Here is a 72,089-nt window from a genome sequence, read left to right on the forward strand (position 1 = left end):
TTAATGTGGTTTCTTTGCAACTTGCTGAAATCCTTACCTCTTATTTTGTAAGACTGGTGACTTGAGACTGATCAATAGACCCCAGCAATGGAAGAAGGCTCACACAGAGTATAAAAACTAGACAGATAGAAAAAGTATTTCAGAGCAATGGCCTTGAGCTGGCTTCAACCCACACATTCCCTCTTGGTGATTGGGAACATCCTCCATCGTAACAGCATTTTATAGACTGGTAATGGGAATCACATTGATATTGTGATTGAACTGTGTATGGCAATTGCTAAATTTTGCAAAATGCTATTTATATTTGTATTGTGGTTTTGGTATATTTTGTATCACTCTGCTAAATCAGAAATCCTGTATAACATCTTCAGATAAGTAACTGACATTAAGTATTACCTCCTCCACCTGTGGCATATCCAAAAGAAGCTGGTCAGAGAGTACTGAACTCCAACATGGATGTTCAATAATAATACTATTTTGTAATTATTTGTTCATAAATTTACATGGTTTTGACTTTTGTCACATAGTTTCTCATCAGAGAAAGTTACTTAACTAAATGCTAACAGCAGTGACAACTGGCAACTATAATTACACTTGACAGAGTACAAGACAGTCTTTTTTCTTTCTACCAGATGCTTCCACTGCTGCAGGCTCCTCATCTACTAATTTCTGCCCCCAGTAGAACTTATTAAGACACGCACCTGTCATTTGGGACATCACAAATATCTGGCAAGACATGTAAAGTGTAGCAACATGCAGCAGAAGTGCCAGCATAAACAGCCTCTCTCTGTCACAGAAGACTACCTTCAGAAGTGAGGACGTACATGGGGTAGATGCTTGTCACTAAGGTGAAGTGATGTGTCTGCAGCGGAGGCAGACGGGGGGTCACATCCGAAAAGCTATCAGAGTGCATCCCTGTCCAAGTGCTTTAGGGTTGATGTGCTCCTCTGATCTTCACGCAGTCATTTCTGCACCTTACCTGCCCAAGTGGTCTCACAGACTCATGCTTGATTAAGTAGCAGAGGCAGACAGGATGATCTGATGACTGCTGTGGTATGATACAGCAAGGTAGACTGGCTGGATGTTTCTATTCCAGATAAATCACAACATAACAATCTGTCAACATGCACAGATATATTTTCTTTCTTCTTTGGGGTATGAATTTTTATTTAATATCACATTAATTTGCCTTCAATGTATAGAAAGGAGTGACCTGATTTTGCTGCAGGGCATAGGAATGGCAGAGCAATAAAGGTGTTCTGTGGGGGAAAGGAAACACTATATTTCAAAGATCCTGCAACGATATTCCTGATGAGGAGCAAGATCCTAAGAACAAGAAATGACCACACACTGACAAGGAGGTTAGTAGTGAGACACTGGCAAGTTAAAATGTCATGTTATTGGGAGAAACCCAAGCAATACCTCACCAGCTGATTAATTAAGCTGTGGTTCTGACTAACATACACCATTGTGAAATATTTTCCACTTGTCCCAACTGCTATCTACTGCTAGTGTTTATGAATTCTGGAAATTAGTGAGACAAGCAGATCTTTAGAGGAAGTTTGCCCAGTTTTGTGTGAGTTTGTGTGAATATAAATCCACTATGATCTAACCGGGGAAGAGGCACATGTGCTGGTGCTGATGGAGAGGCAATATCCCCTTATCTTCATTCCTTCTATTTAATAAATCTGTCCCAAATGATACTCACAATTCAAAAACTGAAATCTGATTAGAGCATTGTGGGCTGTTATTTTTTCCCACTTTATGCAGAAAGAGATTTTGGGAGGTTTAGAAGAGCAGCTCAGCAATTTTGTGCTATCGGGGGAAGCAACATGAGTGCATCTTCACTTATGTATTTGCTGCAGACAAAAATCAGGACGTTCCTCCTCAGTTTTGTTTCTGTGGTTGTAAGAACTGAGTCAGTTCATGAGCTTGTTACAGAAAAACAATTAACCAACAAGAAAGCAAAATTAAACAACCTACTTTGAAAGTTTTGGAGAGAGTTTGATAGTTCAGAAGGTATATTTTTCATATCTTCCCATCTCAAGAGCCAACAGCTTTCATGATTACTAGTCCAGATATTTTGATCCCAGAAGTAGCCATAACATTTCAAAATAGGTTTTATATGCTTTAAAATAATTCATACTTTAATGGTCAGGTATCTCTAGGTCTGGCACACCGGGAATTTTTCCTTTCCATTGGCATAAAGATTTCAATTTCTAGTCAAACCCAATAGAGTATATACAGGGCATTAAAACTCTGACATTTCTAGGCAAAGAAAATTTGTCACTGTAGTAACACTGATTTTTACCTTTCCAATAGCTCACACAGGTGTCATTTTAGGAGAAACTTCATGTCTGAAATGAAAAAGAGGAAATAGTAGCTATAGGGAGCTGTTCCTATTTGGGGACTATTGAAATAAATCCTCGGTGATTGGGTTTGAGAAGCAGATAAAGTGGTCAAAGGTGTATGATAAATTCAAATATAGCATATCACTGTAATTTAACACCCCATCTCAAAATGCACCTCTGTATCATCAGAGGTCTCTGTGTGAGCTCTGTTGATTGAGTCTCAAAGGACTGGGAGAGGCAGCAAATACAAATCTCGACAGAGGACAATTAGAGGCAGATTGATCTAAAGCTGTTGAGCAGAAGGTCCTCCTTCCCCACGTCCTCCCCAGGAAAGCATCCCACGTCCCAGTTCTCACACTCTTCCTGATGCGGAACTCACAGGGTGCAGCACCAGGACCATGCTGGTTGTCTCTGTCCCCTCATCACACCGGCCCCTGGGCACTCAGCAAAAGAACAGGCTGGATTTCTACACACACCCACTCTCTTCCTCCAGCCATTTTGCTAATTTTTGCTAATAGCCTCAGCTGTCAGGCAGGGTTTGAGTAACTGTTAATTAGTCATTACAGCAGCGCTGAAAGGGTTTCACTGGGTCAGGACTTCATGAAGCTGGACAACACAATCCCTGTCCCAAATTGCACCCGAGAGAGCTCAATTGCTGTATTGATTATTTGTTTATCCTGCTAGTATGTGCTTCCGCTGTGGAGCTGAGGAAAATAATACATATGGGCTTTCGTACTCGTCAGATGATACAGATTCCCAGTGATGGTCTGAGGGAAATGAGAGAAATTATTTTTTGTGGTAGTTTTTATTCTAAGTGCTAAATGCATACAGAATACATCTAGGTTTTTAAGTTTGGGTGATGAGATTACTAAATTGTTATGATACTAAATAAGCAAACATGTGGAATGTGAGTTTGTAATATTGAACAGCCACTTCTCTGGACTTTTTGCACATGTAAATATAGCTCAGCCCTTGGTGCCTTTGCTTTATCTATGTGAACATACTGCTTTTAATGATAATGTACTCCCTAATTTGTTCTCCCACTGGTTTACATTTCCTATAGCTAGTTTTTCAAATACACAACAGCACCATAGAGCTTAGGCAATTATTTCCAATGTCTGGGCATATTTATCAAGTGAAATCAAGTATTGATCATCTGTAGAGAAGGTCTCAGCGTTCCTTCACATTTTCTGGCTGGTCGGGTGTGTGGGGAAGTTAATTCTTATCAGTGAATTGTAAGTTGGGTTTGTATTCCTGTGTTTAGACAAAACTCACTGGACCTTGTAGTTTCAGGTTCATAACAAAAAACAGTCACACCACCTGCTTTTCACAACTGCTGGAACTGATTTGTTTGGCTGTTTTGTTTCAAATTTGGCAAGTCATGTTTTTATCATGTTTAGATCAAAAGAGTTAGTGTGAAAGGAGATAATTACTTTGTATGACAAAGAATATTCTAAGGTTTTAATGCTAAGTATTTAATACATTTTTTAAATTAATTTCTTTTATCTGCATGTCAGCTAACTCAGCCAGATCAAATTTCTGTCACCTAAATACCTCTTTTGCCAGGAGTATCCTGCTGCTTTCAAGGATGAAATGATTTGCCAGGTCCAGCATCACACCAGTACTAACAACCAGTGTTGGCTTTGCTCTTCAGCCTTCGCTGCTGAGGTTCTTATTGCCAAATTGTTTTAAAGAACTGCTGCAGACTCATAACACTCTAATATAGCAAATGTGTATTACTAGTTTGTTTTACAGAAGAAAGAGCACAATATTAGAGGAAAATAATAAATTAACCAAAAATCTTACTGAATATCCTGTGGGGAAACCATGAGTCTGTGTCCTGCTCTCCTTGTCTTATCTTAACCATAGATCTATCATTTCCATTTTTTTTCAAATGTGTTTGTACTATTACTACAGCTGCTAATGACACTGTTTCAGCAGATGCCCTGCTTAACTGATGGACAAAAGTGTTCCATCTCCAATTTTTTTCCCTTCTGTCCTGTACGTTGCCATGCCAAGGAATTTTTTGGGAAAAAATGCTATCTAAGAATAGGTGTAACCAAATCCTTGGAGCATTCACAAGGACAAATTTTCATTTCTGTAATGTGCATTCCATGGAATATCTCATCATATATTTCCACTGAAAAATCTTCTGTGCAGCAGGCTGCAGGAATGGAGCATAAAAAGTATTAACACAGATAATTCATGGAAAACTTTAAAATAACATTTTTATACCGATTTCCTGAGATTTGCTCTATGTTTTGTGCATATGTAACCACACGTTAAGAGGTGGGGGGAGTTCCTAAAAAGAAACCAGAAGCCACAGCAGATTAGTTCACAGCTGGGAGGTGTCTATCAGCCACAGGGTAACTGGTGAGGCAGGGGGCCAAGATCCTCAGCGCTTCTCAGGCACTGCTGTACTTGGCAGTATAAGGACTATGCTGCCATGACTCGGCCTTGAGACAGGTGCACAGGCTATCCTTACAGACGCTTAGTTTCTCATATTCCGCTCTATTATCTAATATTTAAGTAACAGAATCGTCCTCTTTGGCCAGTAAATGTTTGTCTATGTCTTCCTTTCTGTGCCGGAGGTGCAGGGTGTTGTGCAGGACCGGCAGTGGGTACTGAGCCTGCAGCATGGCAACGGCGAGGGAGGCAGCCGAATCAGTCACAAACAGAGGGATTACGTAAACCGAAAGCTAGAAATACACCGTGAGCCACTTCTATACTCTCTGTCCATTTTAATACCACATGATGTGTCCGCTCTGCTTTTAAATCATTTTAGAGATGTGACTTCTAATACTTTTCTTGGGAAGCTATTTCACAGGCTATTAGATGTCCTTGTTAAAATTTTGGCTGGATAGTCAACTCAAATCTCCGTTTGCTCAGTTTCTTACCTTTATATGCAATTATACCCCTGAGAAGTGCTCTAAACAATCTCCCTAATGCCTTGTTGTTTGTATCTTTCAACATCATGTAAACAGTTATAGCAATTTCGGACACTATGCGGGGCATCTTAAAATATTTAGCTCTTACAGTCTTTTTCCATGGATCATCTGCTATAGCCCTTACATTAGGCATTTTATTCTTCTTAAACTTCTTTACAATTTCTCATCATCTTCCTAGGTAGGTTGGTGCCCAGGTCTGTGTGCAAGCTATAATTTGTACAACAAAGACTTCATATTCATAATGTTTCTAGGCTGCACATAGTTTTAAATTCTGCTCAGTGCCCTAATTTCACCAGTAATTGTATCTTTTTTTTTTCTTTTTTTTTTTTTTGTTATAGAGAGAGAGAAGTGAGCAGCTTTTCATTTTAATTAGTTTGGTTTCTGACAGCTTTAATGTGTAATGCTGTAAAGAACTGCAAGGTTAAAAGATTTTCCTGGGGTCCATAGAACTGCAAAGAAAAATAAACACATTTTGCTCATAAAACAGAAGCAACGCTATATGGGATATTAAAATATTTTCCTCCCTTTGTTTTCTTAAAGCACAGAACTGCTCATTTTCAAGTGTAAAATAGGAACATGGGTTTGTCATCCTAGGTCCTAAAATAAACCATGCATAAATGTATTCATAGTACCATCCAGATATTTTTCACGACAGCATGACAGTCAGATGTCACAGGCAAGATGCTGTCTGTTGGTACTCAGAACATTCAGTGTCACTGCATGGCAGGAGCTCTTTCTGCATAATAAAATGTGTAAGGACTCTATAGATGTTACTTGTAATGTTTTGGTAGAAAATTCTGTCTGTTTGTAAAAAAAAAAAAAAAAAGTATACATGAATTGATAACAATACCTTACTTCTAAATAGGCTTATTCTTAATGTGAGAAACTATCAAAAAATTGAAATGTGGTTCCAGATACAAATTTTGAAAATTATGTTAATTGTACTAAAAAAGAGCTGTACCAGTAGTCTATGGACTACAGGGTGCTTTATGGCAGTTGGGATGAAAATAACCTGGAATTATTCTGTATAATTATTATTAATAATGATGATTAACACAATAATAGTAATAATAGTAATAATCAGAAAAATATTATGCAGAAGCTTGTGAAAGATGATTTGTAAAAACAGGCCTGCGAGAAACACGGACTGAGAGAAACAGCCTGAGAAAGAGATAAAAGTTAGCAGGGGGAGGGGAAGCCCTCCAAGCTAAGGAATGTCTCAAACACTTGCAAGTAATGAAACTGTAGTCATGGAGTGGATAGTGTGGAGGTCAAAGCTGATAAGGCTGCCCGAATAACATAGGATGCATCTGGAGGGGGGAGTCCTGTGGAGACAGGACGGCTCTCCTCTGGGGCACCTGGGCAGATTTCAAGGGCCATGTGTCCAGTGAATGACTTTTGATTCATTATCCACAAAATGCAAATTAAAGTTAACATCCCTCAATATGCTAATGAAGACTAACAAATTACATCATCCCATGAAACACTTTACCCCTCCCTATACATGGGATATGTAGGTATGTGGGTTGACCTAGGGGATGGACACAAGGAAAGTGTGTAAATCGAGGGGGAGTAAAAGGGGAGGGGGTTGTGGTGTGCAGAGAGTACAGTAAAGTGAAGAAGATGCACGTCTCCTGGAACCCTGGCTGGTGGGATCAACACAGGGACCCAGACCGGTCATCTCTATTCCTTCATTCTCTCAATCCCCCTCCTTTCCTTTTTCCCCTTTTCCTTCACTACCATTAAGAAATGCAAGGCATACTGTATTGCTTGCCACAACTCGTTATATACTTAGCCAATTATCATGTACCCAATTAGTACATCATGGGTAGTTAATAAATGTTTGGACTTTGAGGCTTGTCTCACTGTTGTCCACTCCGTTGGGGATTTATGAATCTGAGTCACTTGTCTCCCTCATCTGAGCAGGATGTGACAAAGCTCAAGTCAGGACCTGGGCTCCACAGTGCTAAGCAAATACGAATTTGTTGTCATATACTTACCACAGGATCACCTGGACTGTCCAGTTTCTCACAAAAAGAAGGATAACTATAGTTGTTCCTTCAGCTCAGAAGCATCTTTGAAGAGCTCTAAGCACAGCTACTATCATATCCATCTTCTTCCCTCATTCAGTACAGTAAGGTAAAATAATATGAACAAAATTTTCAGGAAAAAATAAATGAAACCCACAGATTATATCTTTTTATGAATAGCACAGTAGAATCCAAGTTTTGAAAGACATCTTTTTATTATCTCTTCCTACTGTACTTTCACTTCAGGATATTTCTACCTCTGACCTTTTCAGCAAAATTTTACTCTCCTTAGTATTCATTTTCTGCTGTCTGTTTTCCATCTTGCTGCTGACTGACACCCCAAAATCTAAAATGCTGCCTGCAAATTCCAGATCACTTAGAGCTACTGATCTGTGTTAATGGAGCCACCTTTCCCCTTTCACCCAAGCTCTTCTTCATTGGAATGAAGAGGGTCACAGAGGAAAGCTGAAGCTTTCTTCAGCAGTCCCTTAAATTAGCCATGTGCTACACAATGGGAGCCAGCTACGGATTGCATCATGATCAAAACTGCTTCTGTGAGAAAGTGAACAGGGATGCAATTTCAGGAGATAGTCTGATTAAAGCAGATGAGCCCTTCCTCTCTGTTTTGATGCTTGCTTTCAGACTGCGGTGCACCAAACTGCTGTGGAAAGCATCTGGACAAAAGAGACTCAAGCACCTCTAAGGTGAAAGGTAGGGATGAGTTTAAAGAGGAAAATAATATATTTTTTTTAATTACTCTTTTAAATGGAGAGAAATAAGATTTGGTATTTATTTATTTTACTTTTTTGGAAATGAGAGAGACAAAATATTGACATGGGACCATAACTCATAAGCAGAAGAAGGGATTCACAGAGACCATGTCTTCAAGGTATGTTACAAAAGAGGCCCACCTACCACTCTTCTTTTTGCATGGCTGTCACACATGGGTCATATCTGCTTACAAACTGCCAAAACCTGTACATGAGAAGACAAAGACCTGAATGGTCCAACGTGAGCCTCTTCTGAATGAGATTTACCTGGAGATCTTCTGGTGTTTCTTCTAAATACTTCTGAATGCCGAAAGAAACTCATTAATGAGAATCATCCTCAATGTGTAGCAGTCATAGGCAGAAGGCTGCAGACAACTCCTGGTGTGGTTCTTGAAACAACAGCAATGCAATGCCATTATTTTTCCTAAGTGACGCAGCATAAGGCTGGATTCTGGCAGGATCTGGTGTTCCTCGATACTTGGGTTGACTAGTTTGAACAGGATAAAAATTCAGCCTTTTCTGCAAATGGAAGATAATGAAGCATTTTTTCTTCCCATGGAAATTATTTATGTCATATTTGAGTGAATTTACTTTGGCAAAATTCCTTCTTCCTTGTGTTTTCTGTAGACTCTACATTTATTAAATCTGATGCGGGTGTTCACAGACAGTACATTTCAATACCTGTTTTGTTCTATATTAGCTTCTGTATCTTACTCAGCAGTGTCAAACCCAAAAGCCTTCCCACAGTGCATAAAACAATTTGATGACTATCTATTTGTCACATTTGCTATGTCCATCTTTCTCAAGAGAAGGATGTCTGCCATGCAGCATATAATACGCCTGCACACGCAACACTTCCCTGCCACTGCTGCGGTATGTTGTGGCTGGCAGTGACAAGTGCTGGGGAGGACCCAGGGGATAGGAATGGGTGACCCTTCCTCATCCTTCAGAAGGAAGAGACCCTCTGTCAGCATATCAACACTTCAGTTCCACGTCTCCAGATAAATCCAAATTTCACTGAATCGTAGGTATTAGCTACCAGTTAACAGCAATGTTTTCATAAGCAGACCTATACGCTGGATGGATCAGAACCAACATCATGGTCATCAGTGAACAACTCCTCCAAAAGAGTGCATTAATTACATCTAAATATTGCCTAAAAGAAACATCTAAAATGTTCAATACTTAGAATAGAAGGAAATATCCTCTTCTGAAAGGTCTGTTTGACTGCTTGCATTTTGTACAAGTGTGGAAATAAAGAAACCTGAATATTGTTTTACCTAACAAGTTGTGGAAAAGCTGAATCTATAGGTGAGAACTACAATTAAACTGTTATGATAAGAAGATTTTGTCTAACATGCAATTTGTATTCTTTTCAACCCTGCTTACATCCTGATCTTTACCATAGAAAAATTAGCATTGGAGATAAGCTTCATGATCACTGAGATGGACACTCAGAAAATAATAACAATTAATTCAGGAAATGAATTAGCATGTAATTCATCATAACTTCTCAACTCTAGCTAGTTAAGAGGACTCTATACTCTTAGTTTCCCTTTTTTTTCTCCTCCATTTTCATTAAAGTCACTTCTATTTCCCTTCAAAACCTTCAGGTTGTGTTTAGCAAAGTGGATGCTTTACATACAGGGCTCCTCATGTAATGCAGAATGGCCAGGAGCTCTCCTGTAATTAGCTCTGCCAGCATGACTGTGCATTTTAATTTGAATATATGATTGCACTTCCTCCACTTTTGAGAGGTGGCCTTCATATGTACTTTTTGCAGATATGGAGACAAAAAAAAAAAAACAAAAACCCCAGTAATTTCCTACCTGTGTTTTTTCTTTATCTTAGCATATTTTTGGATTAAGTCTGGCTATCAGGTTTTTAACGGTCCCCGAAGTGTTCTGTGATTGAGTTCCAGTGATTAGTACTGCCATGAGACCAAGCAATGAATACACCAGGGAACAAGGTATCCTAGTTTGTGCCAGTTTTACCAGTAAAGATATGTATTCCAGATTCTGTCAAGGGATTGTGCTGGTGGCAGTGCTTAACACATGTGCACAGAAACACTGATGTCCTCGCTGTTTGGCGGGTGTGCAGCTCCCCGTTGTCGTGCACAGTGCTGATAACCCCGAGGCTGGTATGCTCACCAGAGCAGTCCATGGGAGTCTGGAGCTGCTAGCAAGGAGCAAGGCCCAGCCCTCATCAAATGTACCATATATTTCAAATGTACACAGCATGCAAAGTTGCTGGGAGAAATCAGCATCAGTGGGTGGTGCAATACCACATATTTTGATGTAAATTTACTCTCTTACTGAGTTTGTGGAAGTGATTAAGAAAGATGGGGTAGAACCAGATTGCCAGTAGGCTTTCACCTCCCAGCAGCTAACACAAAGCTAACACAAATTTAAACAGTTGTTCCTTCTGGAACCACAGTTGCTTGGAGACATAGATGCAAAAATGTTTGATGGATAATGTTGTCACGACTAATGAGCAGGGCTGCCCTGAGCTGGAAGAGCAAAATGCTGGAGCCAACCACCAGGAAGTCATGGGACTGGAATAAAGCCTGGATAGTTCAGTCTGTGCTTTACCAGTAGCTTAGCATCTTCAGAAAGTAACCTCTCTGTGCTGCAGAGAGGCAACTTCTGTAGGTTAAAAGCACTGTCAAACCCTGCAGAAGAGGTAGTGATGTGCCCCACAGCAGTGAGAGCTAGACCAGGTACATACCAACCACCTGAAGCATGGGGCAGTCCACGACTCTGACACCCAGCACTGCTCCATATCCACCAGCCCGTGCTGAGCCCATGTAGGAAGCCGTTGTGGGTTTGGCCATCCTCTCTGAGAAATGAGAATCAGACTTGTACACATGAAATGTAAAATCTTCCTTACTTGGCCAGCTGCCCTCTGACTTGCTTAGAGAGGATCACAGGAGCATAGGCAGGGTGCTGGGTAGCTAACAGTATCTCATCCAGTATCCTTTGGACTTGCTTCAAGGGCAGCATCTCTCCCTGCTGCTGGGCTGTTGTCCTCATGCCTTTTGTCTCTGCTAAACCCTGACCTGTCGTGTGCCACCAGTGTGCTTAACAGCAGCATACTGTGACTCTGGTTATACTTTGCCCTGCAAGGTAACTACTGTGATTTAGCAAACTGTAATTCCTACACTAGGTCTGATGTGTGGCAAAGCAATAAAGTACTCCTCATTATTGTCATCCATGGGGTTGTTTCACTGGTCCAACCTATTACCTAACATATGTCTTCAAGTGCATGCAGGCGCAAACACAAGGAAAATAGTTTTCAGCTCAACCTGGATCTTCTCCCCAGGAATGCGATAATCCTGATTAGTTGATACTGCAGACAGACTTCACTTCCTTGTCAAATAAGCTCTATCGCTTAATGAAATGAACAAATCCACTTCCAACCTCAAAGGGGAGTTTAACTTGCTGTTTCTTTAAATTAAGCCTGCACTGCCTCAAACCTCTATTGAAGTGTCAGCAGGTATATTCCAAAAATGACATCTGTAAAAATGACTGCCTTCCCCCCTGCTATTCTCTATTCACCCATGTAGAATCTAATTCTGAAAAATAAAGTTATCTTCTAATAATGGTGATCTAATCTCTATTCTGAGATCTGGCAATCTGCAGGGCTGGCTTTAACAACCTGGGTGAAGTGATTACAACTCAGTGATGTACTGAAACACAGGGCAGATCCACGCTTTGTCCAATCTGTTATTTTGCTCCAGGCTGCTTATCAAAAGCAAAGATTTATGTTGTGGTACTGTCCAGTCTCGCAGCAAAAATTTCCTAGATTTTTTTTTTTTTCATAGTTCTGTGAAAATTAGTTGCATAATGTGCTGCTATATTTCAAACCTGTCTTTACTTGAAGGGTTGTGTCCACTTTTCAACTGTTCTTATGTTAGTGACACCTTAATAATAATTACAGTGAATATCAAGCTCAGGAAGCATTAGTATGAGAGATTGCAGGAAGGAGGAAGGTGAGGTGTTTTCTCCCACTGGCACATGGATGATGTACGTACATAATTTCCACAAACGCTAAAAGATTGTTCTTGTATGTCTGTTCCCCCTGCAGAGATGAGACACACTGTCTGACACCCGCATGTCTTTGATTGCAAGAGCAGTGGTTTCATTTATAGAAACCAGGAACGAACAAAACCCAGCAGGTTCACCGGGAGGCTTAAGGCAGACAAATCTCCAAGGAGGGCTTTCTCCAGTCAGGTTTGATGCATGTGTCTGAGCGACGGCGCTGCAGTGAGAAGATGCACATCCTTCAGCAAGAACATTCAGCTTTTGAATATATTTCACCCCAGTTAAATGCCCTTCACCTGGTTCCTGCAGGAGACATGCCGCCCTGAACACCCCTGGCACCACTCTGCCCCTCTCTTCTCAGGGAAGCTTGCAATGCTACTTTCCATGACATTATGTTAGAAATCTCTCAGAAGAAATAAAATCTCCTCATCAAGTTTGTTAATCTAGGAAGGGTGGTGGTGAACACACAGATGTGGGAAGGTGTAATGTATCGTCACATCCCCTCAGCCCGGGACGTGCCCGGCGCCGGCTCTCCTGGCTGCCCAAGCTGCTGTGAGGGCACCTGGAGGCATCTGCTTGTGGGGGCCCTTCCGCATCGTGGTTATCTCCTGGGGGGTCTGGGGTGACAAAACTCTCTTCTGGAAACAGCACCAAGCCACTCTGTGCTGCACAGGTCTCACTGCTATGGCAGGGATGAGAAACTCATTTTCCAATGTGTCTTTGTAGTTCTGGGTATTTTCTCTTTTCTCTTTTCCATCAAATAAAAATTACATCTCCACTTTAAATGAAATGGAAACTCAGTGAACATCTCTTTTTTTGAATTGGTATAGATCTAGGTGTGATTTTGTGTGTTTAGAGATTTCTGTTCTGAGGATGCTTGGGATTTTACTGGAGTGTTTTCCATCTGTGCACACATTTTGGTTTATAACTTTCTTTGGTTTCTGGTATATTCTGCAGTTATATTTTGCAAGGCAATTCAAAGATTTTTGGGTATGAGGTTCTATTTATATGTTTCTTCTATTCATAAACAATTTAATGACATATGCCAGATAGTACAAAGATACAAACATTTCAATAAATAAATTTTCTGAAGAAGGCTATCCTACACTACTCCTGCTTGATATCTTAAAACAGTTTTTAAGAGGGAAATTTATTCTGATTTGAAAAGACTAAAACATTGTATTATAGGAAAGGTAAATCAATCTGTCTTTCAATTTACTTAATGCTATAAAACTCCATGTTCACCGCATTCCTGCTTTTTAAAATAGCAGGCAGTAAGAAAAGTGAGAAATAAATGGCTGCTATTTAAGAAATGATGACACTACTGAGGCTTCAGTGCTCCCCAGGGCCTGCTCAGCATGTAAAGCCAAAGTCGGGGAGCAGCTCAGGGAGGCTCTTAGCACCCGGTACCTCAGCCCACCAGCAGCTGGCAACGCTCAGTGGTGGCACAGGCACTGCCTGAGTTTGAAGGGAGGAGGCAGAACTGGGCCAAGAGCAGGCAAAGCCAACAGCGGTCTCTGGAGCAAAACCTGCTGCTGGAAAACTGCAACATGAACCACAGAACTGACTGAGGCTGAGAAGACGGACAATGTATATGCACATAGGTATGTACCTACCATCTCCCCAAATACAGCACATCTAGGCTGGAGGTACAAGGTCCTTTGGATACAGAATGAAAAACCCATCACTACTGCAGCTGCAATCAGCAGAAGAAATTTACTGACGACACTTTATGGTGCAGTGTAGGAAAGAAAAACTATTTTTTCCTTCCAAAGACGGATATATTGCAATCTTCCTTTAATAGATATGGAATGCAGTTTGGATAAAGTTTATCAGAGGGCTGAACTGCTTGGTGAAACTGGATATGCACAGGTTTAAGAGAAACTATTTTCAGGCATTTATGGGGATGATAGATATCTGTGTATGAAAAAAAACGGTACAGTAGCAAAATAGACTAATCTGAATGGATCCTGCTTTCCTATATGTATTAAGAATGTATCTGAGATTACTTGAATAATCCTTAAAAATTGCATGGGTGTTGTGCTTTGAATAAATGCAGGACTTTTTCTTCACTGATTTGTGTTCATCATATCCTGGGTAAGAAAGATCATGTTGTTCCGCTGATTTGTGTGATTCAAAATTTTTAATTCAAAACACACATACAAAGTCATCTTTTTTAATAGAAATTTTAACTGAAATATCTTAAAATCAGCCAATGAAGGGATCATCTCCTGTGACTGAATATTGAAGTTATATCCATAGCAGTGTATGTATGACCACCAAATCTTCCCAGAGCTTAAGTACTGTGCTGTGCTCATCCTCCTGTCACAGAATCACAGAATGGTTGGTATTGCAGGGGACCTCTGGTCCAACCCCCCTGCTCAGTCAGGGCCACCTAGAGCCGGTTGCCCAGGCCCATGGCCAGACGGCGTTTGAGTATCTCCAAGGATGGAGACAACACAGCAACTCCCTGGACAACCTGTGCCAGGGATCAATCACCCTCACTGTGAAAAACTGTCTCCTGATGTTCAGAGGGAACCTCCTGTGTCTCAGTTTGTGCCCATTGCCTCTGGTCCTGTCACCGGCGCTGCGGTTTGAACTCAGCGGCAGCCAGACGGCCGTGTCACCTCCCCTCCCCGCGCTGATCAGGTACGGGAGGGGCAAAAGAAGAGGATTCGTGGGTGAATAAAGGGAAAACATTTAGCAAATATAACAAGAGAACAGGAGTACCAATAGTGAGTTCAAAAGAAAACGGGTAAAAGGCAGCAGTGGCTCGCCGAGCGCAGCGACCGCCCCACAGCAACAACACCGCGAGGAGCCGCAGCGGGCCCGGCCAGCCGAGGGCGACACCCCGTCCCCGGGCGTGACAGCACGCGGCGTGAAACACTCCCGTGAAAATTAACTCCATCCTGGTCGAAACCAGGACAGCTGGGCACCGCTGAGAAGGCCCCGGCTGTGTCCTCTTTACACCCTCCCTTCAGGTATTTGTATATATTTATAAGATCCCTCTGAGCCTTCTCTTCTCCAGGCTGAACCGTCCCAGGTCTCCAGCCTGCGACAACCCTTAGGAGAGATGCTTCAGTACCTTCATCATCTTGTGCCCTTCATTGAACTCTCTCTTGCATGTCCTTGTCTCTCTTATACTGCGGAGCCCAAAACTAGGCACAGGACTCCAGGTTTGGCCTCACCAGCGCTGAATAAAATAGAAGGATCACCTCCCTCCACCTGCTGCCAAATGCAGCCCAGGATACCATTGGCCGTAAAGGAATATCGCCGGCTCATGTTCAACCTGGTGTCCATGAAGACCCCCAGGTCCTTTTCTGCCCAGCTGCTTGCTTTCCAGCTGGGTAGTCCTGGCATATACTGGTGCCAGCAGTTGCTCCTCCCCAGGTGCAGGACTTTTTGCCTTCTTGTTGAACTTCATGTGGTCCACACCAGCCCATTTCTCCAGCCTGTTGTGGTCCCTCTGTGTGGCAGTACATCCCTCTGGCATACTAGCCACTCCTCCCAGTTTTGTGTCATCAGCAAACTTGCTACAGATATATTTTGTCCCTCAAAAGTGGTCATTTAAATCATTAATGAAGATGTTGAGCAGGTTTGGATGCACTATTGACCCCTGGGTTATACCAAGGGGACTTTGTGCCACTGATGACCACAGTTTGGGCTTTACCTTTCAGCCAGTTTTCAACTCACCTCACTGCCTCCTCATTCAGCCCATAACTCATCAGATTATGATGATTTTACAGCAGACAGTGTTCAAAACCCTACTGAAGTTCAGGTAGACAACATCCACTGCTCTCTCCCCATCTACCAGGACAGTCATTACATCACAGAAGGTTATCAAATTGGTCAAGCATGATTTCCCCTTGGTAAATCCATGTTGACTGCTTCCTCTGTCATTAGAGGCCTTTGTCTCTTACATTTTTTCATGCTGGGCTGTGAGCCTGGCACCTTCATCTTTGTGTATATTCTCATTTGCAACAGCAATACCAAGAAACTTTCTATTAGTCTTGTACTACTGTTGATACTGTGTATTTGTTTCATTTCCTTTATGGCGTCTTCATTTGTGGTGGCTTTCCCAGTTCCACTCATCATTTCTTGTTCTTGTTTTATGTAGCCAGCTACTTCAGGAAGAAGCGCTTATATTCTGCATATTTAAGGCACTACAGCAATGTGTGTTGCAATAAAAACTAATACAGTTAATGAAATTGATCTTAGATTGAATTACAACTGCCCAAGTATTAATAGATTTGTACTCTTACTGGTACACCACAGCATGGATACAGGTCTCCTCTGAAACTACCTGCTTATGGGACTGACATTTACAGCCAGATGACAACTGCAGTTTATAAACTCATAACCAACATGCTGCGTTTTTTACAGTCTTTAATTTCACTACTGCTTTCCATGTAGCTTATTGCTGTACAGTTTCTGTATTTTGCTTTCATTGTTCCCTGTCTGCTTTTTTCCAGACTGAATCTCATTTTATTGCCTAGTTATATCTCTAAATTCTGCAGGTCTCTTTTTATTATTTTGTCATCTATCCTGGCTTTTGCAACACCTTACAATTTAGTATGATCTGTAAATTTAATTAATGTCATGTTTGCCAAAGACCATAAGGAACCAAGTCAATTACACAGAAAAAAAAAAAAAAAGAAAACCTTTATTATGCTATAAATGCTCTGCTAAAAATCCTACTCAATAAGGAAACATAATGTTTCTTGGCCTTCATAGATATAATTGCAAAGGCATCTAGATGCTTTACCCTTGTCATTTGTGGCATTTCAAAATTTAAAGTATATTATGACCAAAGTAAATAAAGAAATGAAAAATAGCAACTTAATTCCTTTCTATGTAACTGAAATGTACTGGACAGGGTTAGACAAACATTCATAGTACACATTTTAGTACGACATGTAAATTAACCCTACCATAGTGTTACTTAAGCAAAATCGCAGAATTGCCTCAAATTGGTTTACACATTAAGGGTAAATGCAGGCAGCTAATTAATAATTTATTTTATTTAGAATGTCTGGGGGTTTTATTGTTGGGTTGGTTGGGGTTTTTTTTCCCCCAGTATTTCCAATGTGTGTTATGTATATAGCGCAATTGTGTAATGCCTCAGCCCAGTCTGACAACATTTGAGCAAAGTGTATAATTCTCTGTCATTATTATCTCTAGGCTATTATGATGCTGGTAGGAATTAGAGCAGAGCAACCTCCATCATTCGACTAGGAACAACAGCAATTACTACTTTGGTCTCTGACTGAGGTTAGAACAGATAAATTGAACCAGATAATTATTACCATTTCTCAAATTCATCATTAGCTGTAACTGCATTTCTAATGCAGAAGGCCAGATTATTGGGCCTGACCATGATAGCTGCTCCTGATCTACCCTACAGAAACATTACTAAGCTCACTCACTCTTTAATCAAGCCTCTTGTTCTTAAAGAGCTCCACCTGAGATACTCTAATAGGTATTAACATTTATGAAGTAATTCAAGACTTTGAAAACCCATTTTGAATGTTCAGCCTGAACACCTGGTTTTCAGTCAGGGCTGCTCTCCACTGGCAGAGAAGAAATAAAAAGGGAAAAGTTTACTCCTTTAGATTTAAAAGATAGATCCCACTTTCAAGTAAAATAAAATGTATGCAGAATGTAATTTGATTAATGAAACTATGTAAACTAAGATGGGTAATTAACAAGTTATGAATGTGCTTTGGTCCCACTGACATCAATGTTTTACCCATAAATTCAGAGCGTATGCAAATTTCTTCATGGAAAAGTTTATTTTATATCCTTGGTTTAACCTGTAATTAATTGCTTTTAGCTTTTAAGCATTTCCCCAACTTATTTTGCCTGCAACTATATTTCAAACATCAGTGTCTTATTGATGGAGCGATGCAAAGTTACAAGTGTGAGAGAAGACCAGCTGAGTGTTGGGAGCTAAACAAGGTCAGGGCACCAGTGAGCTGTCTTGAGAGCCTGAGCTCCTGTAGCTGCTCACATCAATGTCTGTCTGTCCTGCAAGGACTGTTGGACAGGATGTAAAGAAAAACCCTTTCATACTGTCAAGGGTGTAAAATATAAGACTTCAGTTGCTTGATCCTGTTGCCTAAGCACAGGTATCCTGTGTCATGTAAAAAGCCCAAGGGTCTGGGGAACATTCATATGGGGCCCATGGGCATGACGCAAGACCCTCACAGGTTTGTTCTCCTCTGTGGAAGCAGCTGGATGATCGAATGTCAACACCCAAGGGTACTGCAAAGGGCATTTGATGGCTGTGTTCATTGCCGTCAGTAGTCTTCCAGACACCATGATGGCTGTAAAGATTCAGGACATTCAGGCACATTAATTTTGCACTTTTGGTAAATGTTTTGTCCCATTTTTTAGAGAGAGATAGCTGACACAGACAGAGAATTAGCAAATTGTCCTAATCAATACAAGCGCCTACTACCAGCTTAAAAACCACTAGGTGTTAATTCTGAGACACTGCAAACACATCACTCAGGCGGCTCTTCAGCAGAAGCGCCTGTGCTCTGCTCAGCTCCGAGCCCACGCGCTCTCCCTCCCTCCTTCCACCTCACCTCAGTCAGTAACAATCGCTTTTGTGAGACGCTTGTCATTTCACAGTTTCAAGTTTCTGACTTGAAGTTCTGCCCTTCAAACAAACAAAGTGACAGCTAATTTCTACTCTCACCCACCTGGGGTATTCTGTAGATGGTTCTTCTCATTCCAAAACTATTCAAGGAGGTTTCTGCTGGGCTTTGACTTGTTGTCATGGTTCAAGCCCAGCCAGAAACTAAGACCCACGCAGCTGCTCTCTCTCCCCCCCAGATGGGAGGGGGGAGGAAATCAGAGGAATAAAAATAAGAACATTTGTGGGTTGAGATCAGGACAGTTTAATAGGTAAAGCAAAAGCCATGTGCACAAGCAAAGCAAAACAAGGAATTCCTGCACCACTTCCCATTGGCAGGCAGGTGTTCAGTCATCTCCAGGAAAGCAGGGTTACATCACACAAAATGGTTACTTGGGAAGAAAAATGCCATCACGCTGAACTTCCTCCCTTCGTTTTTCTTCCTCCAGCTTTATATGCCGAGCATGACACCATATGATACAGGATATCCCTTTGGTCAGTTGGGGTCAGCTGTCCCAGCTCTGTCCCCTCCCAACTCCTCGTGCACCCCCAGCCTACTCACCGTTGGGGTGGTGTGAGGAGCAGAAGAGGCCTTGACTCTCTGTAAGCACTGCTCGGCAATGGCAAAAACATCCCTGTGTTATCAACAGTGTTTCCAGCACAAATCCAAAACATAGACCCATGCTAGCTACTGTGAAGTAAATTAACTCTACCCCAGACAAAACCAGCACACTTGTGTATGTTTATCAGACTCTCATGGAAGGTACTACAGATATTGTGGACTGGGGAAAGAGGGGTTACCTAGGATGTATGAGGGGAAAGCATTTAGAAAACTGCATTACAGGGGCCTCCAGGAAAGGAGACATCTAGCGGGAAATATGAAGTGAAATGTTATAGATGAGAGAGAGGGGGACACACAGTGAAACACATGAAAGATGGCTGTTGATTTTATCATGTACTGTTTCTGGAAGGCATTCAGATGCCATGGTCATAGGCATGATAATCAGAGTAGGTCAGAGAAAGTTGTAAACTAAAACCAGTCTTTCTGCAGGTGCAGTCTGCTCTGGAGGGTCCTGGAGGGCTCTGGTGCATTCAAAGGCTGAAGGAACACCTGGGGATGGGAGACGGCCAGAGGCCAAGTGAGACATACCAATGGGCATGCACAGAGTGCAAAATCAAGCACTTGACTCTATCCTTCATAGACAGGCACAATGTACATGAGAGACAATGCAAAAATTGGTGTGTTACAGAGTGGTCTGATGGAAATGTTGCAGCTGCCACTCAAACATTTCTTCTCTGCTCAGACTCACTGACTGTAGTCAGCAGTTGTGTTGAGGCTCTGCGATGCGTGAGCGGATTGCAGGTAAACTTCAGCATAAGCTGAGTTAAAGTGGTTTTAGAAATTAGTAACTAGGTCTAGCTCAGGCAGAGCCACAGAAATGTTGTGTGACTTGCCCAGGTCTTCAGGTCTGACACATGGAAAGAAGATGAGGTCCTGAAAACACCAGCTCTTCCTGCCACCCACTGAGAAAACAAAAATAATTGAAAATTATTTACACATTGAGCTGGATTGTTTGATTTTATAGATAACAATAATGTTTTAGCTATTCTAATTACAAGTAGTAATTAGGCAGCTGAACCAGTTCAGTGTTGGAGTACAAACACCTGCTTTTGTGCTTCCAGCAGTTCTCCACTGGAATTATTAAGAAACATGTTGTGTAGACATTTTAGAGGCATTTCAGGATCACCACCATTTTCTTTCACATCTCTTCTGAAGAACACACTCTGCTCTAGAGTTTACTCAGAGAAAGAAAGCTGGTGCCTAGGCAATGATAGCATTTAAGAATTCCCTGGCTTTTCTTTCGTGTAATCACTTTTCATACCTGAAGAAAACATAACATGAAAAGGAGACAGAAGTAGCAGATAATGAAACAACAGCTTAATTCAAATGGGTGAAGGCGGTTTATTCATTCCTAAATGAGAGAGGATGCCAAAAGTCTTCTGTAAATCTGAATGTCAAAATTGCTCAGAGCTCAGTCTACCCCACCGCAGCAGCAGCGAGCTTTCTGTAAAGCTTTCTGACACTTACAGAGCTATTCACAAATATTTCTAAGCAAAGGTTGCAGTCACCTATTATCCTGTTTATTCCAGAAGCGCTCAGGGGCTGGCTGAAAGCAGAGCCCTGTTGTGCTGGGCTTTGTACAGACAAAACCATAGAGACAGCCACTGCCTTGCTGGCTTTACTCGGCTATTGTTTTGCTGAAATGCAATTTAAAATGTGATGCAATTCTTCTGGCTGTTAACAAGAGGAGAAAATAACTATTTCTTGATCTGTGTCAGTTTGTTAGACGGATTTAGGGCAAGCAAATACAAATGAAGCTACATATTTTTATGTATTCAGGACAAATGTTTAGTTAAAACTAGTAACTGATGTGAGACTCTCAATTCATTTGACATTGGAAGCATTTATTTGGAGAGTTGCAAGTGGGGAGATGATGGAGGTGATGGGGAGGGATGGTGATGTTTAACCCTGCACCTGAATGACTCCCCCTTTGTTCTGAATGAGGAAGAGCTCCAGTACATCTCACATGAAATATCTTCAACTCATTTCTTTACTGAAATACAAATATTTTTCTACTCTTCTTTTTCACTGAGGCAGAGTCCTGGTACCAGCAATGAGGCTGAAGGAGAACAAGGTCAATGTGGCTAGATCCCACCTCTCCAACGTGCCTCCAAGCAGTGTCCCTGTGATGCACCCACCTTTCAGAGACAGTCCTATGTGTTTCCTTGAAAACAACACTCCTATGTGCTAGCATGAATGACAGCATCTATCTCACACTATTTTTAGACCAGTCCTTCGGTATCAGTGACAAAGGAGATAAGATAGAGGGCAGACTGACTTTCCCGAGATTTACACTATAGGCTTTCTTGCACTGACAGTGGCTCAGCACTGGGAGACCCAAGCTCAGAGCAGAGCCTGTCGTGCCCCCAACATGCTCCTTTCCCAAGCAAAACCAGGAATCCATGGCTGCCAAACTCCACTGTCAGCATGGGGCTACTGGAAGCCATCAGGAGCTCAGCTGAACTACATCCTGACCTCAGAGGTGAGTGTCAAGAAACAGCAATCAGGGTTTTGCTATTTTGTTGAGGAAGAAGTTGAGGCATGGAGAGCCATTCTGAAGGACAAAGTATTTTCTGTTTTTTTCTACTCCACTGTTTTTATGTAATAATTATTCCTGCTGTCTGACTCCATAGAATTTAATATTAGAACAAGTTTCATAGCGAAGTGCAGAATTTGGGCTGGGGAAGGTATCCAAAGAGTCTTTTTGTCATACAGTTTCAGGCACAACTGGGTGAGGGGGGTGCCTGTCTCACTAGCTGAATGCTACGTTTCTGTAATTAGGGAAAGAAAGGAACCAAAGCTCTACCTTCCAAACATCTTTGCACTTTTAAATGTAATTTTCTTATCTACTTTCTTCTCGCTCACCATGTCCCATCATTTCTTCACATTTAGCTCTCTGCTCTTGTGTTGAGGGGTGCCTGGCCTATGTGGCAAGCACAGAGCAGCTGGAGCTGCAAGCATCAGCCCTGGGGATGTGGATGTGACAATAGTGCCAGATGTGAAAGCTGGTTACTGGATGTGAACTTTTCTCTTGGGAAAGGTGCCAAGCATCCCTCTGTGAGCAATGTGGTATTCTGGAGGACTCATGCCAGGTCATCTAACACTTGGGACCTTCCCTCGCTTTTAGCAGAAACATGGAGACAGACTGGCAGTGCTATGGCATATAGGTAGAAAACAGATCTCAAAACTCCCTACTCGTTAATAGGCATCTAAACATATTTGACAAAAGCACTTGAATGTCTGTGAGACTGTGGGGAAGAGAGTACTGAAACAATCTAATCACCTGGGGACATGGGTATCCACAGGGTTGTGAGACAGTAAATGGCCATCATTTCCAGCTAGCTGGAGGAACATCCCCTTGGGATCTCCTGGTCAAACAAACACAATTCTGGTGCCAATGCCTTGGTAATGCAGAATGAGGGCATGGAGAGAAAGAAAATTTCTTTTGGTTTGGTGGGCAGAGTACCAGGGTAAATGGCATGCCTTTGCTGGCTCAGCTGTGGCTGTTCCCAGACATGGAGAAATCATTCCTCTCCCTTGCTCCATAAGCAAGAAAGGGGCCTAAGGTGACTGATATCAATATTGAGCAGGTCACTGCAGGAGAGGCAATTTTTACAGTGAGAAAACACACTGCAAATAATAATTTTTTTGTTACTTCTTAAAATATATGCCAATGACACAGTATCATCATACGCTTTCTTAAATCTCTACCATGCATCTTTTGGCACAAAAGTGACCCTGCAAGTTTCTCAGACAGGAGGACTTTGTTAAATAACTTTCTTCTGTGTATCAGTTTGTCATGAAACGTTGAACATGTGTTGTTTAATGTCAGGCAGAAGCACAGCTTGGATATTGCTTATGCTCCTTCACCATTTCCCTTCTCATCAAAGTCTGCTTATTTCCTGAGCAAGTGTTCATTTCACCTGTGTGCTTTCAGTAAGCACTGAGTAAAATCTACTTATTCTAACAAAACCTTTGGGGAAAAAACAACACAATTATAATTTTATGAGTAATGAATTTAAAATGGCCCCAGGAGAAGTTGCTGGCAACACCAAAAGGAAAACTGGAATGTGCGATGACTTTCTGTTTACCTGCTTTTGCAAAGTATGTTGGGATAGATCCTCATCCCCTTTGGGATTATGAAGGAAAGATGCTAAACATTTACTTCAGATTTAAGAGAGATGGATCTTTTACCCAGGTAGTGGATCTCATATGTATATGAAGTACCTGTTTGTAGCCACCAGAAGCTATGATTTCTGTACAGGATTTCTGTATTTTTTTTCTTCCTCCAGAATAAGGGAAAGTAAAAATGGTTTGACTTTGTGAGATTCAGGAATACAGGCATCTGTGACACTCGTGAAAGATGAGTTCTAAATAAAACCTCAGAATTAGGAAGGGATAATCATGACAAGCAAAGATTTTTGTTTTCTAATAACAAATGGCATATGGATTAAGACATCAGGTCACCCATACCTGGAGCACTTACAAGTTTTTCATTTCCTAATATTCCACTGGCAGCAAGGACCTCTGCCTGAGTTATTCTGATGTCTTCAGTACTAATCCTTGTGGCATGTAATAAATAACCTTTTTTGCAAATGCAGTTCACATTATCCATCCACCAAAAATATTCAGACCTCAGTTCTGATAATCTGCAAAGTGTATTCAACATGGGTTGAAGTCATGTGATAAATTTATCTTCCAGAAACATCTGTGCCCACTAAAACAATTGCCCACTAAGGTAACGCACACTGCTTCCTATCCAACAACTTTTGCAAATTGCTTTCTTGCACTAAAAAACCAAATCCATAGAAATGCTGATTATTCTAAATCCAAAAGACATAGTGAAAACACATTCTGCAAAATGACAATTAGGTAGTAGAGCTTTATTTATAGTTGTGAAATAAACGTCAGTTAATCATCACCAGGAGCACCAATTTCTAACCTCTGTTTAGGTGAGATTTCAGATGCCTAACTCATTATCAGCTTTCAGCAATGCCTGCTCAGCAGCAGCAGTCACATTAGACAAAATACAATGCATACGATATGGCAGTAATTAAATCATACTCCGGGGAAGAGGTAACAGTGAATTATAAGATATCTTGAGAAGTGATAATAATTGCTCCATAGGGGTTCCATTCTATTAGGGTTTAAATACTTTTAAGATTTTGTAGAAAAGAGTTAATTTGAAAAAAAAACCAAAACTGCTAAAGGTGAAAATAAACAAAAAATAAGTGCTGTTAATCTTATCTATCACACACATCTCTGGCACTATTTCATCCCTCTTGCTTTAACTTTAGCTCCAAAGTGCTTTAGCTTGCTTTTGGAAACTGCTGTATTATTCACCAAAATTGAAGCAGACATGAGTTAAATATTGATTATGGCTTGATAGCTCCAGCTATGAGAAGCTTGGCCAAAGCCAAGAACGCACAGCCAAAGGGATAAGATCCACCAGGGAGTGGAGTGAGGAGCCCAATATCTAGAAAGGGGATCTAAAATGGAAAGAGCAATGAAGAACAATGAAAATCCAGATCTGGGAGATGGAAGCAGAGGCCAAGCCTGATATTTCCTGATAAAACTTAAATTATACTGATCTGGAAAAAGGATGAGACTTGTCTTAATCCCATCTCTGTTGAACAGCACTGGATCTCTAGGAGCTGCTCCTACATTCAGCAGTGTCAGTAGGAATTGTAAATCTTGTCCTGTTCTATTACAGCAATGGTTTGGATGTTGCATTTCCTCTTGGTTTCCTTCAAAGCAACACTAAATTCTTAAGGAATTACAGTAAAATGAAAAATTAGATAAGACATTCCTCCTCATGTCATTTATGTAATGTTCTGATATATAGAAACTGCAGTAGATTCATATTAGTACTGGGTATTTCATATAAAGTGTACAATGAATGTGAAAGCAAAAATACGTGTCTTTTGTCAGTGTTTACTGGAAGGAATGTGAGAAGCTCAGATCTTATCATGCCTCATTTGATCTTTTTCACAGAGTCTTTTTCTGGTAAAGAAATCACACTTGGCTGTTTCAGAGACCCAGAGCCCTGAACCTATTTGCCACCTTTTCTTTTTCTGGTTCAATGAACAATTTATGACAGTTACTACAAACTCTTGGACATGCACTTTGTGACCCTGGTGACACTACCACTAATTCTGTCAGTTTAGTTTACAATCACCTTGATTACCATTCCAATGTGAGACGATTCGTCTTCTCTGATGCAAAAAATCCATTTTGCTCTCCTGCCGTGTCATTACTTACCTTGAACCAAAGTCCTTTTGCACTTTGATTATCCATCGGGCCCTCTAATTCTTTGGCTGGTCAAAGGTAAATGGCAAAAGCAAGTTAGCACAGGTAGTCGCAAAAATGTGTCAGAAGAGTTGCTTCAGTTGTTCGCTTTCCAGTTCTATAAAGTAATGTGTTTCTGTGGGACTCTTTTGTACATAATTTAAGTGCATTTTCAACCTGTAAAGACCTGTTAACTCAAAACTATACCATCTCTTTATGAAGAATTAAACTTACCTAAAACTCTTTTATAACAAATACAGAGAAACTTACAATGAAAGAAAATATAGTAGAGTCCAAACGGTGTTGAATATCAGATATCAAAGTAATAAAAATTCCATGCCATGATTTTTTTAAGAATATGAAAGAAATACAACATGCTTTCTTCAGAGACTTTCCTTGTGAGACAAGCATTTTTAAAACACATTCCTCTGATGATACAGCAGTATTTCACATCGCCAGCGGCTGGGCTGGATCTGGATTATTAATATTGCATGATAACAGATAAACTCTAAAATGAGCACACCATTGTATAGGTATTACTCTGTACACCTTATCAGCATCTATAATGTTTGTGAGATAGCATCAACTATGCCATAACTCTGTGACACTTACCAAGTAACGGATATGAAACAAGTCTAGGTAGATGAGAAAAAACTATGGGGCAAAGTGGGAGACAGCACCCATCACAACCGAGGTGTGAACCAAACGCTGTCTTGTTTCTATGGTAAGCATTTTGATGCTGACTGCAGAGCTATGTGCATTAGTGGTGCCAGTGCTTAAACTTCTGCTTAACTCTACAGCTGCACCAGGCAGTCTTCTGATAACTCTGGTGAGAACACACATCTAATGTTGTCAGAAATAGAAAGCCATGTACACGTTTAAGCTAGGCTCTGTTGACTCTCCAGACATGTGCTTCTCTTGAAGGATCCTCCATTGCCATCTAAAAAGGTATTTTTTTTATTTTGTTTAATAGTGCTGTTCTCTAGGCTCATGTATGATTCTAAACTGATGTAGCTGTGTTAGATGCCAGGACATCAAAATGCATTTTCACCTTGTAGAGATGGCTACTGGCTGGACCACACAGAAAATAATGAAGTATTTTAAACTCTGAGAAGATGAACAAGTCTTTTCACTCCTTAAACCCACACTAGAAAAGAACCAGAAAAGGATGGGCATAGCAAAAGCTGGATGGTTCATACTCAAATATGCACAGATGCTGAGTTTTGTTCCTCGTACTTCATGGGCCTGCTCCTTTAATGACTGTTCAGAAGCACAAGTATCAAAATTCAGAGAGAAATCCTTTGCTTGAATATAGTTTTGACTTAGGAAACATCAAAAGAAAACCTGATCAAAGCAGCACAGATAAATGTCCATAATATTACCCTGACTGATCTCCTTCTGAATCGCCAACAGACACATTACGTGCTATCTGAACAAACACTTGTGCCTTGAGTAGATCTAAGACATATATATATGTACGTACTTTCAGATTGCCAAAACTGATTTTTTTCCCCTGCATATTTTTTCATTAAATACATACTTTTCTTCAACTGATATTGAGGTTGCATTCACTGTTCTGGGAAGATCTCCAGATCAACAGAGCTGGGGACTAAAAGGAGTGTTGACTGCATGCTCTCAGCAGATCATATTTGCCCTACTGTCCACGTCCACCCTGAACACTCTACAGGAATGGTTTTGTCATTCAATCATTTAATAAAATCTTAACTGGACTTGCTACTCAGGATTTCCACATTCTGAGGAGCTTTGTGGATGACACATGCATTAACGCATTTTTCTTTTTTTGGATCTGAGGCATCAGGTAGCAACACTGATGTGGGGTGGATGTGAAGTTTCACCTACAAATGTCATCTATTACCAGTGACTCCATACTGCTGATCCCTGTTTTCCCTATTTTCAAACCTTTTAATTTTTAAATGTCAGCCTAGCTCCTTTCTCAGTACAACTTCTGGACATCTGGCTTGCTTATAAGCAATGGAACATCATTCAGTCCCAGCAGCCAGCTGTCCATGTTACAGCTCTTCTTTTTTTTCATTTCATCTTAACTCTGGTAGCACTCATAGTTCAAAGCTGTGATGGCCATCCAGTGTGGCCTTGTTGCCCTAGCTGTCTGGGCAGGTGCCAGGAAGCTGGTCTCCAGCTCTGGCCCACAGCTCGTCAGGGAGCACAAGCTCTTTTTCATCCCTCTGCAATGGTCTAATATATATAGACTTGGACTGTCAATGGGAACCTTTATGCAATACTGAGGAGCAGAAACAAACCCAAGCCCAGACATATGCAGCACATCTGCTTACACCCCAGCAGTGGGCAGCAGGCTGGTGACCTCTGGGATGGACCCAGCAGATTTAATAAACAAGGGGAAGCTCAGGTTTCTCCTTCATTAACAGGATCAGCCCTGGCTTTCCATACCTTCCTCCAGAGGTAAATGGCATCTCTTCCACCTCCCCCTTGTAGAGAGATACCAAAGTCTACCCCTTCAAATCACTTCATCTCCCTGTCACCAGTCAAGCTTTCAGGAAACATCACTGTCAGCACTGCTCTGCATTCGGGCAGCCTCCCAGGCAGGGTACTTCCCCAGGATGCCCAGGGCTCTGGTAGGCCCCTGGAATCTCATCTCCCTTTGCAAAGAGGTTAGAAATTTCAATTGAAAAAATGCTCTTCATGTGACCCAATCTTCTTCCTCCATATTTCTGCCTGTACCAATCTCCCTTCATCAAAAAGGAAAATGAGCACCACTGGAAAGACACTTGTGTTCAGATGGCCATTACTAGCTGGCACCACGATGCATGGATTCTCATTCAAAGGCTAACAAGGCTTGTTGGCCAAAACACCTACTATTTAGCTCATTTCTGGGGCCACATTCTCTTGCATGGCTGCAGCCCAGCCTGGTGAGACACCAGGCTCTGCCCTCACCCATTTGCCTGTGTTGGAAGCTGGGACTGAGCCTTTCTGCCAGGTCAGTGGCAGGCAGGGCTTTGCCTTCTGCCCTGCCAGAGACTGCAGAGATTTTGAGTCCAGTCTGCAGCTGAGCATCACTCTGCACAGTGCTCAGGGGTGCACTGGGCTGTTCTTGCCAGCAGCAGCCTTGTTTTAATTAGAAGATGAACATTAGTCAAAAAGCAAAACACCCTATCTCCAAATTTTCACCATTTACCCTAGGTTTAAATTCCGAGTTTTAATCTTCTCCCACACAAGATAATTTCAGCCAGGCAGAAGCAGTGACTTTTTATTTCTGTTGCAAAGTTGCTGGAACACTTTCAGGAGCTGGGAAATAAATAAAGTCAGGGTTAGCCCCTGTGCAGGCAGCCAGCTGGGCAGGCAGCATTTTGTTGCAGTATCTGGATGAACAAAGGAGCACAGCCCCATGGCTGGGCCCAGGACAAACCTGTATCCCAACCTGCTCAGCTTATGGCCTGCATGTGATCATGGGGACCTTTATTTTGTCATCCTGTGGTGGAGTTTTACCCAGCTATAAAATGAGGATAAATGACATATTTGCAAGTGTCCGGCTACATATGCATAAACAGCACTCAGCATTCTTGGTCCTCCCCTGCACTCTATTAACATGTATTTTAATGGCTGCATTAACACTTGTTCCACTGCCTCACTCCCACTCTCCAACGCTGTCATGGGCCATCTTCCCAGGATAACATTTCTTAAAATCACCTTTCCAAAAGAAAACTCCCCCCTTATGGGGCAGGTGCAGACAGGTTTGTGGGTTGCTGCAGTCACTCCTATACCCACACCCAGCCTGTTCCCCACACCGCCACCAGCTTGTTCAAATTGGGCAATACCTACTGAGTGCATTTCTTCAAAATGCTACAATCCCAATGACAGCTATTTATCAAGCCTACAAGATTCAAAACTGCAAGACCCTGAATTTCATAGTCATTTGCAACGTCAGAAGCTGCTAATGGCCCATAAAATTTAGCAACTTCTCCATAAGCTGCTGGTTAATGAAAAATCGGTTAAATTGTTCACAGATCAGCTGGCATGGTGCCCTCTGATTTACAGGATGCTTTCCCTGGCAAAGGTTATGTTAACTGTGCTGGGGAAGCAAGGAGAGGAGTTGGGGCAGTTTTCCGGAGGATGTGGCTTCTCCCAGGCAGGATGGGGGCAGAGGACCCCTGTGCTGGTGGGATGGGTGCAGAGGACCCCTGCACCAGCCATGTGGGATGGGACCCTCTCAGCCACGGTGCTGAGCACTCTCTGACATTGCCCTGGGACAGGTGCCCAAGATGTCACTGCTGGGAATAAAGCCAGGCTGCGTGACTGTGGAGGAATTCAATTTAGCGAGGCAGTTTTTCTTGCTGAGAGGATGCACACAGTGAATCCCTATTCTGGTTTTTAACTGAATCCATAAGGAGGAGCTGACAATCCCCTCACTGGGACAGCTCTGCGCGGAGCAACGGGGAGTCCCTGCCTGCACATTCCTCATCATTTTGGGCGATGGAAGCTGAGATGAAAGGACATCGCAGCACTTAGCTGGCCTCCTGCAGAACCTGTATTTGCCTTCTGCGGCCCCTGCTGCTGCTGCTGTTGCCTCTCACAGCAACTGCTGCTGTAACTTGTGCCAGTTTCACACGAAGCACATGCTGCCCTGCGTGTGGATGCAATACTCTGGCTGCAATACAAAGCAAGGGTTTGGCATTCACGCCTAGGAAGTGGTCTGATGTCAGCACAAATTAATGCTGTTCACCATGCTGACATTGCAAGGCCTCAACTGTCAATGCTGGCATTTATGATGCTGTGTATTTTAACTAATTAGGCACTCGCAGCCCAGCTGGTTCAACCCACCCATTTTATGAATGCTGGATGTTTTTGCACTGGCATATGCTACAATAATGAGAATCAGTGTTGCTAATGACTTTGAGCAGCCCATTTTTCAGCCACCTTTACAAATCCACATTATGCTGGAAACGCACAGAGGAGAAAACACTGGCTTTGAAATGCCAAAGGTACGTTTCTGCAGAGCAAACCCCAGGTTTGCCTCTCTCTGGCATGACTGGAGCACTGTGGCAGAGGAGCTGCTCCCACTAAAGCAGCTATGCAACTCTGAGAAAGCAATTTCTATTACAGACACTGGAACAGATGAGATTTCCAAGGTCAAAGCCCTTAAACATGTTTCAGTGAATTTCGTCAGATTCAGTCTTCCTTGGGCAAGCTTTCAAGTTTTCTCTATTGGTGAGTTGCTGCCCCGTTTTCTCACCCCAACCTGAAAGTTAAAGCTGTCCTCTTTCCCCGGTGGGGGAGCAGATGTGGGACCAGCCCATCAGGTGGCAAGGATGTTGGCTACCTTTCAGCATTAGAAGCTTGGAAAAGCAGCAGCTGCCTGCAGCAGTCAAGAAAAGAGAATTCCTTCCTTTGCCTTCAAAAGCACCATCCCCTCCTCAAGAGATTTACCAGATGTTCTGATTAAGGCAGTTCAATTGCAGTGTTTAAAAGCCTCTTCCACCTGCTCCCTGCAAGTTCCTCTCTGTGGGCAAGAGTAGCTCTAATTAAAAATTCCCTCCTGCTGTGAGGACTCCTTCCTCACCTTCCCAGAGACCAGCCTTGTACAGACAATTTTTTTTTTTTTTTTTTTTTTTTTTATCCTCCCCTGCAGTGGAAATAAAAATTTAGGGGGCTTGAAACCTGGGCAGTGTAGGTCAGGAGAGCTCCTACCCGAAGCTCTCCCTCCAGCACTGGTCACTACTCAGAAACACACCCTGCCCAACCTCGGGTAGCACCTGTCCTCAGTCTTTTTAGCAGCCACTACTCCTGGAAATGCTCTCAGCTTGTAGGGAGAAGCCTGAAGTCCCACAACCCTTCAGCATCCAATGTGCAGTCTAACTCATCAGCATCAAGACTGCTCCATGGCAGTGCCCAACTCATAGCAAAGCACCACATTCGGGTCGTGGTTCTTCAGTGACCAGGGTCTCGCTCTAGCTGGCTACTTTTGGGGCTGAGTCTGGAGGGAGGGACTAGACTGTGAAGGGCACCAATGTACCGTGATAGCGAGGGAGGTAGACAAACCAGGTGCAAAATTTTTTGGTACAAAATTCAGGCTGCTCTTGCCTTTGCAGGGTCTTCTGTGCTCTGATGCTGTCAGGAAGAAAAGTCTTAGTCCTTCCCTCCTGAGGAGTCCCATGGCTCTGATGTATGAATAAACAGATATAGAGGGTCCTACCTCTCTTCCTAAAATAAATGGGTTTTAACCCTCAGACAGAACACACAGGGAGCCCACTCCATAAATTCCTCCATGCTCATCAGTCCCTTTTTTCACATATTTCAATAGAAATCAGACCCAGGTTGCTTTCAATGTGCTGTGGAGACCCTGGCTGTTGGCCTCGGAGGGTTCCCCCCCGCCACAAAGGGGATTCAGCAGGATCAGTTATACACCATCCCTGGCCTCGAGCCCCACCACCGCCACAAGCCACAGCCAGGCAGCCCCTTGCCTCCATGCACATTTGCTGGTGCCTTCTCATTAGCTGAGCCTCCATTTTTATTTCCCTTGCTGGGCAGACTTCCCTGAGCTGCCCACCAGCTGCCGGTGCAGACTCACCCCTCCTTGAAAAGGCGAAGATAGAAAATCTTCTTAAGTGAATCCTCTGCTGATAAGTGCTGCTCAGATGATGGAATTAATATTTTCTCTACTTTGGAGCCACTCAAGCATGCAGCTGAATATATGCCAATTTAGCATGTTTTTGAGCAGTAAATATGCTTTCCCCCCTCAAAAGGTTCTCTGCCTTTTAACCCTCCCAGGATGACTAGGTACAAGCCTGGGATTTTACTGTCACAGGACTTGGTGGAGCCAATCCCCATAGTAACGGGGCATCCACGCATGAATCCAAAACTGCAGCAGGTCCGAGCACTGCAGCATTCAGTTTAGGCACACATTCAGCATCAGCATATACATGTGGATAAGTATATATAAAATTAATCCGTGATTGCTCAGCAAATACAGTAGGTGCACAAGACGGGTAAATGATGGTAAAAGCACGACCCCATTCACATGCAGAGCTTGCATGTGTGCTGTGGCCAGTAACAGTAAAAATGTCTAAGGAATCAAACACTGCTCTGTCAAACATGCTTATCACAACCCTAAAATGATCAGAGGATGGTTTCCCAAGTTGTGTTGTTCAAACAGTCTATATTTGCATATTTTCATCAGAGAATATAACCCTTTAAAATGGGACCTGCTGTACTCTTACCATTAATTTTCATGGAAGGTTTACAAAACTGTGCAGCTAGCACCACTTACTGGCAAAGCTACAGACGCAGGCATTTAACAATTTCACTTTGCAAGCTTCTTGCACAGTAACGCTGAACACAATTCTTAGCGCTAGTGTTTGAATGAAATAAACAAATGTAGGAACTCTCCCTTTCTCTACTGAAAAATGACAAAGAAAAAAATCAGGAAGAAACTGAAATTTCCCTCTAAAACGCCCTCCGAATAGCTTCCAGTAGCCTTGCAATAAAGACCTATAAACTTTGACTCGATCTGTTTTAGCCTTGTGTGCTGATAACACCTCTACTTTTAGTCCTACCTCTACAGCAATGGACAAAAATCAATGGCCAGCTTGTGAGCAAGGGAGGTGGGTCTGTATCTTTGCTTTCAATACTTCAAAAGAGTAGTGTGTATCACTCAGATGCATATATATTTATATAATGTGTGTGTTCATCTAGCAGGGCCATGGATGGGCAACTGCGTCCATCATTTTTAAGACCCCAAGAAAATCAATCCCATTTGGAGACATTCTTCTCCCCTGAACTATTCCTCATGATTGATAAGCTGATGAGTGACCTCATGGCCCCACTTGTGGGGCAGATGTCTTCAAACTTATTGACATTCCTTTAATCATGGCCAATGGTGTCTGCTTCTTGACAGAGGGTCTTTACAGCCACCCTCTAAGCTGTTTCCTCCTTCAGTAGCTGATTTATTTGGGAAACAAAGCATCACTGCAGTAATTTCAACGTGAAGGTCCCTCTACTGCACTTGGCTGCATCTCTGACTTTGCTTTACAAATATATCTTCATTCCCCCCACGCTGTCTGTATTAGACACATTTATTTCAATTCAGAAAAACAGGCTAATAGAAAGGAAAATGCTTAAGCTTCTTGAAAGCTTCTGCTTAGGACAGAACTTACCCCAGTTTTGTAAGCTTTTAGGCAGCAGCTGTACATGATGTTTTAGACCAACATCCATAAAGGTGGTTCACAGCTGCCTGCTCTCCAGACTGGCTGGACCCCTGCGCCCCATTCATGCCGACCATGCAGAGCGTTAGTCATGGTGCAAGTGTCATTTTTTTAATTCTCTAACTGGAGAGGGTTTTTAGGTGCCTGATCTTCAATGAGTATGAAAAAGTCACATTTTAGAGCCTTGTCATTTAAAAGGATCATCTTGAAAAAGAAGATTCATTAATTAGTTACACTGGCAGTCTCTTTAATTAGACATTGCTGAGTACCTTCAGCCTTTGTGATCTTCGGCGTTCTTAGCTTGTTGTACTTTATTTACATATTTTTTGGACATGTAAGTAATTCCTAATTAACGCTGTAGAGTCTACTCCAGCTATTTCAAGATGTCACGTACTGTAGATCTTCAGACGTGTTTACCAGTTGTCTGCTGAATTTAAATTACTGCTTTAATCAGACCAGAAAACCTGCATCCTTTTTTGGGGTACAAGACCACCCGCCAGAGACATCCAGGGGAAGGTAATCCAGTTTCCAGGAGGTTTCAGTATAGAAGCAAATGAAAGATGCTTACAATATGAAACCTTTCAAAAGACATTTCTGTCAGGAATTTTAAAAAGAGAATTTGCCTGCAGGGAAATCCTTCTGACAGCAGGCTGTCAAAGGCACATCCCCACCAGGGTGGTCTGTGGGAAAGAGCTGAACAGCGCGGATCGTGTTGGGATTTCAGGAGATTCAGGCGAGCACGATGTTTCTTAAAGAAAGTGGAAGCTTTGTTAACCTAATGGAAGAGCAAGCATTCATATATTAGACGTGACCCACAGCCCTCAAATGATAAATCTTAGCAAGGAGGAACCTGAGGAAATAAGGAGTACTCTTCTAGTTTTGTGGCATTCCCCTGTATTGAACTAAGCAATCCTTTAAAGAAAAGATCTTTTCTTCGAGCTGTTTCCCTCCTCTGCACCAGTTCGGCCAAATGTATTTTTGTTAATGCCTCCACCCTGATATCCAGTTTCTGTCTACTCAATTTTTATTTTAGAGGCAGCAGAGAGGAGATTTTGCAGGGGACAATCCTACAGAGACAGACAATTGAAAGAGAGGACAAGAATATTATGTCTCCTCTCTGTCTAGCTTGCCTGATCCTAAAAAAACTCTGTTTTATCCTTGCTAGCTTACGCTGATCTATCAGCCCAAATTTTATCCATCAATGAAGTGCATTGGTCTTTACACTTATTGGTAACAGTGATCAACATACAATAACAGCATCTTTCTGAAAAGTCTGTGCTCTTTGTTGTTTCTCAAGACTTGCTCCCACTGCTTTCTCCAGATTTAACCTTGTCTTTCACAGATGCTTATCTCCCCCTGAGATAAGGCTTGAGCTTATACCTTACACTGGCTGGCTACTGCCCTTACACTAACTTTATGTAATCATATAAATAAAAAGAGTGAATATTTCTGCACCACGTCCACAGCTTACACCACCCCAGTTCATAAGTGCATTAATAAAGTCTGATGAACAGTTCCAGCAAAAGCACTTTCCCTTATCCTCAGAGATAAGGGAAAGAAGGAGAATATGAATAAGGTGTGCAAATGATAAATCCTGCTCAGACGTTTACGCAGAACAGAGCTGGAAGGTCTGGACCTGGCGATCTCATTGCTAAAAGAAATGAGGTCCTGATTAGCACAGAGAGGTAGGAGGTGCTGTGACCCCCCCTCAGGTTACTGGGGTGAGTCAGCACCACTGGGGCTGCTGTACTCCACAGTTAATCATGCTGAGGCAGTTCTCCCTCCGACTCATTAACCATAAAGTAAAGCTCTTTACTGCAGCAAATCTTTTAAATTCTGTATAAAAAAACAATCATGCTCAGGCTTCTCACATATACACAGAGCTGCACCTGGCAGTCACTTGGCAGGAAAGAAAATAGTGGCTTAGGATGCGAATGCTGTAGGGAAGGGGCCATCCTTTTATCTTAGTCTTTCTGCAATGTCCTGCATTGGGAACTCTGGTCTGTGAGTGCAATGATAATGCAAATACGTAAATAATGGTGACAGGAATAATAAGAATATTTCTTGTCCCTGGTACACAGACACATGAGGGTTTAGCAGCTGATGATTTCAGTGGAGAGTGCTTCTCTGGCTTGGGCTGCCTCTGTGAAACCAAAGCAAGGTCTTGTTTGCATCAGATGCATCTTTTCTCAGAAACCTCAAAATATGGGGTGGCAAAGACTGAGTGTTACATCTGAGCACTTGTGTTCCTCTTTCTAGGACGAGTTACATGCTGGACTTGGCTACAATTTCTTCACTGTGGTGAAAAGCCTTTGTGTCCTTAAAGTCTGTGGAAGAACACAGTGGAGATTTGTGCCTTTGTATGTCCTTCCTACTAGAGAAAGGAGCACCACATCTCCCATATTATCCCAAAGCACACGTGGCATCCTGTAGAGATTTTCCATCTGCTAAAAGACAAAGACAGGGGAGGAAGAAGAGCAAATTCTTGCTGCCCAGCCTGATTGCCTCTGTGCTGCTATGTCTAGCTCTGTGATAGGAGAGGACAATGGGTGTTGACTTTAGCAGAACTTTTAACACTCTGTACCATGGAGAGTAACTTCATAGCCAGGTAAGGAGGGTATGACTAGACGGATGGACAAGAAGGGACATAAAAACTGGCCAGACTATAGGGCTCAGAGGACAGTGGCTAATGTTTCAATGTCTACCCAGGAGTCAGTCATGGGTAGCGCTCCTCAGAGACTGATAGTGGGGCTGGTACTCTATGGTGCCTTCCTCAGTGGCTTACCAATAGGAGGGAATGCACTTTCAGCAATGTGACACTGAATTAGGAGGCAGGCAGCTATGCAGGAGGACAGGGAGGACATTCAGAGCAGCCTCAACAAGCTGGAAGAGTGTAAGTATGGATAAACTGGAGGAAATCCAGCACAGGGTTACTGAGGATGGTTAAGGGTCAGGAGCACATGATGCATGAGATAGGTCTGAGGAAACAGGGTTAGTTTAGCCTTGAGAAGAGCAGGCCAAGGGGGACTGCACTGCTGTCCTCACCTGCCTGAAGTGGAAGTACCAGCTTCCAGTACCACAGAGGAAATAAATCTAGGCTCTTCCCAGTGATATATGGTCAATTCACACAGGTTGCAGCATGGGAAATGTCAGTCTAACAAAGAAATTTACACTGAGTGTGGTTACACACTAGAAGAGGATGCTCAAACTGGTTTGGAGTCTGTGAAGATGTTCAAAGCTTAACTGGGCAAGGCCCTGATCAACCTGCTCTCCTTTGACACTTTCCCCACTCTGAGACCTCCAGAGGTCCCTTCCAACCTAAATCATTCTAGGAGTATATGATTTTTATGAACTGATTTCTTCTTTCCATTAGAAATAATGATTTAATCAAATGGTAGGATGGACCTGTAGCATCTGAGTATTGAAGGTACTTCACAGGATGACACCAGCCTAACAGGGAGTTAGCCAAGCTTTCACACAACTTCATCTCATGGTAAAGAGTACCACTCTATCTTAGTCACTAGTAAGTGCCACTAAACATAAACCTGTGTAAAAATGATATATAGCAGTGAATCTCAGAAGACAGCTTCTCCCTATAAAGTCTGCACATGACACATTGTTACAAGCGTTATATATGAAGACAGTGGTAAACCTTTTTTCAGACTGATAAACTACACAGGTTGTCCTGCAGAGATGAAGTATTATTCAGCTGGTTATCAGCATCCTACAGTCTTGGGAAAACTCAGCTGATACTAAATATGTCATATTGCAGCATATATAAAGCCCAGCTCCCTAGCTTGTCTTTACATTATAGTGCTCATGATTGTCAATGGAGAAGATGACCACTGGAAATATTAACCAACTGTATCAAGACGAGAACCATTACTTTAACATGTAGAGAGTTGTATATTTTAGAACATACTCTAGCTAACAGAGTATTGCTAAATGGAAGGGCTTTTCTGATTGCAGGATCCCAGACCTCAGCAAGCAGTGTGACTGCCCAGGTCCTCACTAGCTGGTTCCTTCATTGACATTACACTGCCTATTAGTTTTCCTTAGGGAAAATTAAGTCAGTGACATGGGGTCAAATCGCTTCAAGTAAAGATGTGGTTGAACTACAACTGTCTTCAGGAATCTCATTTCTCTGTCATTTATTTTCTTAGGAGGTTTTCCCTTGATTACTTGATCGTGTGTAGTGAAAGAAGAGATTTCCTCAGGGAAACGTGGGTTCTCTGGGGGGAGGGGGGGGTGTCCCCCACTAATCCTGACCCAGAGTAAAATCTTCACAGCTCCATAGGCACCAGTTTAAGGGCTATTGCTCTGCAGAAAGAAACCCAGTCCATCTCCTCAAAGGGCAAGATGTTCCAGCCACTCTCCCAGAGATTTGTTTAAAGCTACTTGTAAAATAAATATGACTTTAAACTGTAGGTACTAAATCAAGACAGAGAACAGCCACTGCTAAGAAAAGACAAATATTGTCTGTAGTGGGAAACAGAATGTGTTGCTTAATTGTTGTGTTCTCCACTCCATACTTGTCCTATCGCCAGCTGCCTGCTGCAGCCAGCGCAGTGGCCTGTCCCTGCTGCAACCACTATGCCTCCTCCGCCACGGCCCAAAAAGCCACCATGCTTTCAATAATAGGGATGTGGGATGTCAGGGGACTTGGTCTTGTGCAAATCTTCCAGGATCCCTGTTGTCAGTGGTAGGAGAGAGGGTGAATATGAATGCCAGTTGTTGCCATAGGGGCACAGTGATGAATTCATGTGCTGCTATAAATGTCTCCAGCCCCTGGAGAGGTGGTTCCAAGGGGAGGAATACATTTACTATCTGAAATGCAATATGAAGCAATATGGTCAGAGAAGTTAGTGCCCTAATCACATTATTGTATACTAGAGCTGCCAGGAAGTTATTTAAAATGACTTGAGATTGCAGCTGAGGAAAGCAGCTCTGTCTGAGTAGCCTGAGGAAGAGACTGTGTTAACGTCTGTCAGCCTTCTCTTCTATGGAGAGAAAAATAGAAATAGCCCCCTGAAATAAGCACAGTCGCTAGGACCGTCTGTCTGCAGGACAAATGTGACCCAGGCACCACCACCTGTGAGGTGACCAGCCACCTGCACCCTCTCCAGCACCGTGGGGGCTGTGGGGCTGTCAGAGGCAGAGGTTGGCAAGAGCTGCCGATGGCTGGAAACTCCTCAGCCTCTGGTCCCCAGTGTCTCAACAATATGGATACAGAAGGACAAGTCTCTACTGAGCACTCTCCATCAGCACACCATGGAAAAGGGCCAGGTTTTCCAGGTCCCAATTACTGCTCTCTGGGCTTCTCAACTGCTATGAAGAGTTTTGCCAACAATGACACTAAACTCAAGTTGTTTAACTCCTCTGTCCAGAGAGGAGGATGTTCTTGAGTTAAGGGAAGTTCAGTGCTCACTCTTACGTTTTGTATCTGTTCAATCTGTGACCCAGGGCAGGCCCCAGTTTCACTGTTTGTGAAATAGAGGTGACAGTATTTTTGACATACGATGATAAATGTCTATGCAAGTGTAACAGCTTGAGATATTCACATAGAAGGGGAAAGAAGATGTTATTTTTACTAGGCTTCAATTTCACTGTAAAGACCTTATAAAACAGGCACCAGGAAAGTAAGACTGAGAATATTTTCTTTCTAGACGTTACCTTACCGAACAATTTTGCTGCTTACCAGTGCTGACACGCATGAATGTTACAAGACTAGCCATCTAGGAGTGCCCTAAACAAGTCAGGAGATATGGATTGCTCCTGGTTGTTCACTTGAGCATTCGAAGGCACATGAAAGTGTATTTTTCCTGGGATGTTATAAGTTGATAAATCAAGTACAGGCTATTTAGCTATTATTATTTACTAACAGCATTTCAGAGCTCCACAGACAGACATACACAAAAGGGGGTATAGCACTACCTCAAGATTGCTCTAGTGTTTAAGTAACATCTATCTTAACAGAAGACTAAAGCATGCCTTACCGTACAACATAAAAAGATACCACATCATTCCAAAAAGGATATGTTACTGTACATGCTGCTATGGTCTTTCTGGGTTTGTAATGGCATTGAGATGTGGCCCACCTGAGTGAGCAGGGGACCTTGGGTTATGCCAGTATAATATGGTATTTCTAGTAGTGCATTTTTATTCCTTTTACAATATTCTCAGTGCAGAGCTTACTTCTTTCAGGTTCTGTAAGTCCCTGAGGGTTGTGAAAACAGTGGAGAGAGTAGAATTATTTATACACAGAGATATTATTAGGAGTGAAATTAATGAGAACGACATTATCTGTAGGAAAGCTGAGACTGAAGGAGCGCTTCCTGCCACGAGGACCTGATTTGATTGTTCATCTCCCAGAGGGACTCCCCCGATGAGAGCACTGGCAACTTCATCCCTCGATATGATGAAAACTAAACCAGACAGTAAAAAATCCTGGGAAAGTTTTTTTTTTTATACACTATTTCCCTCCTGCTGGCAAATGATATCTAAGCCTCCTGGGGACACCTGCACCCATGCTCTGGAGCAGTGGCAGGGATGGCAGGCAGCACCCCATATGCCTGTGCTGTGCGCACCTGCAGCCCTGGGGGGAAACCAGTTGTTCTGGGAGAGGGGTCAGCTTTCAAAGATAACCACTGCCATTTAGTGCATCAGCAAGCAGGCTGAGCTATTAAATCACCATGGATGCATTTTTCAGTCTGCAAACTGCCGATTGGTTATTTCCCAGGGAAACTGTAGGACACTTCTCAGTTTGAGGGGCTTATTTCAATTCCAATGTCATGTCTGTGGCTACTAGAAAGCAGGAGAAAATAGAGTATGAGGTACATTTTTCCTAGTAAGTCAAAAATATTGATGAACTAAGTCAAGGTCTGGTGAATCCCAAAGAAAAGGCAACACGTTAAAAGCCTATTGCTTTTGATGGAAGTTTATATGACCCTTAAAAAAGAAAGAAAACTAATACCAAAGGTATTTCATATACTTCCATCCAAACTCATATACTGATAAAGCATACGTGAAACAAGTCAAATTAGCTTATCAGCAGTGCAATCCCATAGCTTTCTTCCAATATTCATAGCCAGTGTAGTCCTAAACAGATTCCTAAGGTTGTCTGCTGCAAAATCAGCCTCTGTTCTCTACAGCCAGCTATTGTCCCTGTTCTTCAAGTGCTGATTCAGGTGCAGTAAGCAGGAAGGTTATTTCAGCTTGTGTTCAACTGCTGGCAGGTCAGCAGGTTTCTGTGAAGTGGCCGCGCTCTGAGCCATGCTATCGATTCACCTTGATGCCGGGCTCGTGCACCGGACACTGCTCCTTGACGTTCAGGGACGTGGCGTCCTGAGGAGGACAGGGCATCTGATCTTGGCACGCTCTGCATCGGCCAACCTTGATGTAACATGCAAAGCATTTCATTTCTGACTAGTGTATAGTCACGTGCACACCGTCATTTACACTTTTAAGAAGATGTCATCAAATATCAGGAAACACTTCTGCAGCTGAGTAATTGAATCCAGAGCAACCCACTCCTGAATGGAAAAATAATAACTTGGCAACCTCAGACTTTATTCACTCTTTCACTAACACTCAAGAAACAGTCGTCTGATTTTTTATGAAATAAAGAAGCCTCTTAGGACTTGTAAGAATTATGTTGCTTGTGCATCTTCTCTGTTCATACTCATATCAGAGTCATATCCATATTTCATATCCAGCATATTTGCCCTAGGAATGTCCTAGACCACCTGCCTTTAAAATGAAATACCATTCATAGTGAGCACTGTTTGCAGAATGCAGACACCATCCATCTAACCTTGATAATTTGAACATGGCCTGACCGTATAGACGTTCATACAAAAAAAGTTGTGAATCGTGTTGGATTAACGGGTGAAGTGGGCGAATACACCCACGTTGCCGTTAACACAGTAACTGTGTTGCCAGTGTTGTCACTAAAATGCAGTAGCATGTAAATTGCTCACCATTATAACTTCTCTTCAGGACAGATGAGCAATCTGGGTTTAAAAAAAGCACAAACCCACCCAGCTTTTACCTCAGAAGAATATTCATGGAAACTTAAGGAGTTTTCTACTTGAAAAATTGTTTAGAGCTCTTATCTCAGAATTCAGAAAGATCCTACAGTCTTTCTAAGCATCATTTTTGGTCTACTCTAAACAACTAGAGCTAGTTAGTAAAGGCACATGGCAAATAAGTACAAATATGTATTAAGGTAATAAAAAAAAAATTGCCTCATTCACTCTCTCGGAATTTATTCCCAACATCTACAGCAAACTGAATAATCAAGTGAGTAAAGCTGTACTTCAAACTCAGTATAAATTCATCACTAATCTGATTATTAAAATAATTCTTTTGCAGGGGGAGGTGATATTGACTGAGATATAAAACCTGAATATACTGGGAAACAGAAACATAACACAAGAAAGTATACATCTGTGCTACAGATTAATTACAGGGAAGGATATAACACAAAAAACCACCTCCTCTTTCTGCAACCTGAGCATGCGAGGGAATAATCCGGTTTGTCTGAGAAGTATCACAGCAGGAACTCCAGAGAAAGTGGTTGACATGGTTGTCTTCACCGAGTGATCAGGCAGCCAGGGATGCCTTGCAGCACACTGTGCATGTCACTCTGTTGCAGCAAGATTGCCCCTTATGGCTTCTTCAGTGATAAAGGAGAACTGTGCAGAGCTCTGCAGTTTTTGTTATAGGATTTAAGCTTATTTTGATTTGACATTTTTTATTAATTTCTTTTCTGACTGCTGTTTTAAGAAATCTCAGACCGCAGGCAGGGAAATGGATTTGGGTCAGTCCTGGAGTGAAAACCCCACAGGTCAGTGATCTGGTAAGGGTTGAGGTGTTGCTCCTCTCAGCTGGGCAACTTCCATCCCAGGGTGAATGGTGTCCTTTGGCTTAGGGCACGAAACCAGACCCCACTGGTGGCTTTCAGCTTAGGGTGTGAAGCCAGACCCCGTTGGATGCCTTTTCTGCACGTCTCGCGCTGCCCTGTGGGTAAACAGGTCCACCTGCTCTGGAGGATGCCATCCCTCCAGCCACACACTCTGAAAACTTCTAACTCAGGATTTTTGGCCATTGCCTCACACTTAGTCTCTGAGCATCTTTGGGTGGCAGCAGCACCCTCACAGCTTGAACCTGCCATTGACACAAGGCTGGGCAGTTAAAGAAAGAAACAGTGACAGCTTTGAAAATGCCAGCATGGGTGGACCATGACTTCTGGTCTTGTAGGGAAAAGAAAGAGCCTGCCTGCTGGGACCCTTTATCCAATATTTCCTTCAATCTTATACTTACTGTATTTCCTATCAATTTAAGCATATATATATATACACTCTCTTTGCCTTTAATCCCAGCTATTTTCAGTCACTCCAGTATTGTGAATAAAAAAAGCCTTATTTGTAGGCTAGGAATATCGACAATGGCAAGAGGGTTTATAAGAAAAGTCCAATCCAGCGTAACTCAGCAAGGCATGGTGTCACTCATCTGTCTGACCCAAGCGCCGCCATGTTATCTCTGCACAAAACACAGCCCAGCTCCGAGGTAGGCTGGAAAACAGTCCTCAGACACCTAGCAAGAAAGCGTCACAGACCAAAGGCTGGGAAATGTGAAAATCAAACCAGAAAGAGGATAGCTCAGATCGCAGGTCTGCCAGTTGACAAGGAAGCAGCAGAGCTGGTGAGAGCGTACAAGCTTAAAACCTCAACCCAGTTAGACGTTGATAGACACAGAGCAATCTCCAGAGAAATTGAAATGGCTGGATGGACGGCAGCATCACTTTGAGACTCTCAGTCTCACTACTGATTTTCCTCAGCCCAGAAAAAGAGGAGAAAGTAACAAAATAGAATAAAGGAGACTGCATTCATTAAAGCATTTCTGTATCTGCTCTGCATCTTTTAGACCTCAAGGAAATCTCTGTCAAGGAAATCTGAGACTTTCAGAAACTATATCTCACGTAATGGTCGAAACAAGGCTGTCATTTCACAGTGAGGCAAGATCTGATGATCTTGTATTAAGTGTGATTTAACGTAAATTATCTCATTAAATGTTCTTCTTATTACTGCCCACTGTTGAGCAGCAGCAATCTGGGGCACTTCTGGGTGGTTGCCTGGGAAGAGCTCAGTGATGCAGAAAATCTGTGTATATTTTTAGGGTAATATGTTTTAATGACACATTTAAAGTGGTCCTTGAGTACAAGATCATAGCACATGAACCAGGCTTGTTTGCCTGCTTGCTTCCTTCCTTCTGTCTCATCCCATACTTGCCTGGCAGGGACCACGCCTGCCTCAGGAACTCACTCCAGTCACAGGCCCTCATCAGAAACATGACCCACAGCTGTCAGAAATCTGTATTACCAAAAATAATCATCCACAGCATGACTTTCCAAAGCATTTAGACCTTTGCTTGTCTGTCTAGGAACCAAATTGTAGTTTATCCTGAATTCGAATGCTATCTAAAACATTGAGAGGTCTCTATTGAGTAGACACCTGTGGGTTTTAATGACACCTAATAGACAGGATGCAAGTCATCCATTAAGCATTCTTGCAAAATGTTTTCCTATACATCACTGAATATCTTAAAGGTTATTTAGATTGTAGTTAACTAATTTTCAGTTTTGTTGATCTCCCCAATACAAAGGCAGTGTCTGTTCATGACTAGGAACCATATAGAAGTTTATTTTAAACTCCCAAAGTTTCCTTATGTCTTTTACATTTGTCAGAATATCTCTGTTGTGGCTGGTATTAAACTACACCTGATCTATGCAAGAAAATACACTGCAACAAAAATAATGAATGTTTCACTGTAAAAAAGTTTAAAATCTGTTCAGAGCCAGGTAGCATCTGCCCAGGACCTCAGTTTATCCCACCTCTTACCTGCTCACCCGAAGCACAGACTAAAAAAGCAAACTGGGAAGCATTGAACTGCTGCAGTGATGGCGTCCCTGACTCGGAGGGGCAGCTGGGCCACCACCCTCCTTTACACAAGCTCCAATGCACAGCAGGACTTGGTAAGTTTGCAGAGCACCTGCAGGTAGGATATATATTAAATTTATGGTTTATATCTGCTGTCATTTGTCCTCTTTAGGCTGGTGCCCTGGAAAATTCCTGTTGTAGGCCCTGCTCTTCATCCCACTGGGGTGCTCAGCCAGGCAACGGGAGCTCTCTGGCAGAACATGTAGCCCTGGGCTGTTCCCTGATGTGGTCTCCAGGGTGAGCACAAGGCTGTGAAAGCCAGACTGGCATTAGTCAGTGTCAGCTCAGCAAGGAAGGATGAGGGCATCTCCTCCACAATCTCCAAAAGCAGACACTAACCTGAGTCAGAGGCAAAATCGGACCTCACCTGAAAGGGATATGGCTCTTTGGTCCTCAAAAATCAGATGCCTCTGAAAGCCGAAGAGGGAAAGTGAGCTAAGACCCATCACATCTTGGAAAGAAGGTTTTCAGTCTCCTGCAGGGACGTATCTCCAAAACCGAAGGCTTGTTGTACCTGGTCTACACAAGTGTTCCAAGTCCTCATCAAAGCCTAGTAAGCAGCTCTTCTACCAAGCAGTTGTGCCCTCTCACCCAATAAACCAGCACACAAGCTCTGGCTTGATAGGATTATTTATATTTCTTTATAAACAGGTCAGCAAAGTAAAAAAAACAACAGCTACAAAAAAATCCTATGACAGTGAGCTAAACAATTCATCACATTATGTTTTTATATCTATACAGCTCTGCTGTAGTACCACAAAAGGAAAGAGAAAAATCAGTTCATCTAATTGACATGTTAATAGCCTGCATATTCCAGAAAGAAAATAAAAAAGTGGGGATAACATTGCCAGAGCACAGACATGGAAGGTCAAGGCATATCAAGTTGCTGGCAATCACTGAATACAAAAGAAGCACTGAGGAAATATGTATTTAAATAAAAATGATAATAATAAAAAACAATTGCCCTGAATGAAAGGTGCTTTTCAAATGTGTTTGTCCTCAGATAAAAAGAAGAGAGAGCAAAGCAGTGGTGACCCAGCAAAACCACAGCAGAGCTCAGAGTGCAGTGCTGGCTCCTGGAATGATGCTGAAACTCAGTAGGACAGAGGACTGAATCTTGCCACATTTCTCATCTTTACCTGCAACTTTTGCTCATATTCCTTTTTGTATAAGTTATGGAAAGCACCAATGTAGAAAACCAGAAGGATGAACACTTACTGCTAAGTCATCAGGACAACCTCTACCTGCCTTACCTTTTGCAACCTGATTTTGCAGGGCTGTGTCCAAACCAGCATCATTGCTATTCATCTCACGGCTGCACTTCAGAACTTTCACCTGCAAATGGGATTACAAATGCAATCATTAGTACAGATTCCCCAAGAAGCTTTCACAGTATTACAATTAGATTTCCCATTCTAGCAGCATCTAAATCAATATGATATGATTAGTTACTCTCGTGGATTACATGCTGCTGTACAAAACCTTCACACACAGAAATCTGAGTAATTTAATCAGGCAGTAATGGATTCTGGGAATGCTCCCACTGTCTAGAAACTTAAAATCATTCTGTCTCTATAATAATTTGCCATTATGCACCTGAAGCTAAATTGCCTGACATACCTGACAGTGGACAGCAGTGATTAAAACAGGTCACATCTCATCAGCCAAAGCAGCAACTCCCGCTGAATTCACTTCAGAAACTGTATTTGAGGGGGGAAAAAAATCACCTTTATTTGTTTTTCCTAGGCTATAATTTAAGTTTTAAACTGTCTCTTTAAATATGTCTATGTGTGTATTTGTGTGTGTGTGTGAGAGAAAGACAGAGTGTTAAGTGCTGGCCATTTCTCATCATTTTAGTCAAGGCAAGAGGAATATATGAACTAATGCTCATGGGGAAATGCAGCAGACCAAGGCAGAAATGAGCACATAATTTTATTCCTCTGAAGGTGCTCAGCACTGCTGAGCAAGATATCAGGAAGGAGGAACCTTTCTGGAAGGATCTTGAAAGCAAATAGTCCTTGGCTGCCATCGTCAGCACAGGAGACAACAATGCTGCATGATGGAACTTGAACTGCTGATAGCTGCTTCTGGGGAAAGAATTTGCACTTCATGTTTCTCCAGCTTGGGTAAACAGCTCAGCACTGCACCTTCTTGCTGCAGCAGCTTTCTCCTGTAGCCATACTGGGATTGCAAACAACCCTGAAAAACAATCCGCCATGCTCAGGGCCACAAGGGGTGGCTCACAGTGGCACTGGGAAAACACACCAACCCATGCACAGAAGAACAGCTACAGCTTCATTGAAAATTTAGGCCTGTGTACTTTTAAGCAGACAATATTCAGAAATGTGCTGCTCTTCATCATTTATCCTACCAATGTACAACAGCTCATGTCTAAAAAGTACAAAATGTTATGTTACTGTTGAGGACATTTGTTTTTCTTACAGCACTGTCCCATTGAAACAGTCCTGACCCATGGCGCCTGGGGATTCCTGCTTTAAAGGAGGATTTTTCCGATGGTAACTTGGTATTTTAACTAGCCAACTGGCAAGAAAGGAAATTAAAATAGTCATCCATGGAAACTTTCCTAGGTAATAAATGCCACTGAACTCTGCCCTCATTATAAAACTCTGCATAGCTTGCCATAAAAAAAGCCCCGTGATGCACATACACTTTTCACCTCTATATTCTCTGTAATAGTCTCAGTTATATTACTCTGTTCTGATATGCTAACCAGCAGCAATGTTAATCTTCATCCTTTTTAGGGTACAGTGTGGTCTGTATGCCGAGCCAGGAGCCATGTGCTGCTGGGCTCCCCAGTGCCCAGAGGCACCTCAGCACCGGCACTGCCAGGGCTGCCAAAACCCCATCGCCACGGCTGGGCATGTTAGTCCTCCGGAAAGCATCCGTTAGACAACTCTCTTCTTAATTCCCTGTTGGGGGCACTGAAGGAAATCCATGGAGGTGATTAACCAAAGGAATTGGTGCCGGTGGTGTTTGGGCAGGGGGAGGCAGGTGCTGTCAGGCACCTGGTGGCGGCCACCCACCTGCTGATCCTCCGCAGCCTGCCACTGAAGAAAAGAGCTGATATTTAATGCAGGCCGCAGATTGTACCCCTGCATTACTATTAATAAACAATAAAGCTATTAAGGCATATTAAAGCTTGGCAATGAACTTGTCAAAATGGATGATCTATAAATCAATATAAACAGCAGTGACAGGCAGTAATTGAATTCCGGTGGTCCCTCAGCACATGCTAAATATGAAGGGACATGACATGCTGAAAATAAAGTAGGAAAGCTGAAAAACTGATTGCATTAACATTCTCCTGGTGAAACGTGGCGTCACTTTGGCCCTTAATGGGGGTCAAACTGTGACTACGTATTGACTTCTTCTTTTAAAACAAGAAAATAGCCACATAAATCTGAGACTTCCCAAATTAGAAATGGCTGCTCAAAAAGTTCACAGCCGCTCTGGATGTAGTCACCACAGAGCAGCAGACGCAGCCCTCCTCCAATGAGTTCATTAGCAGGGCTTGTTGCTTTACTTGGGTAGCAAGAAGGATGGGTTTTGTGCAATCCAGAAAGCCTCTGAAGTTGATTCATCAGTTTTCATCTTCCATAAAGGACTAGCAAAAGCCCATCGGGCAGGAGAAGTTAATGCTAGCATGCTGCCAGGCTCTGGGTGACTACATATCTTTCAAATTCAGATATAACAAGCCAGGCCTCAAATATCAGCAGAGGATGAGACAATCATAATGGAAAGAAATTGGTGAAGTCACAGCAAGCCTTTTAATGGAGATTTAAATGACAGCAAATAAATCATGACAGCTTCTGTGGATGAAATCGGGGCTTCATTTTTTATTTTCTCTTGATGTGCTCCACTTAGTGAAGGATAATCAAGCCTCTCTTAGCTGTTTTTTACAACAGAGCCCTATGCCACTGGAGTTCAGAAGCTGCTAAAATGGAGAGTCCAGACACATTCCTGAGGACTATTTTGTCCATACCTCTTTCACAGGCAGAGAGCGTTCTGTGATCAAAAATCACAAGGGATATTTGCATTTCAAGGGTCCCTGTGCACAGAGAGGGAAAGCTAGAAACAAATATATAAATGGTTGTCTGTGTGTCGAGTGATGACCTGCTAATAAGGTCCCAAAAGTTTGAGAGTAGCAGAGCTGGGACAGGGGCTGGTCAACAGTGCAGAATCAGTGCAATAGCCAAAGAGTACCTGGCATGCCTGACTTGGCCACCACCAGGCTAAAACTGCTGCTTAACAGGCATAAAATTCCTATTTAACAAAAGATAAAACATCATTAGGGCCACTCTACACCATTGTGCCATGAATACAGCCCATGTTTGGAAGACTGACAGGATGAGAGGGTCATTTTCTGGGATTTACTCTATTTTGACAGAAAATTTAAAATTAAAAGGAAAAAAAAAAAAAAAAAAAAAAAAAAAAGGAAAAACACAAGGAGGCCAGTGTTTTCCTTTAAAATATAACTTACGCTTTGAGATCAGCCAAGACTCATCTGACCTATCTGATGTGTTCTGCCTTCAGATTTGCTGAGCATATACCAATGTAACATGAAAGGCCAAGGGAGCTCATGTCAGAAAACCTAAAACCTTTAGCACCAATCTGTAGAAATGCAAGACATCCATCATTTGTACCTTGCATGTGGACATTGTTCTGACAAAGCAGGTCTCAAATGAAGCAGTTTTGCCTGAAAGACGCAGAGGACTGGGGGGGCCAGTACCCAGCATCCCTGGCAGCTCACATGCACCATTTCCCCCATCCCATCTTAAACTCCTCCATTAGGAGCTGTGTGTTACCTGTCTGTGCCTCTAAGCTGGCAGGAGCTGGGAAGCATGATGCACAATAATAGTATTGGCTTTAATCAACAGGGCATCACTGACACATCACCCACTGATATAGATGAACTTGCATTGACTTTTCCCTGCATTTGCATCATTCTTAATTTTTCTTGTGTGGAGGTTTTCTACTGTCATTTAAAAGGTGAGAATTTAGTCAACTGAATGCAGTGTTGATTAGCTCGGTATTATAATTGTGCTTCATGGACACCTACTGTTTGTATGTCACAGCTCTCCAAATTCCCATTATACTATTAATCTAGGTTTTATGGTACTTCAGAACTGAAGCATTAAAAAACTGTAATGTAAGTGGAAAAATTAACAGTGACAATTTACCAAAAAGCTTGTATGGGGTATTACCAACACAACAAAAAACAAAACAAGGGAGCTTATTTGCGAAATCCAGAGCAAGTCTGCTAGCCTACAAGAACAAGAAAAAAAAAAAAAAAAGATATAACATGGCAATAGCTCCTTTCCAACACCTTCTATAGTGTGTCACTAACTATGCATTTGTTCTTCAGTGCAGATGGAAGAAAATGGTGGCCCAAAGATAAATGAACAGAAGGTACATGAGACCACCTGGCAATGATTTGACAAAATCCAGCCCTCTCCACTCAGATTTTATTTCCCCAGTGTTTGTGGGGAAGAGAAGCAGGCTGCTGTGATTGATATCCACATTTCCAGTATTTTTTTTCTCAGTTACCACTCTCAGAGAAGGGTTTTGTACCATAAGAGAAATCTTCACTCCCCAAAGACTTACACCCCCAGGGATGCTACAACATAGTCATCTCAGTCACTGCTGTATTTGGAGTACCATTCTCGTGAGTGTTCAGCCCTGTATAGTCAACTAGACCTATTTAGCTCCAGCAAAATAGCACACAAACCTGCCCCACAGAGTCAGGGGGCAGAGAGATGCTCCACCAACCTTGAGCTGCTGTGAACAAGCTCCCCATCCATGTGCCTACTGCTGCTTTCCGTGCCTGGGGCCAGGAAAGGGAAACTGTACAAAGAAAAATGGTTTAAGATGAAGTGACCAACGTTCAGATGAAGTCTTACAAGAAAGCATGATAAATCTGTCTCTGCTTCATCTGTACTTGGAAGGAAACCAGGAAACAAGTTATTTTTTATAGGAATGTACCACCTCTTTTTGTTATGGAATAATCACATCCTTGTAGTGGATTAGAGAAAGGTTTCCCTGGGGGATCTCAGAAGCAAAGAAGCCACTAGGAACCATTCCAAAAGCTGTAGCTCCCTGGGTAAAGCAAGAGTTTTCCTTTTCTATCTAACCCAAATCCTAACCCTTTTCTAACCCTTAGTCTACCCCTAATCTTAACCCTTCTCTAGGCCTATTCCTAGAGGAAAAGAAAAAATACTTTCTTTTTTTTTCTTGACCAAGGCAACTCTGTGAGGACTTCTCAACCCATGTTTAGGGTCAGGGCTAAAAGAAAGAAATGCCAGTACTCCCATGACATTGAATCTGGAAAGGGGTTGCAAAAGGAAAGTAGAGGCTTCAGAGATGGTGGCTGTGAGAAATATTTTTTCCGGGTAATGTCTAGAGGAAAACTGTTAATGGTTCAGCCCCACCCAGGTTTAGGGTTAAAATTAGTGTTATGGTTAAGAGAGGGATAAAACTTAGCAGGAGATGGCTAGGGTCATTGAGAGAGCTTTAAATTAGATTTGAAGGGGGAAGGGGACAAAACTGGAACTCTCAGATGTAAGCCCCAGGGAATATTACCAGAGTTTGGGCTGTTGTGCCAGCGATGACCCTCACCCTGCTATCCCAGTGGACACAAGGGATGGAGACATGCATCACAACAAAAATGCAAGAGATATTGATGGATTAGTAACTGTGGTAACACCTGTGAAAAGACAGGCTGGAATTAGGATCTCTAAGTGCAAAAAGGTGCTGGGAACATCAGCCCATCTGAAGTGCATCTATACCAATGCACACAGCATGGGTAACAAACAGGAGGAGCTTGAAGCCATGATGCAACAGGAAGATTATGATGTAGTGGCTCTCACAGAAACGTGGTGGGATGTCTCCCATGACTGCAGTGCGCCAACTGATGGCTACAAGCTCTTTAGAAGGGATAGATAAGGAAGGAGAGGCGGTGGGGTGGTGCTGTATGTTAGGGACTGTTATGATTCCTTCTAGCAAAAGTATAGTGAAGACAGGTCAAAGTGTCTTTGTGTTAGAATCAGGGGAGAGGCCAACAGGGCAGATGTTGTAGTAGGAGTCTACCACAGGCCACCCACCCAGGACAGAGAGGTGGATGAAATATTCCATAGGCACTTAGGAGAAATCTCACAATTGCTTGACTTTGTTCTTATGGGCATCCTACTGGAAATACAACACAGTAGAGGGGGACCAGTCCCAGAGATTCCTGGAATGTGTGGGAGATAACTTCCTGACACAGCTGGTGAGTGAACCGACCAGAGAAGGTGCCCTGCTGGATCTCCTCTTTGTGAACAGAGAAGGACTGGTGGATGATGTGGTGGTTGGAGGCCGACTAGGGCACAGTGATCATCAAATAATAGAGTTCTCTGTTCTTAGAGGGGCCAGGAGAGGGGGCAGCAGAACTGCCATCCTGGACTTCCAAAGGGCTGACTTTGACTTGTTTAGGCACCTGCTTGACATAATCCCTTGGGAGACAGTCCTGAAGGGTAATAGGGGTCCAGGAAGGATGGACACTCTTTAAGAAAGAAGTGTTAATGGCACAGGAGCTGGCTGTCCCCAGGTGCTGTAAGAGAAGCCGGTGACAGAGAAGGCCACCCTGGCTGAACAAGAAGCTTTGGCTGGAACTCAGGGAGAAAAGGAAAATTTATGGCCTTTGGAAGAAGGGTCTAACCACTCACAGAGATTACAAAGATGCTGCGAGGCTATGCAGGGAGGAAATCAGGAGGTCTAAAGCCCAGCTGGAAATTAATCTGGCTTTGGCACTCAAGGATAACAAGAAAGGTTTCTCTAAGTATGTGAGCAGCAAAAGAAAGACCAGGGAGAGCCTCCAACCCCTGCTAGACACAGGAGGAAACCTGGTAACAAGTGATGAGGAAAAGGCCGAGGTGCTCAATGCCTTCTTTGCCTCAGTCTTTAACAACAAGACCAGTTGTACTAAGGGAATCCAGCCTCCTCAGCCAGAAGACAGAGACTGGGAGAATGACCCTCCGCATTCCAGGAGGAAACAATCAGTGACCTACTGCATCACATAGACATACACAAGTCTATGGGACCAGATGAGATACACCCGAGGGTGCTGAAGAGCTGGCTGAGGTGCTCTCCAGGCCACTTTCCATCGTTTACCTTCAGTCCTGGCTGACCGAGGAGGTCCTGACAGATTGGAAATTGGCCAGTGTGATGACCATTTATAAGAAGGGTTGGAAGTATGATCTGGGAAATTACAGACCTGTCAGCTTGATTTTGGTGCCCGGGAAGCTGATGGAGCAGCTCATCCTGAGTACCATCACACAACACATGTGGGACAACCAGGGGATCAGGCCCAGTCAGCATGGGTTTATGAAAGGCAGGTCCTGCCTGACAGACATGATCTCCTTCTACAACAGGGCAACCTGCTTATTGGATGAGGGAAAGGCTGTGGATGTTGTCTACCTTGACATTAGCAAGGCCTTGGACACCATTTCCCACAGTATTTTTCTGTCAAATCTAGGTTCTTGTGGCTTGGATGGGCACACGCTTCGCTGGGTAAAAAACTGTCTGGATGGCCGGGCCCAAAGAGTTGTGATGAACAGAGTTAAATCCAGTTGGCGGCTGGTCACGAGTGGTGTCCCCCAGGGCTCGGTTTTGGGGCCACTCCTCTTTAACATCTTTATTGATGATCCAGACGAGGGGATCGAGTGCACCCTCAGTCAGTTTGGAGCTGACACCCAGTTGGGTGGGAGTGTTGATCTGCTCGAGGGTAGGGAGGCTCTGCAGAGAGACCTGGACAGGCTGGAGCCATGGGCTGAGCCCAACTGGAGGAGTTTCCATAAGGGCAAATGCCAGGGGGTGCCCTTGGGCCACAACAACCCCCAGCAGCGCTACAGGCTTGGGGAGGAGTGGCTGGAGAGCTGCCAGTCAGAGAGGGACCTGGGGGTGTTGATTGACAGCCGGCTGAACAGGAGCCAGCAGTGTGCCCAGGTGGCCAAGAAGGCCAATGGCATCCTGGCTTGTGTCAGCACTAGCGTGGCCAGCAGGGACAGGGAAGGGATCTGACCCCTGGACTCGGCACTGGTGAGGCCGCCCCTCGATTCCTGTGTTCAGTTTTGGGCCCCTCACTACAAAAAGGACATTGAATGACTCGAGCGTGTCCAGAGAAGGGCAACGGAGCTGGTGCAGGGTCTGGAGCACAGGTCGTACGGGGAGTGGCTGAGGGAACTGGGGGGGTTTAGTCTGGAGAAGAGGAGGCTGAGGGGAGACCTCATCGCCCTCTACAGCTCCCTGAAAGGAGGGTGCAGAGAGCTGGGGATGAGTCTCTTTAACAAGTAACGAGAGATAGGACAAGAGGTATTGGCCTCAAATTGTGCCAGGGAAGGTTTAGACTGGAAACATTTCTTTACAGAACAGGTTGTTAGGTGTTGGAATGTGCTGTCCAGGGCAGCGGTGGAGTCCCCATCCCTGGAGGTGTTCAAGAGTTGGGTCAACATAGAGCTTAGGGATACGGTGTAGTTGGAAACTGTCAGTGTTAGGTTAATGGTGGGACTGGTTGATCTTCAAGGTCTTTTCCAACCTAGATGATTCTGTGATTCTGTAATTTAGAGCTTCATTTTCAATGGGACTGGAAAGAAGCAGGAAAAATAATTCAAAGGATGCAGCAACAAAATATTTCAAGTGCCTCTGTTGCACTAATCCTCACCAACAACTTTTAAGGTGGTGAATAAGGAGCAACACACTGCTCAGCTGCACTTCTGCACCCAGTGATGCCCCCTGCCAGAGTAAAACGCCTCCCAAGTACCAATTCCTCCAGCACTGGCCAATGCATGAAGCACTAAATTTGGAAACAAAGGTAGTTTTCTTTCAATATTGTTTAAGGACTGATTATCCACCAACTATATTCTCTGTAATTCCTGGCCAATAGCCAGGATCAGATCTGGCTCCCATGCCAAACACACTGTTGGCTTAAAAATACAAGACTCAAAAAAGATGTTTTGCTCAAAGCGCCTAAAATGGATCCTGACAAAAGAAAAATAGATACTACCCATACATAAACTGCACTGAAGCACATTTCTGGTTGTCTTTAGCTTCATTATTCTTCACTTGTTTATTAAGGACAGCAATGGTTGGTGCCACTGGTCTCTGGAGGCTGTCGAACCAGAGCCTGCTAATTGCTCACCTATGAGGTGGCCCAGGTGCAGAGAAGTAGTATAAGGCTGCTTTCATCGTCTGCATGGCTGCTCCTGCATATCAAAGACCTACTGACAAAAGCACAATCCTGCCAGCAGAAAGCAATTGCTATCTTATTGTTCCCTGGACATGAGAACAAATAGCTATTTACTGTGAACTGCAGACTCATTGTAAGAAATTAAATCCTTTTGGTGGTTATGAATGTAAATACATGTCTCTTCTCAAGATGAGACTCACGGATTCCATGAATTGTTTCCTGCTTTATATTTTGGGTGAGCAGCCAACTCGAAAAACTTACGGCTTGAAGTGAAAAGCACCCTTCTCTTCCTCTCCGTGATTGCTAAGCAAGGGAGGGGGAAAGCAGGCTGAGTCCAACCGTGGCAAAACCCCTGGGAGGATGTGCAAAGCCATCTTTTTGATTACATAATGTCTCTGCAAGCCCTTTGCCATTAAAATATGATTAAAAGAGGTGGCCAGGAGGAGTTCACCTTTAGAAAATGACACTTACAAGAAATCACTTCCCAAACAGATAGTTGCCTGAGTCCCTGAGATGAAGAAGAGGTTTGATGGATGAGAAGGCAGTATTAAAATGTCTCCTCACATAAGAAAACAGAACGAGAGCAATCATCAGAATTTATCAGCCAGAGAGGAGCAGAGTGTTTTCTTGGCACTAAAGGGACCCAATACACTAAATCAAAACCAGAACACAGGCTCGCGAAAGAAAGAGACAGATGTCTCTACCATATAAATACCATATAAACGAACTTTCTGGAATGGGGATCTTATTTAAGCACACACCATAGTGACACCTGAGAAAGACATAACGAATCAAAGCAGAACACAAAGTCGGTATTGACACTGGAACCACAGCAATTCATGAAGGGTAATGGCCCATCTACCAGCTGCGCTTGGGAGAATCGGCATTCTTATTTTTTATCTACTTTGCAAAACCCCAACTCCTTGTAACACCTGAATCAACAGCCATGTATTTACACTTCACCCATTTTGAACACATTCAGACCAAAATGTAGTCCAGGCTCATTCCTGTCTCTGAGGACAACAGGACCCTCCTGGTGAAAACGAGTGATCTCTGGTTCAGAGTGAGTTGTGTCTCAGGAAGCTATGGCTATATCCACAGCACAACCCAATGCACAGCAACAATGCAACATCATAGCAATCCCTGAAAATATGCTCAGAAAATACGTGGTGCCCTGAGACTGCCAGGCAGGGTGCCCACTGGGACCGGCCTCACCGATTCCCTGTCACACAGTTGCAATGGGACAGCCGTCCAAATCACTCACTGCTCTCTTGAATTAAAATACATTGCGGTCCTCGCACTGAGCTCCTTGGGAAGGCAGTTTGAATGTAGTTCTTTGTTAATACATGTATTATTTTGATGCTATATATAAGCCTACAGAGATGAGTTTCAAAGGTTGGGCATTTAAGCTTGCTGGGAGTAAATATCCACACTGTTTTAAGGTTCCCCATTTTCTAATGTTAGTGTCTTTGGACATGGCTCTTCCTGAAAGGTTTTAACACCTCTCTTTTGATTACATGCCAAATACAGAAAAGCACAACCGTAAACTTTCTTTTATGAAGATAAATTGAGTCTTAAATCAAATCAGACTTGAACCCAAACATGACTTTTGCATGGCTGCTCAATACTCACCCATGTAAAGTATAAAACATTATTTCAGTTTCCTAATAGAGAGATACAGACTATGTGGGGCTCCCCTAGATGGAGAGGGGCAGAAAGGAGTAATGCAAGGACTAAGGCTTTGCAACAGCTGTCTGGGTTAAATACAAAGGGAAGAATGGCTTAGTAGCTCTTTATGTTAGAATAAGCTCTGAGAGCACGTAGGCATTGCTGGGAGAGGTCAAATGCAAACCTCCACTTGGGAATGGGTGAGCTGGCACCCACCGTAGCCATCTATGTTAACCTTAACCCTGGTGCTGATTAGTCTTCGCCCCCCTCCCTGGAAGAGCAGTCTGCAAATAGCATCAGGCCTGACCTACTTCTGCCTGCTTAGCTGCAGATTTCAGTTATCATGATTGGAGCCTTTCCTCCAGCAAAATGTCAGACTTTTCTTCCTCACTCTTCAGAGACATCAAATAATCCCAAGGTCCCACAGTGTGTTCCTCTGAACTGGGGAGGAGAGGAATGGACAGTCTGTGGTCAGGAGGTCACCCAGCACATTGCATCCTTGGTGCCGGGGTGTTCGCAGCATCAAACAAGCTGCACTCACGGAAAGGAGCGACATTTGCAAGGCATGACTTATGCATCTGGATGAATGCAGCCTGCTCTTAACAGGCAGTGAATGGCTTTGTAAGGAGACATGGAAACTTGAACAACGTGCTTGACAGTACATTTATTCAGTGAGAAGTATACAAATGCCATGTGTTTTGAACTCATTTTAATGCTTTGAAGGCTGAGAGGAGCCAGAGCAAACAGGTAAGGTCATCAATTTACTCAAGAAAACATCTTATTGCTGAAGCTCAAAAACACTATGTTGTTTTTTACTGGTGAGCTATGCCTTCTGAGCAAGAATATTCAGGGACAGCTAGCCAAGCACAAAAAGTTTTGTCACTCAGCTCTTCCAAGAATACATTACCTCTTTGTCCCAGTCATTAAGAATTAGGCTGCAATTAGTATGGTCATTTGGGGAGTTAAGATAATGAATTAATTAGCTTTAGAAGTTTGTAATTCATCTCTGTGACTTGACCGTTTATTATTAACAGGATTTTTTTTATCCCTCTACAGTCATCACTTTTAAAAGGAACAGTAACATTGTCATCCTAGACAAAAGTAAGCAAATGTCTCCAAGTGTTTTACATCCATGATGTAGAAATAGCTGCATCATGTCAATATTAGGTATTTTCCTAATAAGAAATAACACAAAAAGAAAAAAAGACTTGTCCTAAGTGAAATGCCATAACAGAAACATTCCAGCAAGTTCCTGTTTCTCAGCCCTTTATTGTCATGATTCCTCTAATGCAAGTGGGAATACAAGTGCAGTCCCTTAACAGAATCATTTTTATGCTATGACGTGTACAATGCTATATACAATACTCTATCCTTGCCAGGAGCATGAAGTCCAGTTTAAATTTTTCCCCATAGATAAATTGGTGCCAGGAAAATCAGACGAGTGCAAACCTGTGGAGTTGGTGTGTTCTTTCAATATACTGATCCTAGTATCAATATATACAGATTATAGTATTTATCCTAACTCTCCTCTGTTCTGTACCATAACTTGTTTATTAAATCAACACATAGAAAATCTTGTTAGGCAGATGGCAGTCTGGTCTTAGTTAGATGAAGTAGTTGAAAAGCAAGAATGATTCTTCTTTGAAAATTGGAGGGGATTGCTTTAAAGATTTTGAGATTTCTTTATGTTGCAGCAAAATTCACTAGTGCCTGCTTATTATGCAATTCCATTCAAGAACATTAAGAGATGATGAAGAAATTGCTCATTCAGACAGAAGACAGAATGTGGAATTTGTTATTGTCAGAAAGTCTAAGGGAAGCTTTTGCTGAGACCACTTCTGCAAAAGCAGCAAATTCATGGTGGCCACAGATTTGACAGGCAAACTACATCTGAGTAACAAAAGTACATATTTACGCAGTGTTTGCACACAAATCCTTGATTGCATCCTTGAAAATCAGTGGAGCACTTCAATTACTATAGCTATGTATAAAAGGGCTGAATAATTTTATGGCCAGCAGTAAGAGCATTTTTACTTTTGCAAATAAAGGAAACTTGTGTCAAGAAGAAAGATGACTGCCACAGGCATTAAAAAGAAACAAGTGTGTGCATATATGTGTAGCATTGTGTGCTTGATCAGGTTCATAATGCTTGGATGGATATATCATCAAACTTTCTGCTAATATTCAATTTCACTTCCATTTCCTTCAGGAGAGATTCACTCTGCTGATCCCAGATGCCAGTGAAAGCACTGCCACACTGAGCAGTTAGACCCAGCACTGCGTGGGGAAGGTTACAGGCCATTTAAGGTCATTTAAGACACAGATTGTTTAATTTAGACACTTTTCTCTCTTCCCTTGGCTTCTGTAGGGAACAAAGCAACTCCAGAGGGAGATGTAGGACACCTAACATAACTCCTTCTACCAAGGATGTAGGGAACCAATGTGAGGCCTGAGGGACTTCCATTCACCCCTCCAGTCCTCTTCTCCACAGGACACAAAGCACTGGTGATGGTCCTATTTGGTGTATTAGCCTTGTTCACTGGGAAATGGGAGGTTCTGGCTTCTTGGCTCTGTCATACTAACAAGGATTGAACTGTTGTTCAGTAATATGTCCTAAACAACCAATACCTATTATATGGACTTAGGTCATCCAGGGAAATTAGAGAGTCATTTAACAAGGCATTAGGACACATAAAAGAGTCTGAAAAATATCAGCCCAGAGCGTTTCGGGTGGACCTGATTCTGCCTTGGCAAGGGAGAAGAACTGGATATTGCTCATGCGTCAGCCTAGGCTCTGCCCTTATTTCTAAGTGTGGGATTCAGTTGACAGATCATGTCAGGTGAGAAACTGAGTCCTGACTCCACACTCTGGACCTCAGTGAAGCTGTCTAATCCTGTATTTCATTTTCCTAACTCCCCTTGGTTGTCTGTCACTGATCTTCTCTAAAGATGTGTTTGAAGGAACAGCAATGTATAGTGAGTTGCTGTGAACTGACCTAGAAGACCTTATGAAGCTTAACAAGGCCAAGTGCAAGGTCCTGCACATGAGTCAGGGCAATCCCAAGCACAAATACAGGCTGGGTGATGAGTGGATTGAGAATATCCCTGTGGAGAAGGACTTGGCGGTGTTAGTGGATGGAAAACTGACTATGACCCAGCAATGTGAGCTCACAGCCCAGAAAGCCAACCATATCCTGGGCTGCATCTAAAGAATTGTGGCCAGCAGGTTAAGGAAGGTAATTCTCCCCCTCTACTCTGCTCTTGTGAGACCCCACCTGGGGTACTATGTCCAGCTCTGGGGCCCTCAACATACGAAGAACATGGACCTGCTTGAGCAAAGATTATCAGGTGGCTGGAGCACCTCCCATATAATGACAGGATGCGAGAGTTGGGGTTGTTCAGCCTGGAGAAGAGAAGGCTCCAAGGGGACCTTATAGTGGCCTTCCAGTACTTGAAGGGGGCTACAGGAAAGGTGGGGAGCGACTCTATCAGGGAGTGTAGCAATAGCACAAGGAGTAATAGCTTTAGACTGAAATAGGGTAGAATTATATTAGATATAAGGAAGAAATTCTTGACTGTGAGGGTGGTGAGGCCCTGGCACAGGCTGCCCAGAGAAGCTGTGGCTGCCCCCTCCCTGGCAGTGTTCAAGGCCAGGCTGGACGGGGCTGTGAGCAACCTGGGCTAGTGGAAGGTGTCCCTGCCCATGGCAGGGCACGACGCAACTAGATGATCTTTAAATTCCCTTCCAACTCAAACCATTCTGTGATTCCATGATTCTAAGACATCACACTTGGCACACTTTTCAGAAGTGATAATTTTTCAGTGATGCTCACACAGGCAATAGGGCCTGCATGGGCCTCAGAGAGTCTGGAAGATCATCTTCCCACAGCAGGAATACCCAGGAGTATAGCACAGGACAGAAATGCATCTAAGACATTTCTCTCTGACAGTATTAACTCCGATAATGATGTCTCCAGTCCAGAGAGAATATAATTCTCTTTCTCATACTGAAATAAAAAGTTAGCATTTTGAGAGCTGTGCATGCATTACAGGAATTAGATATACTATGCCACAAACACCATCATGCTGCAGAGGGCCTCTGCAGTGCTTTGGATGTATGTGTCTTAAATCAGACGCTCCAGAAAGCAAAAGAAGGTGATCTCTCCATTAATACTAAGCTGCGTGGGAGGCACAGTTCATTGCGTAACGGCAGCGTGGCTGTATGGCTGAGAGCTCCCTGTGGGAGCAAGAGCTTCCACAGCATCTACTGCAGTGGGGCCTCAAGTACCTGGCTGTGTAACCAGACTTCAGCAGCAGCTTCTTAAGCAGCTTTTGCCATTTTGAACTCTGTCCCTCCCCAAACAGTCTATGTCCTTTTTTCCCTGCCATTCCAGCTGCAGCTAGCACGTTCCAGTGAAGCCAATGGAGAAATATATAGTTGTTTCCTCTGCTGTCCTGCACCTGGAGCTCTATCAGGACAAGGGAGCAGATCCACATGCTTTCTTTGTGTCCAGGAATGCCAGTCCAGAGGACAGTAACTGAACCTTATCAAGGGTTATACAGAAGCTGAACTTTAAACTGAAATTTCTTCCCTGGCTTGTTCCAACACGTATGGAAGGTCACAGCAGAGTAGCTGGTGACTCCCTTGGCACAAGGCTAGGTCTCTACAGTGCAGATCGCCTATTTCTTTTCCTAAGAGGACAGCACGAGGCCACTATCTTAAGTGATTTGACTTAGTTGTTTGCATGCAGAAAGAAATAATTTGCAGTGGCTGTAAAGCAGCAGGACAGCCAGGTGCAATCATGAATCTTGGCAGCTCTTCATATTTATATTAGGCCCTTTGCAGCTGCTCTAGAGGCGCCTCACTAACTCTGAACTTCCCCTGAATACCAAGTGACTATGGCTACATGCAACGCACTGTGCCTCCTCTCAAGAACACACACGTAGAGAAAAAGAGAAAATAATCAAAGGAAGCGGTTGGAAAGTTTTTCCTTTTGGAGAAAGACAGTAGTAAGCAGTTCTTCTCCCACAAGAACTGTGTGAGAGAATGGAATAGCCTAGATCAGGTCTCTTCTTCAGTCAGGTCAGGGTTGTCACATATCAAGGACCAGGACAGCCTGGTTTGTAATCCCGCAGGAGCTGGGAAGCTTATTTTTAATCCAACGTTAGAAGTAAATAGCTTTGTATTTATATCTGTGTACATATACAACATATGCAAATGATCCACACCAACAGAAAATCTTGTATAAGGGTCTGAGCATGCTCCTTTGCTGACCAATCTGGGATACCAGCTACATGAACTCAGTTGGGTCCCAGCCTCTCCCCATAACGTTATCACTTGCCAGACTGCTAACACAAATAAGGCTGCCTGGCTTAAGTGATTCATGAACCACTCCTCAAAAGACTGGCCAAATGTTGTACCAAGACTTATGTGATTGGAGTTACAGACCACACTTGTGCATCTTCACCTATGCCTGTGTTCCAGCACCTGATAGGTACATATGGGCTACAGGCGGCTTTAATGCATCCCTGCATCCTTTGATCCCTGTTTTTCTTCCTCCTTGTGTCATGTGGTAGCACACCTGGGTGTGAAGGGGTCAGATAGGCACTTAAACACTTTGCCCACATGTAACTGGCGATGGAGTGATGATGACTTGAACTTTCCCTCACTTGAAATCTGTCTCCTGATTACCAGTGGTTAGGAAGTTTGCACCATTACATTTTCACAGTATGTATAATTTTCCTTAAAGGTTTCAAAAGGAAATTTGGCAGGAAGGGGGCATTTCTTAAAATTAGACAGGTGTGGGACTCCAATTTGGTACATGAGACACCCGGGATCAGGCTTCTGCTTGGCAGCATCTGCAGTGAAAAGCTATGTGACGAGCAGGGTGATCAGCACGGACCTTTTCCAGGAGGGAAGACTCCAGCGCCCAGCACACACCAGCACCATGCTACTGTCGCTAATATACTCCACATTTTCATGTGCAAGAGAACCCAAAACATTTTGAAAAGGTGGTAAAAAGGGAGTAATGGCTTCTGGTTAAATGTGCCCTGACAATGAACATTCTGCCCTTCCTCATGTTGCAGGATAGGCTCAGGAGGCCTGGTGGAGACCCTGATCCTACCAGACCGGGTCCAAACCAGATAAGGTCTGCAGCCATCTGACCTATCCCAGACCATAAGTGGTCCAGCTTGCACTTTAAAACATGTCTGAAGAGATATGGGGAAGAAGTCACAGGCTGTAAGCTTTAACAGAACAGGATGGATGCCTGGACACAGGGCTAAGCAGCATGAACCATCTTGAAGCAGTTCCACATGTATAAGTTTATCTAAGAAAAGCTAAAGAAAAGTTCAGTGTCACAGAGTCAGGGAGAGCAACAGCCAACATGATTGAAAAGCAAGCAAGCAATAAATAGAGTAGCTACCTATTCTGTGCCCTGGAGACACACTGCCAGCCTGGCTGGCCTTGGCCAGGAGCCTGCAGAGATGCCGCGTGCAAGCTGTATCACTCTCACTCCTTAGCTCTCTGTAGTCTCACTTTCAGTACTTAACTAGATGCTCTATATCAACATGATGGTGCATTTCCTCACCCACATACCCTTCTTGGGTGTGCTTTATATCAAAAAGCTTATACTCCTGAGGAGAAATATAAGAATAATATTATCTGTTTGTCCCTCCAACATCTAGTATGTGCATCCTCGCCTGTTGCTATAACGATATTCAAATACAACACGGAACTGGAGGACTACTTTTAATTTGAGAGAAATAAGTTCTTTGTCCCATAGCCTCAAGGGACCTACCCCCCACACTTAAGCAGTATACCCAGCCCTGCTCTCCTCCTTCTCAACCACCATCTATTTTATCCAGTGGTTTAGGGCATCTCTGAACCTTCTGAATAAATTTACTCAGTAAAGGGCAAAATAAACCTCAACAGCCTGTAGAGATCTGGATTTTCACTAAACAGATGTGAAGAAGAAAGAAAGGAAAGTGTGAGTGTTTTGATGCTTGGCCTCAAATTGTTACTGCAGCTCAAATCCCCTGCTTAACTAGCTTGTGTCATCTGTATTTTGCAGCTCCACCTGTGCAATCATTTGCAGAAACATTATTAGCTGTTTGATTTTTTTTCCCCCAGTTTGCTTCCATAGCAACATCCATCAGGGAGAGAACAGCAGGAGCATATGGGGAAGTTACAAAGCACATTTTCTACAAGAAAACGAGGCCAAAGCATTTAACAGACAGCACTTAGGTTTCCCTTAGTAACTGAAAATCCAGAATACAGCTCTCATTTCAGTATGTCCTAGTATTAATTAGTCTGCTTAACTATGTACCAGTGCAGACTGGAAGTAACACTTGGGTTGTCTTTAATTAATCAGGGTGCTGGAACATTTCTTTGAGATTTAAGCTTCTTGCCAAAACACAATCTTGTTACGGTTTTCTGTGCGCATGTTTTACAAGCAAGGCTCAGAGCAGTTAGACAGCCTTTGACATGCTAAATATTTTCGAAGAATTTTTGCATAAAGTTACAAAGAGAAATGCAAGAGCTGAAAATTATCTGTTTGAATAGTTAGAAATCCATCACAAAGGAATAGCTAAAACTGTCGGGTCAATTTTAGAATAAGTATATAAAAAAATAAAAGCATATCTCCTGCTTAGTCATTTCTCTCCTTGCCAGTAGCAACCTATATACTGTGCACACTGATATTTTATTAATGAAAACTGTACTGGTGTTCCTCTTTAGTTTAAAATACAGCCCTTGAAGCTCAATATGAAAATGTGGTTTTGAGGAAAGGGAAACAACACTTCCCTACTCCCCAGTCTATGAGGGAAAGAAAGATGGAAAACTATTTGCAGCATATCAATGTTGGAGAAAGCTAACAGGTGAAGTGAAATAAAATAAACCAGACAGCCATCTCTCTACCTCTCTCTGAAACACAAAGAGTTGTTAGGCCTTTTTAGTAAATCAAACACTCTACCTGTCTCTTGGCTAGATCCATGTTTCTGCCACTGCGTGCTTGAAATGGAGATGCTGATGTTCTGGGGGATGTTGTATACTGTGTAAGCATAAACCTGACAGGGAGACTGATGAGACTGCAGTATAGGACGTTGGTGGAGATCAAATTACTGGTGCCTGGACAAGCACCTTGAAAGATATTGCACCAAGCAGAGATGCATGCCACTGGCAGGCTGTCATTTGTCCCCGGTGTGTTTGCTAGCTCAGAAGTGTGGCCAGTGCTGGATGTAGGATGAGATACACCATAATCGTCCTGGAGCCACTGAGAAACTGATAAAAATTGTAAAAAGTAGCTACAGTTTCATCTTTCTTCTTTCTATCTTTCCCTAGCAATTCTTTGCTTTCCTTCTTCCCATATCTGAATGGTTCCCCATTTCACACATGCCACTTCAGCCTTCCCGACTTTTGTCTCCCCATCTCCTGTTGTCTTTCCTCTGTGGCTCCTTCTCCGCCTGGTCCATTTGTTACTGCTGTCCATATCTTCCATCCTTCAGAATCAGCTCTGCCCCCAAAAAATCCTCCTGCCAATGCAACTGCCATTTCTGCAATCAGTTTAACGATTCTCTCTACCCCTGCTACTTGAAACATTTCTCCCCTTCCAAGCTCTGTACATCCTCACCTCCTCCCACACCTCCTCTTCCCCGGCAGTTGGTCCCCGTCTGAGCCCTGATTTGTTTCCACCATCCCAGTGTCACCTTCTCACCTTCTGCAGCCCTTTTGCCACACAGCAAACTCTCCATCCATCTCTCCACCTGATAAGGACAGAGCAGGAAGAAGAACAGGAGATGTCTCCCACTAGAGGAGATTAAAAACCACTCACACATTTCCAACATACCTAGAAGCCTCCTGCCACCCATTGCATGCTCAAGGCCACCTTGCCAAATCTGAGCCAGAGCCCAGTGGACTGTCCTGCCACCTCCACCAGCTCTGCAACTAGAGCAGGCTGCTGCAACAGGACCCCTAAAATCTCACTAAAAATCAAAATTTGCCAAGAAGCTCAGACTCTGTCCTTGGACAACTATAGGCGAATATTGGTTGCTTGAGGTCTCTGGACAAACTGAATGAACAGACTCAGAGCTACTTGGGTACATATAGGTCTGAACCACTAGCCACTGCTGGAGGTTGTTCTTCATCTGTGCTAAAGTCTTGCTCTTTGAACCAGGTAAACATGACTTTGTCCTCTCTACTCTCATGTCCAGGTCACAAGAGTTTGCTGTACAGCAACAGCTCTGCTGTTATGTAGCCATATAACCCACTTGCCAATCCACAACCACAAGTAAAATAGTAAGGAACATGAGTAGATAATTGCACTGGCCATTAACTCAGCCAGATGAAAATTATTGATGTTTTTTGTGCACTCAGTGTTCCTTTAAAAAATAAATCAACCTACCTGCCCCACCCCCACCATGATCTCCTGATTTTGAAGGATGAGCTAATTTCTTGCCATTTGATCAGATGCTTGTGTTTCAAGTGGGAACTTACAGTGACCATGTGTGCAAAGATCAGTCCTCTCTAATGAGCAGAGTTAAGGCTGCCTGGAGTACTAGCCCTTCTTTAACACCTGGTCCTCTGATATTACAACAGACTTCTCAAATCCAGTTTCTATTAAGGTTGGCATAGGCAGAATATATCCACCTAGAAGTTATCAAACATGAAATAAACAGGAAAGCAATATCTCTTTCCCTTTATTTAAAAAGCACCTGCTGCATCAACTGAGTAACAGCACAGATAGAACATGAAAAATAAGAGCTGGCAGACTAGATTGAAGAAAAAATATTTCACTTGGTCCTCCGACAAGAGCAACTCTTGTTGGACTAGCCATGAGGACGGACAGAGCCAGTCTCTCCACCCTCCTTGGCTTTCAGACACAGTTCTGCTAGTAAATCCCAGCCAAGGAGCCTGTTGGTCAAGGCTTAGCAAAAGCAAAGCCAGCAAAGCAACGAGCAGCAGAGGGCAAGGAGGTTGAGACAGCCAAGGCTGGGTAACGCAGCATTCGGCAGGATTCCTCTGTGTGTCTGAAGGCATCACATGAAAGAGAGAAAACATATTTGGTTTGTTTAGAATAAGATCCTGAACTTTTGCTGCTCCAGAAGGACTGTAGCTAGCATCTTCTAGTTCCTACCTCTGCTAGTGGGTATATTTTATTTCTTAATGTGAGAAATATATAATTTTTATATATATATATATAAAATGGAAATGCCATTTAAATATATATAATGTAATTAAATATAAGCTCTGGAGGGTAAATTAACCCCATCTTTTGTTTACTACAGAGCCATAGGAATAGAAGAACCAATAGGACTTCATTATTAACAAATTAAAATAAGAATAATGACACTATTGCACTCATATTATTACACTGTCATCATTAAGGCATTCAACTCCTGAAGTGTGCTAAATGCTTAGCAGAAAACCACAGGGCTACATTCAGATTGTCAGCTCTAAGGATAGGATTCAGCTCTAAATTAAATCAAGGTGCCAATATTTAGGCTGCATGTTTAAGCTCGTATTACACTCAAGAGGAGCCTAGGCAATAGAGTCAGTGGAGCACAGAGTGATTCAGCTCACTCTAACAAAGTCATCTCCAGAGTGATTCTGTTGCACAAACATAGACATCAAGTACCATTTGAGATGCTATAGGCACCTTGCTGGCATCCTAGCAGTGATCTCACAGGCTTACTGCCATATCCACAAGTCAAAGCAAGTGTCTCAAATATCTTGGGACATCTAGTATAATGCCACTGGCTATGTTTGCACACCCTCAATAGCTGGGAGGACAATTTACCTTCAGGGCTCAAGTGACTGTATTCAGTTGCCTAAACAGAGACTTCTAGTTATATTTGAGAAGAATCTGCTTCCTCAGATACAGTGGCCAGAAGGGCACGGTCACCCTGTTGTTTTGCCTGCCAGCCTGGTGAAGTTGTCTCAGATACAGGCAGAACATCTCAAATTGCCCTCTCTTAACACAGGGACATAAATTCCATATTCCACTGCCTGTCCTAGGGGTGGGACTCCCTAACCTCTAGCTGTGGATAGGTGTCTCAGAGAGCTCCCTAAGTTTAGAGTATTGGAGTCAGATGCTCCAGAGCATCCATCCTCCAGGGCCTGAAGAAGACCCCAGCCTCCTGGACCAGTTTATGCAGGAAAACTGACTCTATCCTGGTATCAAAGACAAATATTTCAGCTGCTGAAGTGTCACCCTAAAGCTGAAGTGCTTTAGTGTCCAACCCTCCTGCTCAAGCAGGCCACCTAGAGTCAGTTGCCCAAGGTCCACATTAATATGAGATTACTGTAAGATTGTAATGGATAGGCCTGAGATTTGTCAGTATGAACATGAGTAAATGCAACTGGACAAGTAGAGTCTTTCAGGATCATTAGTAACCTGAGGAAGACCAGTCCCAGAGGCAGAGGAAGGAATGGGAGGAACAAGGTGCAGTTAAAGTAAAAGACTCAACTTCATTGATTTTAGGGAATGGGGTATAAGAAAGTCAAGAAGCAGGGGAAACAAGTGTCAGCTTTATGAAGATGGAAAATCAGATCATTGTTTACACTTTAGGAGGAAAGAGGCAGCAAGGGCAGGAGACTAAGACTGAGGAAGAATCTGCGTGATGCGTGAGTCTCAACAGTGGCTGAGCCAGGGGTCAGGTAAGTGGGCTGGAGTCTTCGTAGGGTAAGCACTGGGTGCAGGGGTGAGGAGGGGATTCACCCTCTGGATTTAAAGGACACCAATACTGGTAAGAAGAGTATGTAGTATGCATTTTTTTGCCAATGAAAAAAAAAAAAAAGAAAGGCTTGTGAAAAAGAAGTACTTTATTCCTGCAAGTAAGTCCAAAACCATCAAATGTTCACTTTATAATTCAACTCACCCTCTGTAACCATTCTAAATCCCTTCCGAGACCCACTACTTTTAATATTTTAAATAACTCTGCAAGGATTAAATAAGGATTTAGTGCTTTTATCCTCCTATGGATAACAACGTGAGGCTCTTTCACCTGTTCATTGCTTCATTCATTTCCTTTCCTCTCAGTGTATGTGACAGCGATGCTTTCTATTCCTCTGCTCTGAAAATTAGCCTCCCCAAATAATGACATGCTTAACAGCTGTTGTTTCTCAATTTGCACAAAAATGGAGTATTATTCCATAATGCCTCATAATTTGCCAACTCTTACACCTTCACAGTCCTGAAATCTTTTTCTCTGCATCAGAAGGCATTTGCATACCTCAGGTCATATATAGCCTCCTTACGAAAACCAAATGCAAACTACACCTGTTTATTTCTTAATGTATCAGCAGTTTGAAATTTCTGTTATTTGAGCTGATTGCAAACAACCCTCTCAACCATCGACCCTGTCAAAGGGCCTTGGGTGGCAGCTCTGCCAGAAGCATCATCCCATGCAGCCCTGATGGGAAAAGCCAGTGAAAAATTTTGGAATTTGCCCTGGGAGAAGTGCCAGAGAATGCCCTGTGTTCAGATGTCAGAGCAGCACAGCCATGCAAGCCTGCGACGCCTGTCAACATAGTGTCACCATAGCTGTAGGTGCTCAGCTCCAAGGAGAGGTCTGTGAGACACAGCACCACAACTGGAGGCAATGCCCTCCATCCCCAGCACCTACAGCCCAGGGTGGTGACTGCTGGTTTGTGCAGGATGCTGTTGGTGAGAGGACTGATCTGGGTTGGAGACGAGCAGCTGCTCCTAGCCTTTGGTTGGAGGAGTGGGGCTGTGCGTAAATCCTTATCCATCTGGTATTTAGAGGTGTGGACCTCATTCCTGGACACACTGAAGCTGCCTTCACCTTATGCTATACCATGATCTTGTGTTTAAGCTTCACAGGCAGAAAATGTTCCTAGAAGTCTGACTTGCTTTGGTCTGGCCATACATCAACACTGGGTTTAGCAAAAGGTGTGGACTCAGTGGGGACTCAAAAGTGCAGAAACAATCTGCAAGGCCATATCCACAGCCAGGAGACACAGGCAGCAGGTGGCAGGGGCACAGGATGGGAGCTGGAGACACTGCTTGGATACCAGAGTGTATCTACCAGAGTTGCTCTGCCCACAGCTCAACATCTTCCATGTGGTGATAGCACTCTTTGCATGGTCTTAATGATGATCTGTCAGAATTTCCTCCCCTGTTGTCATGGGGGAGGTCTTGCACATGCTCCTACTGATTTAGGTTGCTACATCTCAGGAAGATGCTTGCACCACCTCAAGCCCACTTCGGCTCATCCCTGGGCCCTCGTAGGTGTGTCTGGCTCCAGCCCTCTCCCTGGCTCATGAATGGGACCTGCTGTTGCCACTCCCCCGGCTCTGCTCGCCTGCTCAGGGGCTGTGTGGCAGTGCCCAGCAGTGAGGGCAATGGCCCACATCAGGGTCCCCCATGACTCAACCCCTCAAAGAGCAGCCCTCTCACTCCCCAGGGGCTGGAGCTGGTGGTAGTACCAAAAATCCCATCATGCTCTGAATGCTTCACACACAGCAGCTACAAGTCTGCACTTTTTCCCCCCTCTTCTTTCCACAAAACCAGTTGAAAATACTGAGTTTTCCCCTTACTTTGTCACAATATGTTGGACTGTCGCCACCTCAGGCATCTCTACTGCCAGTAGCCAGCTGGTTGGTCCAGTCTCTCGCTCGTTTGTGGGGCACTGCAGCACATGCAGAGGTGATGCCTTCCCCTGCAGACATGTTCGATGTGGGGCTGCAAGGGACCAGTCATCTCACGTGATAATCGTGTCCCACCATGCCATCTCCAGGCTGAAGTGACTCCCTGTGCTGGGCAGCAGAGCTGAGCATTGTCTGTCCCACATGTACAAGATATTGTGGATGTGTCAAGGGGCAAAAGAAGTCTCATGCACTTCAACCCACTTTGGTTTTCAGTCTTCATGAAGTGTCAGAACTGAATTTCCAAATACATCATTCTGCTGTGGATCTGACTGAGAGATTCAATGCTTCAATAACATATTTTCTTTCTTGTTCAGATGCAGATGAAAACTCACAAGAACAACTATTCTCATGGGATTTTTCCCCAGAAGTGGTAGAAATCTCAAGGAAACAATCTGTTTTGTAATATCTCTGGCTTTCCTGTTCAAAAATCTCATGAGGATATTTTTTCAGGATAGTTGAATTTACAGCTGAGTACTACCTAGATTAGGTCCCAAATCCAAGTGAGTCCACATAAATTTATATTTTTTTCCACCTCCCTTTTAAAAATTATTTGGACTACTGAAAGAGAGCAATGCTCCCTGCTCTAGCGTGGCTGCTTGGTGCTGTGCTATCAGGCGATATAGACATAAATGAAATCAAACCAGCCACAGGGTAAGCATAGCATAGGGCTGATTCCCCAGTGGCATGCAGTGGGTAGGGGCAGTTCAGTAGCTGGCTTCCTTTATTTAGTCCTGTTTTTCCACATCTTCACAGCCTCACCGTGATTGTATGTAATTGGTAAAAAAGCAGCACGCTGGCCCAGCACAGCTCTGCAGCAGGCAGGAGTGCACAGAACCTGTAATCTGTGACCGCTTTGACCAGGCTCTATCTGATGGACACACGCCTTGGCTTTCTGTCTGGGTCTCACTGGAGCTTGAATATGGTATTCCTCAAAAGCACAACCAACAAAAGCATAACCACCAGGTATTTTAAGTTATCTCACCACTAGATTCACCAGCACTATGTGGCAGTAGTAAGACACTGAAATGTGTTTATATTCCCACAGAGTTTGCAGTGTGGGACTTTCCTGCAGGATTAGATCAACTCCCCTACCTGCCTATGGCATGCAGGGTGCTGGGGCACGGTCACAAACACGATGATGTGTATAGGCAGGATCTGTAGGTGGTGGTGCATATCAGCTTTAATGGTGAAAGTTATTTTGGAGGAAATAAGAAGAAAAGAGGAGAGAGAGAAAAAAATGGAAAAGTGAAAGGGAGAATACATAAGGCCCTTTGCAGTCCAGTAACAAATGACTTGGAGACAGTAAAATGTCTTGGGAAAAAAAAAATGGAGGAGGAAGACCAGGATCTAGGAAAGTGCAAGGGTGGGAAAGGAAAAGGCTGCAAGGGAAAAGGTAAGTGAACAGATCCGAAGATGAGTGGTCTGTGGCTGAGAAACCCAGCCTGTCCTGGCTCAGTGCCTGTGAAAGTCCTTGCAAGGTGAACTAATACATTCACAATCAAGAGAAGGGATAAAAGAAAAAGAAGGAAAATGGATTTTATAAATCTGGTCCTCCCAATCTACTCCAAGGAGAGCTTGATGAGATAGTGAGCAGATCCCCTGGAAGTAACTCTTCCTTAGGTATC

The sequence above is a fragment of the Athene cunicularia genome, assembly GCF_003259725.1.
Source record: "Athene cunicularia isolate RWA chromosome 1 unlocalized genomic scaffold, athCun1 chr1_part2, whole genome shotgun sequence".
Lineage (NCBI taxonomy): Eukaryota > Metazoa > Chordata > Aves > Strigiformes > Strigidae > Athene > Athene cunicularia.